The sequence below is a fragment of the Vulpes lagopus genome, chromosome 11 (genome assembly GCF_018345385.1).
Source record: "Vulpes lagopus strain Blue_001 chromosome 11, ASM1834538v1, whole genome shotgun sequence".
In the NCBI taxonomy this organism is placed as follows: Eukaryota; Metazoa; Chordata; class Mammalia; order Carnivora; family Canidae; genus Vulpes; species Vulpes lagopus.
The window spans coordinates 77,259,375-77,331,463 of record NC_054834.1 but is presented as its reverse complement, the minus strand read 5'-3'; the positions used below and the strand labels follow the sequence as shown (position 1 = coordinate 77,331,463).

The 72,089-nt window shown below is 38.5% G+C and overlaps 4 protein-coding genes and 1 pseudogene across 7 annotated transcripts; 3 read left to right on the top strand and 2 right to left on the bottom strand.

The window, feature by feature from the left end:
* Positions 1–8,190: 8,190 nt before the first annotated feature.
* Positions 8,191–8,807, bottom strand: LOC121472252 (annotated as a pseudogene).
* Positions 8,808–13,022: 4,215 nt separating this feature from the next.
* LOC121471669 (solute carrier family 22 member 9-like) lies at positions 13,023–23,380 on the bottom strand. The gene is made up of 3 exons (XM_041722449.1): positions 23,332–23,380; positions 13,991–14,397; positions 13,023–13,130 (listed from the first exon to the last, which is right to left on the bottom strand). The coding sequence occupies exons 1-3, from the start codon at positions 23,378–23,380 to the stop codon at positions 13,023–13,025; spliced, it is 564 nt and encodes a 187-aa protein (XP_041578383.1).
* Positions 23,381–28,006: 4,626 nt separating this feature from the next.
* On the top strand, positions 28,007–59,721 carry LOC121471484 (solute carrier family 22 member 10-like). Of its 2 annotated transcripts, XM_041722294.1 has the most exons (10): positions 28,017–28,785; positions 30,203–30,306; positions 48,081–48,235; positions 48,335–48,503; positions 49,876–49,999; positions 51,279–51,394; positions 54,919–55,133; positions 56,726–56,834; positions 57,546–57,749; positions 59,212–59,721. In XM_041722294.1, exons 1-10 carry the CDS (start codon positions 28,384–28,386, stop codon positions 59,270–59,272), a joined length of 1,659 nt encoding a protein of 552 aa, XP_041578228.1. In that variant the 5' UTR covers positions 28,017–28,383; the 3' UTR covers positions 59,273–59,721. The 2 variants fall into 2 exon arrangements, with proteins under 2 accessions (XP_041578229.1, XP_041578228.1); XM_041722295.1 differs by lacking the exons at positions 54,919–55,133; positions 56,726–56,834; positions 57,546–57,749; positions 59,212–59,721 and adding an exon at positions 52,700–52,835 and having other exon boundaries at positions 28,007–28,785.
* Positions 43,012–44,340, top strand: LOC121471486 (MICOS complex subunit MIC26-like). Its single transcript, XM_041722299.1, has one exon. The coding sequence runs from the start codon at positions 43,528–43,530 to the stop codon at positions 44,224–44,226; it is 699 nt and encodes a 232-aa protein (XP_041578233.1). The 5' UTR covers positions 43,012–43,527; the 3' UTR covers positions 44,227–44,340.
* LOC121471485 (nucleolar protein of 40 kDa-like) lies at positions 52,778–54,912 on the top strand. 3 transcript variants are annotated; one of them, XM_041722297.1, is made up of 3 exons: positions 52,778–53,316; positions 53,753–53,918; positions 54,029–54,912. In XM_041722297.1, exons 1-2 carry the CDS (start codon positions 52,778–52,780, stop codon positions 53,913–53,915), a joined length of 702 nt encoding a protein of 233 aa, XP_041578231.1. In that variant the 3' UTR covers positions 53,916–53,918; positions 54,029–54,912. The 3 variants fall into 3 exon arrangements, with proteins under 3 accessions (XP_041578231.1, XP_041578232.1, XP_041578230.1); XM_041722298.1 differs by having other exon boundaries at positions 53,756–54,912; XM_041722296.1 differs by having other exon boundaries at positions 53,753–54,912.
* Positions 59,722–72,089: the final 12,368 nt, after the last annotated feature.

The window sequence follows — 72,089 nt, the reverse complement described above, 5'->3', positions numbered from 1 at the left end:
AGTAATCACACTGGTGAGTATTTACCCAAAGAAAATGAAAACACTAATTTGAAAGGATATATGCATCCCTGTCTTTATTGAAGTATTATTTAAAATAGCCAAACTATGGAAGCAGTCCAAGGTGTCCACTGATGGATGAATGGATAGAGAAGATGTGGTATATATACATAACATATTATTCAGCCATAAAAGAGAACAAAATCTTGCCATTTGCAACAATGTGGATGAATCTAGAGGGTATAGTTGTAAGCAAAACAAGCCAGTCAGAGAGAGACAAATACTATATAATTTGACTTATCTGTGGAATTTAAGAAACAAAACAAATGAACAAAGGGGAAAAAAAAAGATAAACCAAAAATGGACTTTTAACTATAGAGATAAGAGGATCACCAAAGGTGAGGGAAGTCAGTGGGGGAATGAGTGATATAGGTGAAGAGGATTAAGAAGAAACTCATCTTGATTAATATATGGAATTTTGGAATCACTATATTGTACTCCTGAAATTGATATTACACTATATGCTAGCAGCACTGGAATTAAAATTTTAAGAAAGTTAATCATCACCAAATGAAACTTATGTCACAAAAGGCAGCACTTTTTTTTTTTTTTTACAGTTTGGGTGAACGGAATAAATCAAAAGGCAATACTTTGATCTGGACTGCATCCAACACCTCCTGCATGGTAGATTCCATAAACTGCAGCAACAAAAATAACAATAAGGCTTTATGAGATGCCAGTAAAGTAACAGGTACGGTGGTTAAGTGTTAGAGAAAGAGATGAACACGTCATTCCCTATCCTCAAGTCAATTTCCATCTAGTGGGAAACATCATTAAACTATCGTCTGTAAGGAGAGTTACAAAAAGCCTAGGGAGAACTGGGAACTCGGAGGAATGAACAGGAACAAGGCCAGTTTAAATACTGAGCTAGTGAAAGGTTAAAAAGCATTGTCAAGATGATTTACACTATAAATTGGAACCAATGGCAAGGTATTTGTTTAAGGGTCCAAGGTTTCTTTCCTACCCAGAGGGCATGAAAGAATTTGTTCTTCCCTTGTTGGAATGGGGAGTTTGTCTTCCTAAGTCAATGACTTTCCTGAAAACTGGTCCACTTGATTTCATTCAGAGCAATCTTCTAGGTATGCCAGGTGATCTGTTTCCGTTCATGATTGGAGTATACAGGGTAGAAGGCAGAGGGAAAATCAGAGGTAGGTTGTTGGATATGATTTGTGCCTATCCAGATGCTATGAAAAGTGAAGTATATTGGTTGGACAGGATTTGGTTTTAGAGTTGAACAAATCTGGCTTGGCATTTATTTCATCCCTACCACTTGATAGGTCACTTTATACCCCCGAGCCTCAGTTTCTTTATCATTAAAAAAAAATGAGATGAGTACCTTTCTCACAGCGGGTATCTAAGGATTACCTGAAGTCACACATATAAATCTGAAATATACCCAGCAGAGGGGGTAAGTACATATTTTTTTTCTCAAAATATTATTTCTTATACCAAACCTACAGTGATTCAGTGCAGGGGATGTCACACACTTCCTGTACAGCTCCAGAAAGCAAATATTTTAGGTGGGCAGGCAATAGTTTCTGTCACAATAGCTTAATTATGATATTGTAGCACAATAGCAGCCATGGACAGTACATGAACAATATACATGGATGTAGCTATGTTCTGATAAAATTTTACTCACAAAAACAAGTGTTAGTTTGGATTTGGCCCCCAGGTCATAATTTTTTAAGCCCCAATTTCATGGATGCTGTTGTATGCTGCTCAGACTTCCCACTTAGGACTGAGGCGTTCAAAGTTTCCCACTTCTGGGGATGTCGCTGGCTGATGGCTCTCAGTTGTGGCCCTCTCTGGGTTGTAATAGCTTTCAAAAATAATGAAATGCTTAGGAATAAACTTAATATTTAGTACCATGCTGGTACACTGTAGGTATGTTAGTGGTTTTAAATTAATGACTGAGAGAGTGGTTGAGTAAGCCATGATCTGGCTTCCAGGCATGAGGAGAGAACTTAAAAAAAAAAAAAAAAGACTTCTTAGGGACTTTCTATTCAGGCACAATCTTAGTACTTTCTGATAAGGAGACTGTAAGTGACAAAAATGACTTTTATGTATTTGTTCCATCTTATGTATTTAGATGTGCCATATCTATGTTTTATAGAACAGCATTTGGCTTATATTTGGTCCTCAATAAGTATTTATTAAATTACTGAATATTAAATACATGAAGGCTAAAACCATGTTCTTGAATTCACCATGCTATCTTCTGTGTTGTGAATTTTTTTAAGATTTTAAGTAATCTCTACACCCAACATGGCACTTAAACTTACACGCTCCAGCGACTGAGCCAGCCAGGTGCCCCAAATTGCCCTTCCTTTTATTGATTTTTAAATTTCCCCTTAATAGGACCATGAATTAGTGAAGTAGTGAGAAATGAGCTGTGTTTTGAATATATGAATAGGATCTGTTTATTTATGATTTATATATATATGTTTATATTTATATATATATAATTTATAATTACATGAATAGGACCTGTTTATTGAAATAATTATGGTCACTTCTGCTGCCAGTGAATTGCAATATCTAGGTCCAAATTCATGACAAAGGTAAGATACATTTGTTTTCAATGCTTCTCCATAGGGAACTAGGACAAAGATGTGAGACCCCATCACAGTATTCTGGTTCTGACCCGATCGTCACCATAGAAAACCAGACTAATGTGATTGTCAGGTCATGTCTTCATCTCATCTCAATAACCCCCTTTCTAGATCACCTCAATGGTCAGGGGCTCCTTAATGTTTTGTTTTCCATTTATGTGTGCAACTCTTTTAGGTTCCTTAGCTTTCATCTAGCTGATTGGTAATAATCAGCCATCTTGCAGAATGCACCAGCCTCTTTTTTTTTTTTTTTTTTTTACTTCAAGAAAATTTTTTTTATTAGAGTTCAATTTGCCAACATACAGCATAACACCCAGTGTTCATCCCGCCAAGTGTCCCCCTCAGTGCCCATCCCCCAGGCACCCCAACCCCCCGCCCACCTTCCCCTTCCACTGTTCATTTCCCAGAGTTAGGTGTCTCTAGCACCAGCCTCTTGAAGAAAGAAGATGACACGAGGGAAATAAACAATTATCTTTCACATAGCCTTTAACTTTAGGTTCCTTTCTCCTTCCATCTACTACAGACCAATGCCCAGGCTTTAGTCTTGGATAGAAACTTATGTTCTCGTTAGGAAAAACAAATTGACAGCAGGAAAATATTGGAGACATCCTCAGGCAGTATAGGGGATAATTAAGTATGATTAGGATTGCCAACTGTGGAGTCAGTCGGATCAACACCACCACTTATCTCCAGATAAGAGTTATCAAAAAGCACACAGGGCATCTGAGTGGCTCACTGGTTGAGCATCTGCCTTTGGCTCAGGTCATGATCCTGGAGTCCTGTGGTTGAGTCCTGCATCAGGCTCCCTGCAGGAAGCTGCTTCTCCCTCTGCCTAGTCTCTGTCTCTCTCTGTGTGTCCCTCATGAATAAAAAAAATAAAAATAAAGCACATAATGGTGGATTTTGAGGGTCTCTTATTTTTATAGGTCCCTTTCAAGGACATAAGAGGAGTCTTAGGAAATTGTATTCATAATTTGTATCATTTCTTTCTTATAGGAGGGCCTCCAAATTATGCTAAGTTTCTGCCCTACAAACTTTGGACTTACGTTTCTATCATGTATATTGGAAACTTCCTGCATGAAGTTTGCATTACTTGTCCTGTGTCTACTTGTTGAGGATTGAGGCTTCTCTTCTGCCATCTTATTGACATCTACTCAGCTATATTTATTCAAATATAGTTTCTATATTTGCTGTGCTCTCTCCTTCTGGGACTCCCATTATGTGTATATTGATACATTTGATGGGTCCCACCAGTATCTGAGGCTCTGTTCACTTTTCTTCATTCTTTTTTTTAAAAAAATTCCTTGAACAGGATAATTTCAATTGATCTCTTTAAATTCACTGTTTATTTTGTGCCTGCTCATATCTGCTCTTGAGACCCTCTAGTGAATTTTTCACCATAGCTATACATTTCGACTCCAAATTCTTCTTATTTTTTAAACATTTATTTGTTCATGAGAGACACACATGAGAGAGAGAGAGAGAGAGAGAGAGAGAGGGAGAGGCAGGCTCCTCACAGGGAGCTCAATGTGGGACTCCATCCTAGATCCCAGGATCATGCCCTGAGCTCAACCACTGAGCCACCCAGGAAGATGCTCAACCACTGAGCCACCCAGGTGCCCAGATGCAAAAATTCTTAACAAAATACAACAGTGTGTTCAACAGTGTATTAATTCAACGGTGTACTAAAAGGATTATTCATCACAATTAAGTGGTAATTATTCCAGGGATGCAAGGATGTTTTAATATTCACAAATCAATCAAATCCACTGCATTAACAAAATTAAGGAATCTTTGGGATAGTTTGATGTACTACCAAGATTTAGTAATAAAAAAAATGTATGGTATTGGAACAAAAATAGATACATGAACCAATGGAACAGAACAGAGAGCTCAACAGTAAAGCTTATATGGTCAACTGATCTATGACAAAAAAGGCAAGAATGTACAATTGTAAAGAGAAAGTCTCTTCAAGAAATAGTGTTGGAAAAACTGGACAGCTACATACAAAAGAATGATGGGCATTAAGGAGGGCACATGATGTAATGAGCACTAGGTGTTACACTATTATGTTGGCAAATTGAATTTAAAAGAAGAAAAAAAGAAAAATATTGATAAAATCAATTATATTAAAATGAAAAAGACCCCAAAAAAGACCCCAAAAGAATAAAACTGAACCACTTTCTTATTCCATTCACAAAAATAAACTCAAAATGAATTAAAGACTTAAATTTAAGACCTGGCAGCATAAAATTGCTTAAAGAAACCATAGGTGGTTTTGTTTCTTAAATTCTACATATAAGTGAAATTGTATGATATTTGTCCTCTATTTCGCTTCACATAATACACTGTAGTTCCATTCACAGTGTTGCAAATGGCAAGATTTCATTCTTTTTGATGGTTGAGTAATATTCCATTATATATATAATATTCATATATATATATATTCCACATCTAAGAAATAAAACTGATGAACATAGGGTAAAAGAAGGAAAAATAAAATAAGCTAAAAATAGAGGCAAACCATAAGGGACTCTTAACTATAGAGAAGATATGGAGTTATTGGAGCATGTAGTGGGTGAGGGGATGCGGTAATTGGGTGATGGGCATTAAGGAGGGCACTTGATGTAATGAGCACTGAGTGTTCTATGAATCACTAAATTCCTCCACCCCTGAAACTAATAATACACTCTATGTTGACTTACTTAAACTTGAATAAAATAATGAAAAAAGAAAACAGACAGTAATCTCTCGGACTTTGGTCTCAGCAATATTTTTCTGGATCTGTCCCTTCAGGCAAGGGAAACAAAGGCAAAAATAAGCTATTGAGGCTACATCAAACTAAAAACCTTTTGTTGGTGGTGTTTTTTTTTTTAAGATTTTATTTACTTATTCATGGAAGACATAGAGAGAGAGAAAAGCAGAGACACAGGCAGAGGGAGAAGCAGGCTCTCTGCAAGGAGCCCAACATGGGACTCGATCCTGGGTCTCCAGGATCACATCCCGGGCCGAAGGTGGCACTAAACCGCTGAGCCACCCAGGCTGCCCTTAAAAACCTTCCGTACAGTGAAGGAAACCATCAACAAAATGAAAAGACAACCTACTGAATGGGAGAAGATATTTGCAAATGATATATCCAATTAGGAATTAATATCCAAAATATATAAAGAACTCATAAAACTCAACACCAAAGGACTCCATAAACAATCCACTTAAAATGGGCATAGGACCTGAAAAGGCGTTTTTCCAGAGGGCATACAGATGGCTAAGAGACACATTAAAAGATGCTCAACATCATTAATTATCAGGGAAGTAGAAATTAAACCACAATGATATCTCCTCACACTAGTCAGAATAGCTAGTATCAGAAAGACGAGAAATAACAAGTGTTGGTGAATATACGGAGAAAAGGGAACCCTCATGCACTGTTGGTGAGAATGTAAACTGGAGCTGCCACTATGTAAAACACTACTGAGTTATTTTTAACTTTAAAAGTTACTATATTATACACCTGAAACTAATATAAGGGTGTATGTTAACTAATTGGAGTTAAAGACTTAAAAAAAAACAGAAAAAATTAAAAATGGAATTACCATATGACCCAGTAATTCCACTTCTGGGCAAGGCTAATATTTTATGGCTAATATTCCATAAAGGCTAATTTTAATTTTGTTGATGTTTCCTTCACTGTACAAAAGGTTTTTAGTTTGATGTAGCCTCAATAGCTTTTTTTTTTTTAAGACCAACACATATTTACACAAACCAGGCCACCTGGCAATCACCCAATCAGCTATTTATGAAGACCTAGAAAACCCAGACAAATACAATCACTAGTGGGGGCAGCAAGCAGGGGAGACAAGAACCCAGGATCAGACACACATCACCCAATGTGTTCTATTGCATCTTCCCCATTTCAATACAGTGAGGTAGGTTTGTGGTGATCTCCCAGCATATTAAATAAAACCTTTTATCCTTTAGCTACCACGATACTAATCACTGCTGCAGCAGGGCAGGACACTTGCTCTGGGCACACTGCAAAGAAGCCATGGCTTATGGTCTCTCTGGAAGCCAACAAGAAAAGCCCAGAATTTATAAAGGTTAAGAAAGTTAGCCTTTGCTTCTACACCTCATCCCTGGGCAGCTCAAGATGGGTTCCAGAGTTACTATTCTTAAACCTATCCTTACTAACTCATCTTTAAAAAACATGCGCGCGCGCGCACACACACACACACACACACACACACACCCTGTTGTGCATGGTAGGCCAAGCCCAATCCAGAGAAGGACAGATCTAGTATGTAAAGTGAGTACCATGCCCTGGGATTAGAAGTCTAGAACAGGAATCCCTTATTACACATATAGACAACCCTCAACTAATCCTGGCTTCCCCTCTGCACCTTTCAGCTGGTGCGGCCTCTCCTAACGTTACTTCCTGTACTAGCTTTTCCTGTTCAGACCAATTTCCAATATTCCAGTAGAAGGAGATCAAGTCATGGGGCAACTGAGTTAAAACCTCATCTCCCATGGAACACTGAAGATAGAGGGGTTTCAAGAGAACACTATGGCAGAAAAGCCAGCTCTAATTGGCAAAAATGAGGCAGTTCAATAGCTATGCACTCCAAATAGTTGTTCTCCCTGGTGATAAAACAAAAAAGTATTCCTGCTGTGCAGACCTGGAGCTGCTGCTGACTTATCCCTGAGATTGCTCAGTGCTCAGGGAGAACACAGTGCAGGAACGAGGGCCTTAAGATTAAAATACACAGAAATACAAAACCCAGAATATTTATATTATGAAAAAAAAGTTAAAATACACAAGATACGTTATTCGCATACAGCTAGTGCAGTCGGCATCCTGGAGAAAGTGGGGCCCAAGGTGCGGTTGTCCAATGGGGAAAATAAATAAAATCCTATCGGCCCAGAATGGGGTGGGATTAAGTTTAGGAGCAGGAGATCTGTAGCTATTACCCCCAACAATCCCTGTGGCTACGTCACAACCCATTGCTTGGGACAGTCCTCAGCACCCTATCCCAAGAGTGGGTTATGAGACAAGTTGTGGAAAAACCCTGCCTTACCCCTTAGAGATTCCCTCTCCACAGGATATAGTGGTTCGTGGGTTGGGCCCATCAATCTGGTTTCATGCTTCATCTCTACACTCTGACATGGGAAAAATTATTATTACATGTCCTTTTTTGAAAGGAAAACAACTTCCCTATCCAGGCCACTTTCAAAAGCTGGAGATCTGAGGGTGGAGACTCAGGTAAAGTACATGGGGAGGGATTTTCTCTAGAACCCTCACAAATATTTGGTTAGAGCACAGTTGTAGTTCATTTGCCTTATCCCTTGACCCCTACCCTGCCAAGAGGGAAGAGGGGGTGATGTTGTGGGACCGTGGCCTGAGATATATGGCAGAGCCAGCTGTTCCCCACCCACCTTGTCCCCACTTTTCTCCACTCTGCTGATTGATGCCTCCTCCTCCAAACTTCCTGATCACAAAAGAATTGCCCCCACCCACTGCAGCTCAATTCTGGGCCTCTGGGAGTAGGGCAGGGCTATGGATCTCTTCTTCTTCCTCCCTGAAAGTAGGCTGGCTCTCCTCTCCCTGTGAGCTGGGGGCCTGCTGGGCCTTCAGTGGACACGAGGCCACCATACGGCTGATGCTCTTGCAGAAGTGGCACTTCTTGGGCTGGGGTGGCAGCTTGCGTTCCTTGGCATGGTGGTCTAGACCTCCACAGTTGTAGCACCTGTCTCCCTTTGATCTGTGCGTCTGCATGTTGTTCCCTTTGGGCCGCCTCTCACTCCCAATACAAAATACCCCACCAGGCCGGGTCACCCGGATAGAGTCTAAGCCTTTAGCAGACTTCTTAAAGGTGAACTCCACCCTCTCCCTCCTTAAGGCTCCGGAAGCCCTCCAGCTCTGGTGCACAAAGACATCCACGGGATGGGGCGTGGGTGGTGGGAGGGGGGTCAAGCGCGGCCCCAGCGAACCCCATGCGCACGTTGAACCACCTGCAGATGCCGGGCACCCGCACGGTGCAGCAGCTGCGGCTCCTCTGCCACCGGGGCTGCGTCCTCCTGCGCCTCCTCCTGCGCCTTGGCGCAGCCACCTGCAAACTGCTGGTTTGACATAGAGCCCATGGGGGTCAACTGAGCCCGCGGCCTCGGGCCCCTGGTCGGGTGGCTGCTGGCTCCAGCTGAGTGGAGGCCTCAATAGCCATTTTTGCCTTTATTTCTCTTGCCTGAAGGGACAGATCCAGAAAAATATTGCTGGATCAATATTAGAGGCATATATTAGGCAATTATAGGCATATTATCAGGCAATTTTATATGCCTAATTAGGCACAAAAGTGGAATATTAGCCATAAAAAAGAATGAGATCTTGCCATTTATGACAACATGGATGGATCTAGATGGTATAAAGCTAAGTTAAATATTAAGTTAAAGCTAAAGCTAAGTTAAATAAGTCAGACAGGAAAAGACAAATACTATATGGTTTTACTTATATGTGAAATCTAAAGACAAAACAATGAACAAATAAAAAAAATAGAAATCAGAAATACCGGAGAATAAACTGGTAGATGCCAGAGGAGAGGAAGGTAAAGGATTGGTGAAGTAGGTGAAAGGGATTAAGAGGTGTAAATTTCCAGTTTAGAATAAATAAGCCATGAGGATGAAAAATACAGCATAGGGAATATAGTCAATAACGTTGTAATAATTTTGTGTGGTGACAGATGGTAGTTACATTTATTTATTTTATTTTTTATTAGTTTCAGAAGTAGAATTTAGTGATTCATCAGTTGCATATAACATTCAGTGCTTATTACATCAAGTGCTGTCCTTGATGCCATCACCTCAAATATCCCTTCCCCTTACTTGATAACTACTTTTATTCTGGTGAGCATCTCATAGTGTATAGAACTGTCAAGTCACTATATTGTACACCTGAAACTAATATAATATTATATGTCAACTATACTTCAATAAAAAAAAAGACCTAAGAGAAAGAAATTTGTACCTAGGTCTGTGTTACCAAGATAAAGACTAAACTTATTTGAAAGGAATGTGGGGTTACAATAAATCCAAGTTGCTGATAGATTGCATAAGAGCCCCTCAGCTATGTCTGGGTTTAAAGGTTTTGAGGAATATGTTTCAGCTTAAACAGAAGATAATCCCAAAAGCATTCCTTTCAGTGCAGGAACTGATAGAAAATTCACAGTGGAGAAACAAAGAATAAGGGAAAAAAAGGAAGATAAATAAAAAGAAGAAAATTCTATATTGTCAAGGAGTGGCAGGAAAAGGATGCATTCTGGAGTTAGCTTGGACAAAAATCACATGAACTGATACAAAATTCCTGGTAATATTAACATATGGACAAACCTTAGTTTTGGATATTTGCTCTGAAACATTCATTGGTTTAGTAGTATATTTAAGTCATTGTAAGTCTCGTAAAATGTGTTACTTTTTGAGTATTTTTACAATATATATTATATTAGTGTGTTTGTTTGGGATAGGGGCAGCTAGGTGGCTCAGTGGTTGAGCGCCTGCCTTCTCCCAGGGTGTGATCCTGGAGTCCTGGGATTGAGTCCCACACCGGGGTCCCTGTAGGGAGCCTGCTTCTCCCTCTGCCTAGTCTCTGCCTCTCTCTGTGTGTGTCTCTCATAACTAAGTAAATAAAATCTTAAAAAAAAGAACTTGGGATAGAATAGAATTGTCTTTTTTATGTTTATTTTTTTATTTTTAAGAACTTTAAAAAATATTTATCTATTTATTTTAGGCGGGGAGGGGCAGAGGGAGAGTCCCAGGAAGACTCTTTGCCAAGTGTGGAGCATGACACAGGACTTGATCTCATGACCCCGATATCTGGACCCCAGCCAAAACCAAGAGTTGGATGCTTAACTGATTTTGCCACTCAGATGCCTCTAGAATTTGCTTTTCCAAAAGGGCTATCATTGGGGACATGATGGTAAGGCAATCATTGGAAAACTGAGAAATAAAACTACAGTAACTATAACAAGAGTCTATATATCCTAAATAAACTCTCATGGATCAGAGGGAAGGATAATTAGGTGTGTGTATTTTTAGAGAGATACTGTGATAGAGGGTACATAACATTATACATTTGCCCCTAAGACTGTACAACACAAAGACTGTGCCTATTAAACTGTCAACTTATTCAATAAGGTATCAGTGTTGGTCTATGAATTGTAACAGATGTACCATACTAATGTAAGACATTAATAATAATATGGGCAAGTATGAACGGGAGGGGAATGAGAACTCTGTATTTTCTACTTAATATTTCTGTGAACCTAAAATTGTTCTAAAAATTAAAGTCTATTAGTAAAAAAAGTTCTCATGGTAAAGGGACATGCATCAAGAGATATTATCTAATAGATATCCCTATTAGAGATAGGGATGGTGTTAGGACTGTCACTATTGTCTCCTACTCAATTATCCTTCCAATCCAGCTATCACATCTCCATTATATTATATCCCTTATTAAACATTTCATTGAAGTTTATTTAGCAGGAGTCTGAATCCTGAGGAAAGTGGTATAGACTGGCTTAGAGGCTAGACTCTGATCCAAAGATCTACATAGATAATATTGAATTGTGATCAACTCAGAGGTCATAATTTTCAGCTAAGACTACCAGATGGCATTGGGCTGAAGGACCAGTAAAGTCCCCTAGTGCTCTCATGTGTGATAGCAATGTTTATCTACCTCTTTCAGAGGCAGGAAGACTCAGGAAGTCTCAAACTTCTCATTCTCTCAAGCCATTTTTAGGTTCTTAATATTATTTGCTTTTATGGTTACAAATATTATCTATTAAAGCCATTTCACAAAGATCAGCAATGAGGTGACAGGTACAATATCTTACCAATCCATCTGTGCCACATTGCTGCAGAACCCACAGATTGTGTAATGATGATTACTTATTGTACATGTGTGCCTGCTTTGCAGGTAGGCAGTGATGACCAGTCTGGAAGTATCCACAACCATTGATCTTATTGGTCTAGGTAGTTCATAACATTGTAGGTACTTTCTGCCTCAAAATCCCATCCTCTCCCTCCATTGAACTAACTCCTAGTCATAAACCTTGTATCCTGGCATTAGCTTTGAAAATCCCTCCCTGAAGAAGATATTTGCAAATGACATATCAGAGAAAGGGCTGGTATCTAAGATCTATAAAGAACTTATTCAACTTAACAGCAAAGAAATAAACAATCCAATCATGAAATGGGCAAAAGACATAAACAGAAATTTCACCAGAGAAGACATACAGCTGGCCAACAAGCACATGAGAAAATGCGCCACATCACTTGCCATCAGGGAAATACAAATCAAAACCACAATAAGATACCACCTCACACCAGTGAGAATGGGGAAAATTAACAAGACAGGAAACAACAAATGTTGGAGAGGATGTGGAGAAAGGGGGACCCTCTTGCACTGTTGGTGGGAACGTGACCTGGTGCAGCCACTCTGGAAAACTGTGTGGAGGTTCCTCAAAGAGTTAAAAATAGACCTGCCCTACGACCCAGCAATTGCACTGATGGGGATTTACCCCCAAAGATTCAGATGCAGGGAAATGCCAAGACACCTGCACCCCAATGTTTATAGCAACGGTGTCCACAATAGCCAAACTGTGGAAGGAGCCTCGGTGTCCATCGACAGATGAATGGATCAAGAAGATGTGGTTTATGTATACAATGGAATATTACTCAGCCATTAGAAATGACGAATACCCACCATTTGCTTTGACGTGGATGGAACTGGAGGGTATTATGCTGAGTGAAATAAGTCAGTCGGAGAAGGAAAAACATTATGTGGTTTCATTCATTCGGGGAATATAAAAAATAGTGAAAGGGATTAAAGGGAAAAGGAGAGAAAATGAGTGGGAAATATCAGTGAGGGTGACAGAACATGAGAGACTCCTAACTCTGGGAAACGAACAAGGGGTAGTAGAAAGGGAGGTGGGCAGAGGGATGGGGTGACTGGGTGATGAGGGGGGGAACTTGATGGGATGAGCACTATATGTAGGCAAATACTATATGTTGGCAAATCAAACTCCAATCAAAAAATACTCAAAAAAAGGAAAGAAAATCCCTCCTTGAAACTTCTTTGAATCCGATTTAGATGTCTTTTTCTGTTTCTTTTAGTACAATATAATGAACACATTTGTCACACCATACTATAATTTATCAAGCACCCTTATTATGTTGTGGTTCCCTAGAGTCAGAGACAGAGGTTAGCACATAGCACAATGCAGAACCTATAGTTAGGGCTCAGTAAACATTTCTAAAATAAAAGAGTGAATATAACAGCTGATGAGAAAAAAAGTTAGGTAACACTCACCTGTCTGAAAAATGGCCATATATCAGACTTCCCAGCAGCACCCTCTCCATAAATAGGAATTGAGTCACTGATTTTAGTAACTGAGATTCACATGCCAGGTCCCACTGGAAGAGAAGGAAAGCAGCACAGCAGTTATAGAAGAGCTTAAACTTTTTAGTTGACCTCGACTCCAAACTCCTACATGTAATGAATGTGATCCTTTCCCATATGGTCCTGCCTTCCTCTCCAACCATTCTTCCCTGGTGTCTCACAGCTAAAATACTGAGCTTACTTTAATACTTCAAGAAGGCTGGTTCATTCTCTTGTGCCTCGTATCCTCAGAATGATCTGCATCCATATGTCTGTATATGTTTATTCATTTTCCTTTTAGACCACCAATTCCCTTTGTTGCATTAACTTACATGAATTCTTCCAGTACTGCCTCAAACTATTTTTTCAGAAAACCTACCCTCCTTCTATAGGTAATACAGAGGCTCTGCCTTTGACTTCACTTAGCAGTCCGTATTCAACTACTACAGTAACTCTTAACTTTGGCCACACATCAAATCACTTGAAAAGCTTCAAAAATACTGATTCCTGGACCCTTCACCCAGAAATTCTGATTTACTTTACTCTGGAAACCAGTTTTCAATGAGGATTGAGAACCACTGACCTGGTGTAGTGTTGCTTTTTAAATTATAGGTCTCTTTCACTATCTTGAATGATGTAATAGCAGGTTATAGTTGGGTTATTGTTGTTGTTGTTGTTGTTGTTGTTGTTTTGTTTTGTTTTTTACTTGTTAACCTTGATACCCATACTCTTGGATGTCATAGTGTAGATAAGCAATTACTGTCTGCTGAAGGAATGAAGAAAAGGTGCACTGCAGGGTCTATGTGGGAACTAAATACATAAAGCTAGTCTACCTTTTGTGTTGACTCTGAACACTTCTATCATATAAGTGGAAAATGTAAACAGGACCTCTTACCCCAATCATGATGGTGAAGGAGAAGGAGCTTTGGTTGTATACCCAACTGTCTACACAGGGCTCTGTGTCTGGTTCACTTATGTTGGAGAAGGTCCCATTCAGGAGAAGGAGCTGCCACTGGGGACGGATGAAGCGACTACATTTCTCTGGCCTCAAGTTTGAGTCCAGTGGGATGGAGATTCTCAAGAGGGCATCTTGGCTATGGATCCCAGTGCTATTAGCAGTGACAGTGTCATTGTCGAGGATGTAGACCCAGCAGCAGTGACCAGAGCTAGCTGCAGTGAAGTTCTCTAATAGAACATGAGGGTACACTATGAGGTTGGAGATACAAAGGAAAACTATCAGAAGGATCTGGAATCTTCCCAGGCCTCCAACTTGATCCAGGGTGTCCTGAAAGGCCACTGAGGCTGAAGAGTTGATCCCCAAGAGAAGGCACAATGACTTTACTGAAATAAGTCCAAAGGGAGAAAATATTTCCTTTCATTACATCACACTAAGTGCATCCTGATTCTGACCCCACTTTCTCCTTAGTGGGTCCTGACTGACCAATACAGAAAAGCAGCAGGAGGACTTGTCCTCAAATCTTTTGAGGCAGCTAGATTCAATAAAGTCACAAATATAATTATTGGGCAAAATACTGTGACTACTAAATTTGCTTAAAATACTGCTCAGTGAATGCCCATGACCTCATAGGCTCCTGAGAAGTCAGTAGACTTTAGATGGAAATACACCTGTTCAATAAGCTGCTACTATTTTCAGAAAAGGAAGGAATGTATGGAGATTCAAAGGTGAACTGCTTTGTGATGTTTCTGTGCAAAGAGTACAGAGAAAGGATTTTTCTTCATTAAGACTGAATTTTAGGGATGCCTGGGTGGCTCAGTGGTTGAGCGTCTGCCTTTGGCTTAGGGAGTGGTCCTGGAGTCCCGGGATCGAGTCCCACATTGGGCTTCCTGCATGGAGCCTGCTTCTTCTCCTGCCTGTGTTTCTGGCTCTCTCTGTGTGTCTCTCATGAATAGATAAATAAATTCTTTAAAAAAAGACTGAATTTTGGTTAAAGGTTAATTTAGAACCAACCTTAGTTAAAGTAAAGCAAACTGGAATGTTGTGAATAAATGCTAACTTTTGGTAACTGAAGTTCTGCTTTAGCTAAGATCATACCATAACAGTGATCTTAAGATTTTCAAAATAAGAAAATTTCAAAATAGAGGAAGGAAATAATATTTTTCTGTAACAGTTTATTTTACTAGATTTATTGAGTCATCCAAATACCATTTGGGGGACACTTGGGTGACTCAGTGGTTGAGCATCTGCCTTCAGCTCAGGTTGTGATCTGGGGTCCTGGGATTGAGTTCCGCATCAGGCTCCCCACCTGGAACCTGCTTCTCTGTGTGCCTATGTCTCTGCATCTCTATGTGTCTCTTATGAATAAATAAATAAAATCTTTTTTTTTTTTGAAAAAAAAACGCAACATATACCATTTGGGACCAACTTTCCTTAAATAAATAAAACAATGTCATGTGTTTAAATGTATATTATATATTTATTTATGCTTATAAATGAAACATGAGGTCAATGTTTCAAGGTCTCATAGTCCAGTTAATAAGAGACAGGTACATAAGTACACTGCAATGTCATAAGGTAATTATAAGGAACACACACAATGTGCCTTGGAAGAGTTAAAAAACAATGTTTAATGATTCCCAGGGAGGTTCCATAGGCCAAGGAAATGATCTTTATGGAAGTGAACTTTTAACTACTCTTGAAGGAAGATTCTTGAGACAATAAAGCAGTGGGTGAATGTTTGGAAAAAAGTTTCTAACCAAGGGAATAATAAGCTCACAATTATAGCAGGAAGTAAGTAATATTTGTGCCCTTACAAGATATTTAAAAGTTAGAAGCTAAAGAAATACAGTGCAATAATGGGAGAAGGTAGGTTTATTTGTTTATTTATTTATTTATTTATTTATTTATTTATTTATTTATTTAAGTAGGTTCCATGCTGGGTGTGGAGCTTGAACTCATGACTCTGAGGTCAAGTTTGAAATTCAATATATTTGGATAAATTCACATACTAGTGTGAAGCCACAATCCTACCAACAGTTCCATCACCTCAGAATTGTTTTGTTTTCATTCTTCAGTTGAGGTATCCCCTAGCCTTCACTTCTCCACTATAAATTTTGTTAGGAATTAATTTTGTTTGTTTGTTGCTGAAAATAGTATATGTGAGAGTCATGTATATTTTTGTTTGTATCAGTATTTTATTTCTATTTTTGCTGAATAGTATTATATAGTGTGGATGGGAAAATACTTGCAAATCATGTATCTGATAATGGGCTAATAATCAAAATATATGAGGAACTTAGACAACTCAATAGCAACCCCCCGCAAATAACCCAATTTAAAAATGAGCAAAAAACCCGAATAAACATTTCTTCAAAGAAGGCATAGAAGTAGATAGCAGGTGTATGAAAAGTTGCACACCATCACTAATCACCAGGGAAATGCAAATCAAAACCACAATAAGATATCATTTCAACACTTGCTAGAATGGTTAAAATAAAACACTTCCAGTTCCATCCATGTCGAAGCAAATGGTGGGTATTTGCCTTTTCTAATGGCTGAGTAATATTCATATATACATATATATATATATCACATCTTCTTTATCTGTCAGGTAAGTCAATCGGAGAAGGACAATCATCATATGGAAGAAGTAACAAGTATTGATGAGGATGTGGAGAAAAAGGAACGCTCGTGCACTGTTAGTGGGAATGCAAACTGGTGCAGCTGCCCTAGAAAACAGTGTAGAGATTCCTCAAAAAATTAAAATAGGACTACCATATGATCCAGTAACTCTACTACCGTTTAAATTACTCAGCAATCAGGAAGGATGAATATTTACCATTTACATCGATATGGATGGAACTGGAGGGTAATAGTCTGAGTGAAATAAGTCAATCAAGAGAAAGACAATTAAAGACAATTATCATATGGTTTCACTCATATGTGGAATATAAGAAAGAGCGCAGAGGATCCTAGGGGAAGAGAGGGAAAACTGAATGGGAAGTCATGAAAGAGGGAGACAAACCATGAGAGACTCTTAACTCTAAAAAACAAACTGAGGGTTGCTGAAGAGGAGGTGGCTGGGGGGTGGATGGGTAATTGAATGATGGGGATTAAGGAAAAAAGAAACAAACAAGTACTCTTGAATATACAGAACCATGTGTTATTTGCCAGAAGGGAAGTGGGATAGAGATATCACTACATATCTATCAGAAGAACTAAAATAAAACATAATGAGAACATCAAATGGTATTAAGGATGCAGAAAAACTGGAACATTCATATACTGCTTGTAGGAGTGTAAAATTGGACAGACATGCTGGAGAGCAGTTTGGTAGTTTCTTATAAAACTAAACATGTGGTTACTATTCCCCAACAATTTCACTTTAAGAAATAATATACACCCTCCAGTTCCATCCATGTCGAAGCAAATGGTGGGTATTTGCCTTTTCTAATGGCTGAGTAATATTCATATATACATATACATATATATATATCACATCTTCTTTATCTGTCAGGTAAGTCAATCGGAGAAGGACAATCATCATATGGTTTCACTCATACGGCGAATATAAGAAATAGTGAAAGAGATTATAAGGGAAAGGAGAGGGAAATGAGTAGGAAAAACTAGAGAGGGCAACAAAACATGAGAGACTCCTAACTCTGGGAAATGAACAAAGGGTAGTGGAAGGGGAGGCAGGTGGGGGGAATGGGATAACTGGGTGACGGGCACTGAGGAGGGCATTTGATGGGAGCACTGGGTGTTATACTATATGTTGGCAAATTGAACTTCAATAAAAAAAGAAATAATATACACTTAGTATGTGACTTAGCAATAGCACTTTGAGGAATTTGCTCCAGAGAAATGAAAAATTATTTCCACCCCGAAACCTACACATGCCTGTTAATAGCAGCTTTATTTATCAGTCAAAAATTAGAAACAGGAGTTAGCATCATGGTGACAAAAGATATACCTCTTTTTGCCTCCCTTTTTAAGCAACTAATTCTGCACCCATCCAATGAACAGAAGTACGTCTGTGGAAGTTGTGCAATCCAGCACCATCTGACAAGGTATCTGGAGGAATCTTGTCCACCTGTGCATCAGATAATAGGCAGACAGATATGCCTTAGTATGAAGTGTGAGATCTGTAGGAACTTGTGAACTGGCAACAGTCTCTCTTAGATCTGGTTGAGGAAAACCAGGAAAGTGCTGATTTGGGCAGATATCCATAGATGAGAGAGCCTTTGTAGAAGTCCAGTCTTCCCAAAGGGAAATTCTAATGCAAACAAAACAAAACAAAATATATGAGTTTGGATGCAGTGGAGAATGTAAGAGGAACTGTGCAGAACTCTGCTAATGAAGCTGCTTCTCTCACACAGCATCCAGAATATTGAGGCATGAATTTCATGAAGAGGGTGAGGGAGATCAGGAAGAGGTAGATAAGAATATCAAAGGGCATTAAAAGGATACAGTTCCTACTAGCTGCTTTCAGCTTCAGGGGAATCCTGCCCCATAAGGCACTGGGAGAACATCACCCAAGGATCTCCCTCTTGGCCTTGGGTACCTCCCAGTGCCCCAAGTGCTAAACCCATATCTCCTCAATTATGATGCCAACTGCTTGTGTGGCAGAAGAGTAAGCTCTGGTAAATGGGAGTGCCCTCAGAAAATAGGCCAGGGCAACAAGCAAGAGAGAATCCATAAAATTCAGCTGTAGTGTCACTTTCAGGAAAACAAAATAGAGGTTTCCAGCAGCCAACCTGGTATGTTTGAAAAACCAGAGAAGACATAATGAGCTTAAGGATTCTGCCACAGAAATAAGCAAGAAATGTGTCACAGATGTATCCATATAAGGTGGGAGATATAAGCAGGACCATTGGAAATATCTCCCACCAAGAGATAATAAATAAAGATTTGAGGTGTCTACTAACTGAAATTTGAAAGTAGCAGTGCAAAACTTCAATGAACTTGAAGAGTCAAGAAACATGTTATCACCAGAAGATCAGAATAATTCTCCAGTACTAGAATTCAAAGGCAAAATTTTGCAAGTTTCCTTATGAAGAACTCAAAGTACCTGTTTTGAGGAAATTCAATGAGCTGAAAGCAAACACAGAAAGACAATTCAACAAAATCAGTAAAACAATACATGAACAAAATGAGAAATGTAACAAAGAGACAGGAATGATTTAAAAAGAACAATACAGAAATTCTGAAGCTGAAATATTCAATGGATAAAATGAAAACTGCAATAGAGAGCAACTGCAGCAGAATAGATCAAACAGAAGACAGAATTAGTGAGACAAAAGATAGGAACTTTGAAAACCCAGGCAGAGGAGAACAATAGAAGAATGAAAAAGTCTTTCATACAGGAAGACTATATGATCTATAGGGCACCATCAAATGTACAAATACTAAAATAATTGGAGTTCCAGAAAGAGTAGAGGGAGAAAAGGAGGCAGAAGCCTATTTAAATAATTGGTAGCTGAGAACTTTCTAAATCTTAGGAGAGACTTGGACATCCAGGTTCACAAAGCTAATAGATCACTCAAACATTTCAATTCAAACTACCTTCTCAAGACGTGTTATAATGAAGCTGTCAACAATCAAAGATAAAAGTGAATTCTAAAAGTATTAAGAGAGAAAAAAGAAGATTTTAACTTACAAAGAAACCCTCTTTAGGCTATCAACAGATTTTTCAGCATAAACCTTATAGGACAGGATAAAGTAGAATGATATATTCAAAGTGTTGAAAGGAAAAAAGCCAAATAAAGGATATTCTATCTGGCAAAGTTGACTTTCAGGTGTGAAAAAGAAATAGAGACTTATACAGAGAAACAAAGGCTGAGGCAATCTATCATCACTAGACCTACCTTCAAAGAAATACTGAAAGGAATTTTTCAAGCAGAAATGAGAAGATGCTTTTAGCAACATGGAAACATACAAAGTTGTTATCCATTTAAAATGGACTGCTTTATCCATAAGATATTTTATGTAAGCCTCATGGTAGCCACAAAGCAAAAACTATAGTATAATCACAAAAGATAAAGAGAGGGGAATCAGAGATTACTACCATGGAAAATGATAGGAAAGAAGGAAGAAAGAGAGGTTAAAAAAAAACCAACTGTGGAAATACAAAATAGCCAGAAAATAATTAATAAAATTGAATTAGTAAGTCCTAATACCAGCAATTACACTAAATATAAGTGGAATGGATTCATTAATCAAAAGGCATGGATAAAAACCAAGACCTAACTATATTTTGCCTACCAGACACTTACTTCAGTTCAAAATGAAAAAATGGAAAAAAGATATTCCATGCAAATGGAAACCAAAAGAAAGAAATATAGCTATAGTTATATCAGGCAAAACAGACTTTGAACCAAAAAGGGTAGCAAGAGACAAATATATATGATGATGTAGGGGTCAAGCTCATCAAGAAAATATAATAATTGTAAATATATATGCACCCAACATCAGAGCAACTAAATAATAAAACTGAATGCAATCCCAATTAAATTCCAATGGCATTTTCCACAGAAATAGAAAATACAATCTTATAATTCATATGGAACCAAAAGGACCCTAAATAGCCAAAGAAATTCTGAGGAAGAACAAAGCTGGAGGCATCACACTTCCTAATATCAAACTATACTACAAAGAGAGGGTAATTAAGTTAGTATGGTACTGGCACAAAAATGGACACATAGTGACCGTGGAATAGAACAGAGTCCCCAGAAACAAGCTCTCTTACACACACTGTCAACTAATACTTGACAAGGAAACCAAGAATACTCAATGGTGGAAGATAGTCTCTTCAACAAATGGTGCTAAATAACCAAGTGCAGAAAAATGAATGGACCCATATGCCACTCACAAAAATTAACTTAAAATGGGGCAGAGACTTAAATATAAGACCTGATAATTTAATACTTTTAGAAGAGATCATAGAGAGGAATCTCCTTGACAAAGATCTTTGGCAATGATTATTCGGATATGACAACAAAAGTACAAACACATAAGCAAAAATAAACAAGTAGGACTACTCAAACTAACAATTTTCTTCATAGCAAAAGAAACATTAAACAATATGAAAAGGCAACATATGGAATAGGAGAAAATATATTGGATAAAACATTAATATCCAAAATATGTAAGGAACTCCTATAGCTCAATAACAAAAAAAAAATTGAAAATAGGCACAAGAACTAAGCAGACATTTTTATTTTTTAAAAAGATTTTATTAATTTATTCATGAGAGAGAGAGAGAGAAAGGCAGAGACACAAGCAGAGGGAAAAGCAGGTGCCATGCAGGGAGCCCGACGTGGGACTCAATGCCAGGTCTCCAGGATCACACCCTGGGTGGAAGGTGGCACTAAACCGCTGAGCCACCCGGGCTGCCCAAAGCAGACATTTTAAAAAGATACTTAAATGCCCAACAACTACTGAAAAGATGTTCTACATCACTAATCATCAGAGAAATGCAAATTGAAACTACTATGGGATATCATCTCACACTTGCTAGAATGGCAATGATCAAGACGACAAGCTATAAACGCTGGTGAGGTGGGAGAGAAAAGGGAACCCTTGTACACTGTTGGTAGCAATGTAAATTGGTGCAGCTACAATGGAAAACAATATGGAAGTTCCTCAGAAAGTTAAAAATAAAACTACCATATCCAGCAATCCCACTTCTGGGCGTATATCCAGAAGAAATGAGATCAGGATATTGAAAAGATGTCTGCACTCCTATGTTTATTGCAGCATGATTCAAACAGCCAAGATATAGAAAAACCTAATTATTCATCAATGGATGAATGAATAAACAGATGTGATATATATATATCAATGGAATATGAGAAAGAAGAAAATTCTACCATTTGACAATATGGATGAATTTTGAGGACATTATGCTAAGTGATATTTCAGAGAATGGTAGCTGTTGTGTATAACTTGTACCCATCTAAAACAGCCAAACTCTTAGAAACTGAGACTTAAATGGTGATTATCAGGGGTTGGGTGATGGAGGAATTGGAGAGACGTTGTTTAAGGGTACAAACTTGCAAGTAGTAGATAAGTTCTGGAGCTCTAATGTACATTCAAGTGATTATAGCAAATACTGTATTATAAATTTTTAAAATTTAAATTCAATTAGCCAATATTTAAATTCAGTTAGCCAAACATTATTAGTTACAAAAATAGAGTGCAGTAATTTATCAGTTGCATGTAACACCCAGTGCTCCTCACATCATGTGGTCTCTTTAATGGCCATCACTCAGTTATCCCATCCCCCCAGCCATCTCCCCTCCAGCAACCCTCTGTTTCCTGGAGGTTTGTCTCCCTCTCTCATGACTTCCCATTCAGTTTTCCCTCCCTTGCCCTATGATCCTCTATGCTGTTTCTTATATTCCACATATGAGTGAAATCATATGATAATTATCTTTCTCTGATTGACTTATTTTGCTCAGTATAATATCCTCCAGCTCCATCCATGTCAATGTAAATAGTAAATATTCATCCTTTCTGATGGCTGAGTGATATTCCATATATACATATAAAATATCTTCTTTATCCATTCATCTGTTGGTAGACAGAAGAAGCTGGGTTTTAAATGTTCCCAACATGAATAAGTAATCATAATTTTATGACATGAATGAGATGTTAATCATCTTGCAATATATAAATGTATCAAATCAACATGATCTACATCTTAAACTTATACAGTATTATATGTCAATTACATATCAATAAAAGACAAATAAATAAATAAAAACTAGAAACAATCCAGATGACCTTCACCAGGTAAATGGTTAAACCAAATTTTGTATATACATTCTATGTATTTAGCATTAAAAAGAAGCCAGTGCTGATATACATAGCATTTCTTGTAAGGCAGGTTTAGTGATGTTGAAATCTCTCAGCTTTCGTTATTTTTTTTTTTTTTCAGCTTTCGTTATTTTTGGAAAGTCTTTATCTCTTTAATTTCTGAAGGACAGTTTTTCTGAGTACAGTGTTCTTGGTAAATATTTTTCTTATTTTTTATTTATTTAAAAGATTTTATTTATTTGAGAGACAGAGAAAGATATGGAGAAAGAGCACAAGCAAGGAGAGGAGCAGAGGGAGAGGGAGAAGCAGACTCTCGGCTGAGCAGGAAGCCAGGTGCAGGGCTCCATCCCATAACCTTGAGATCATGACCTGACCTGAAGGCAGATGCTTAACCTACTGAGCCACTCAGGTGTCCTGGTTAATACTTTTCTTTCATTATTTTGAGTATATCATCTTACTCTCTGGCCTGCAGGGTTTCAGTTTAGGTTTCTGGTCATAGTGCTCCATTGTATGTGATTAGTCACTTTTCTTTTGCTTTCAAAATTCTCTGTGTTTGACTCTCAACAATTTCTTCTTGGTTTTTAATTTTTAATTTTATTTACTTATTATTTATTTAAATTCAGTTTGCCAACATATAGTATAACACCCCGTGCTCATCCTATCAAGTGCCCTCCTTAGTGCCTGTCACCCAGTCACCCATCCGCCCCCCCTTTCTGCAACCCTTTGTTTGTTTACTTTCAACAGTTTCATTATAATGTGTCTCAATGAAGCTTTTTTTTAGGTTTAACCTATCTGGGGTCTTCTGGATCTCATGAATCTGACATCCATTTCTCTCCTCAGGTTTGGGACATTTTCATAATTATTTCTTTAAATTAACTTTTTCCCTTTTCTCTTCCCCTTCTTGGTTTCCCATAACATATATATTACTTCCTTGATTGTTTACTGTAAGTCTCATAGGCTTTCTTTACCCTTTTCCATTCTTTTTTCTTTTTTTGACTGGACTCACGTTCTAGTTCATTGATTCTTCTGCATGGTTGAGCCTTCTACTGAAATTTTCTATTTAATTCTGTAGTTTACTCATTATATTTTTTGTCTCTAGGATTTCTGTTTGGTTTCTTTGGTGGTTCCTATTTCTTCATTGCATTTCTTCTCTTCCAGATTTATAAGCTTACTTTGGCAAGTTTACTCTGCCAATCAGCTCAGCTTGTGGTACTGGATGGGTCAGTTGATAGCACACGTGGGCAGGTGGGGCCTGTTATTGGGATCTCTAGTTGACAAGACCACTGACTATTCTCTGAGGTTGGGACAGGGCTTCTTCTGGTTGGGTTCCACAGTTGGGTTGGCCTGCTTGTTGGACTCTACCTATAAGTGGGGATGCTGTATGGCCTCCCTATTTGGTGAGGTAGCTGGATTTACTGTGATCAGGTGAGGTCACTAGCTGGGTTCTGCAATCATCTCTGGTTGACTGAGGTCACAGACTGTTCTTTGGCAGGATGGTGCCATTCATTAGACTTTATGTTTGAGCAGGGCTCCAAGATGAGTTGCACAATTGCTCCTGATTGTTGGGATCTTAGGCTGTCCTCTGCAACCGGATGGTGTTGTTGGGTGGACTTTATTCAAGTGGACCACAGGCAGAGCTTCACAGTTGGATGAGGCCTCAGGCTGTGCTCTGTGATTAAGCACTGCTGTAGGCTGTGCCCAAAGTTGATTGGGTTTGGAGGCTAGACTTTATGATCAAATAGGCCACTGACTTTGTTTGGTCTACTGCTAGGTAAGGTTGCTGGCTGAGTCTCTGGTTGGGGAAGGGTCGCCAGGTGTATCCCGTAGTTGGATGGGATTAGAGGCTGTGTGCCATGGTTGGACAGGTTTGAAGTCTGGGCCTCCTTGTTGAGTGAGGCTAAGGGCTATGCTCCACAATTGGGTGGGGTCACTAGATAAGGCCTACATGAGGCAAAGCCATAGGCTGGCTCTGCTGTTGTATGGAGTGTTTGTCTGTGCCCTGTGGTACCATAGTCAGGGCTTTGAAGTTGCCTAGAGTCTCTGGTTACCTCAGGCCAGAGGCTATTCTTAGCAGTTGAGAAAAACTTGGTCTTTTATCCCTGTTCAAATGGATGGGGTCCATGGCTATCTGGGTTCCCTTGCAAGGCTTCCTGGTTGATGGGAATGGAGGCTACACCCAGCAGTTGGGCAGAACTGTGAATTTGCTTCCCTGCCTGGGAAGGGCCACATAATCAGCTCCATAGCTGGTACAGTTTGTTAGCTGGAACCCAAATCAGGCAGAACTGCCAAATGATCTCCCTGTCAAGATGGAACCACCAGCTCAGCTCTGCAGATGGGTAGAGCCCCTGGGTGAGTTCTCTTCTTGGTGCTGCTGCAAGTATGCAAGTAGGAATGTGTTCTGTCAAGATATATGCACCGTTAAGTATTTACTCAAAGGATACAAAGATACAGATTCAAAGGGGCACATGAACTCCAATGTTTATAGCAGCATTATCAATAATGCCAAACTATGGAAAGAGCCCAAATGTCCATTGACTGATGAATGGATAAAGAAGATGTGGTATGGGGTGCCTGGATGGTTTAGTTGGTCAAATGGTTGCCTTTGGATCAAGTCATGATCTTAGGGTCCTGGGATTGAGTCCTGCATTGGGCTTCCAGTTCAGTAGGGAGTCTGCTTCTTCCTCTTCCTCTGCTCTCGCTCCCACCTCTCTCTAGTAAATAAATTAAAAAAAATCTTAAAAGAAAAAGAAAAAGATGTGATATATATATATACATATATATATGTATATAGAATATTACTCAGCAATAAAGTAGAATGAAATCTTGCTATTTGCAATGATGTGGATGGAGCTGGAATGTATTATGCTAAGCAAAATAAGCCAGCTAGAGTAAGACAAATCTCATACGATCTCACTCACATGTGGAATTTAAGAAACAAAAAAGATGAATGTATGGAAGGGAGAGAGAGAGAGACAAGCAAACCATAAGAGATTCTTAACTATAGAGAGCAAACTGAGGGTTAATGGAGGGAGGTGGGCAGGGGTTAAATGGGTGTTGGGTGTTAAGGAGGGCATTTGATGTAATGAACATCGGATGTTATTAAATTGTACTCCTGAAACCAATACTACATATGTTAACTAACTAGAATTTTAAAAGATTTTATTTATTTATTCATGATAGACACACACACACAGAGAGGCAGAGACACAGGCAGAAGGAGAAGCAGACTTCATGCAGGAAGCCCGACATGGGACTTGATCCCGGGACTCCAGGATCATGCCCCAGGCCGAAGGCAGGCGTTAAACCAGTGAGCCACCCAGGGATCACTACTAACTAGAATTTAAATAAAAATTTAGAAAAAAAAAAAAAAAGATCTAAGCACTGGTTAATGTAAGTGCTGCCCCTTCATCATCTCCATCTGATTCCCAGTGGTTGAACCCTGCAGTTTTCCCCAGTAATCTCCATTAGGTGAGATCTGACTGGGCCTTCTGGGAAGCAACTCCCATTGCTGAGGGAACTGATGTCTACCTTGAGTTCGCTTTTTTTCTCACTGGAGACACTGGAGGCTCAGGATGGAGGCTTCTCAGTGTGGTGTTGTGCTTGCATGGAGGAGGGGCAATATGACCAGAGTGTAGCCACTCCTCTTGCTCTTCTAATGTGATCCTGTCAGTCCCCATGCTTCAGCCTCACCTCTGGTTCTGGGATTTTCACAATGTTGTCTTTCTATGGACAGTTGTTAGAGCTGGTCTTCTTTTGAGGTGAACTGAAGGTAGGAACAACCTACATTACCATCTTGATGATATCACTTCCCCATGTTATTCTTTGTATACAATAGTTTTTAATTAGCAGAAGTTGAAAAAAAGTAGTTCAGAAGTTGTCAAAGGTAGAAAAGAAAATGACAGGAGCAGGAGGGAGGTGAGTATACTTATAATAGTACATGAGGGACGCCAGTGGAGATAGAACTGTTTGGTATTTTGACTGAGGTGGTGGGGACACTAAGCTGCACATATGATAAAAACCATATAGTACTAAATAGAGAGAGAGACACACACACAAGTACAGGTATGACTGAGGAAACCTAATAAGATCAGTGGATTTATTTTTATTTATTTATTCATGAGAGACACACAGAGAGAGGCAGATATGTAGGCAGAGGGAGAAGCAGGCCCTTCTCAGGGAGCCTGATGCAAGACTTGATCCCAGGACCCCGGGATCATGCCCTGAGCCAAAGGTAGATGCCCAACCACTGAGCCACCCAGGCATCCCAGACCAGTAGATTTTATAAGTATCAATATCCCAATTATGATATTGTGCTATAGTTTTGCATGCTATTACTATTGGGGGGAATGAGGAGAATTGCATAGGGATCCTCCTTATTTCTTAAAACTGCATGTGACTCTACAATAATCTCAATAAATAGTTCTTTTTAAAAAATATTTTATGTATTTATTTTACAGAGAAAGAAAAAGCCAGAGAGCACACGCAAGGGAAACGGCAAAGGGAAGGGGAGAAGCAGGCTTCCTGCTTGATCCCAGGACCCTGAGATCATGACCTGAGCTGAAGGCAGACGCTTAAACAACTGAGCCACCCAGACACCCCTCAATAAACACTTCAGTTAAAAAATACCTAAATGATTAGAAGTTTATACTACAAAAATTGTAGGTACAAGAAACTTGGAATTGCTATATCAGCATGAGAAAGACATGTTTGGCAAGGAACACTATCAGAGACAGAACAAGAGGCCTTGTTCATAATGATGATATCACCAATTAAGGACTCTAAACATGAGCACAGAAAAGATCCTCAAATATATTAGGTAAGTGAATAAATAAACCTGAGAAAATAAACTCTTGCATGGGCTTACTACATCCTTCCTCTTACCACATCCAATTCACATTGCAAGGAAATCTAAAGTCATCACAAGTTCCTGGTGTGATTTAAACAGAAGTGCAATATCAGTCACCAAAAGGTAGTAATTGCACCACATTCCACTTTGTTCTAATTAAAAATAAAGGGTTGTATTTCTTAATTATTTTAATCTAAATTCAGCACCAAACAAGATAAACACTTGCTTTTTGTTCTTTCCACAGAAAAATCACACAGCCATTCACTTTTTGTCTCTCAAAGTCCATATCCTGGAAATGATTGAAGACTGCATGGCAAGTTTATTTTAGTTTATTTGGAGAGTTATGTACATGCCAAAGTCCAATGCTCTTTCAGAAGATCACTTAGGACAAGCACATTTGGAGATTAAAATTTTAAACAGATTTCTTTGTCAACAGAAGTATTTCTGGTAAATAATTTTCTCTCTGACTTTACTAAAAAATTAACACCTCCTGATTCCAGTAGGACTGGGAATACTGCTTCCACTGCTCTGTTGCAGGAATGATTGATAAGAAACTGGCATGAGGTCACACTTGACTTATTGTGAATTAATAGAAGGAAACAATTTTCTCCCTTTGAACTTATCTCCATAAAGTCTCCTCTTGAGGATCACCTGTTTGTACTCAATGGCCTTTCAGGAGCTCCTAGATCAAGTTGGTGGCCTGGGGAAATACCAGATCCTTCAGATGGTTTTAATTTTTCCCTCTTTGATGGTGCTATTATGTCAAATATTTTTGGAGAACTTCACTGCAGCCATTCCTGGTCATCGCTGCTGGGTGAACATCCTTGACAATGACACAGTTTCTGACAATGATACTGAGATCCTCAGTCCTGATGCCCTCCTGAGAATCTCCATCCCAATGGACTCAGACTTGAGGCCGGATAAATGTCACCGCTTTATCCATCCCCAGTGGCAGCTTCTTCATGTGAATGGAACCTTCACCAACATGACTGAGCCAGACAAAGAGACCTGTCTGGATGGCTGGGTGTATGACCAAAGTTCCTTCCCCTCCACCATCATTACTGAGGTAAGAGGCCTCATTTACCTCTTGTGAGTACTAGGTCTGGGTGTTTATTTATATATGGAATTTATTTTCTTTTCTTTTAAAATATTTTATTTATTTATTTGACAGAGAGAGCAGAGCAAGTGGGCGATCAAAAGCAGGGGGAACAACAGGGGAAGAAGGAGAAACAGGCTCCCTATTGAGCAGGGAGCCTGACATGGGGCTTGATCCCAGAACCCGGAGATCATGACCTGAGCTGAAGGCAGATGCCTAACCAACTGAGCCACGCAGGTGCTCGGGTGTGTAGAATAACAGGATAAACATAGTTCAAGTCTTCGTTTTTTTGTTTTTTGTTTTTTAGATTTTATTTATTTATTCATGAGAGACACAGAGAGAGGCAGAGACATAGACAGCTGGGGAAGCCGGCGCCCCATAGGGAGCCCGATGTGGACTTGATCCCTGGATCCGAGATCATGCCCTGAGCCAAAGTCAGACGCTCAACTGCTGAGCCACCCAGGTGTCTCAAGTCTTCAGTTATTGTGTAGATTCTGTAGTTAGCTCTCTTTCATTCTTTCAGCAAATAGTGATTGCTTTATCTTTTTTTTAATTTAAATTTTAGTTAACATATAGTGTAATATTGGTTTCTGGAGTAGAATTCAGTGATTTATCATTTACATACAGTACCCAGTGCTCATTACAAGTGCCCTCCTTAACCCTCATCATCCTTCTAGCCCATCCCCCATCCACCTCTCTCTATCAACCCTCAGTTTGTTTTCTATAGTTGTCGCTTATGGCTCGTTTCCCTATCTCTCTTTTTTCTTTCTCCCTTTCCCATATGTTCATCTGTTTTGTTTCTTAAATTACATATATAAGTGAGATCATACGGTATTTGCCTTCATAATTTCTAAGCACTTACATTGAATTGGAGGCTAGTGAAATCAACTAACTAGACATGAATTCCACTAAATATAATGTGAATGCTGATGATTAGACAAGTAAGTACTTGATATAATGTGTGCAAAGTTATTTTTTGGTCACTTGTTTTCAATCTAGTTGCAAATTGGAAATGCCTGTATTAATTAAAAAGAAAAATTTCCATGCCCTGACTACTTCTCAGAGAAGAAAATCAGGTGTTTTGATCCAGGTAAGAAATGCAGGCATCAGTATTTTAGAAAATCTCTTCAGTGTTTTTAGTGTGTGGCAAAGATTGAGAACCACTGAAGTACGAAGTGCTAAGTGAATATAAGATTGGCGCTAATATAACCTAGAAGATTTAGTTGAGGATTTCTAAAGAAAGTCATGCTTAAATTGAGACTTGAGTGATAAAGGTAAGTAAATGTAGGAAAGGGGAGTCTGTCCACTGATGACTTTTACAGTATGTGACACTGAAGGATTTTAAGCTGCTGTAAAGTTCCTCTGTGCTGGTTTTCTTCTCTTCCAGTGGGACCTAGTATGTAGTTATCAGTCACAGAAATCAGTTGTTCAATTCCTATTCATGACTGGAATGCTGGTGGGAGGACTCATAGGTGGTCATCTCTCAGACAGGTGAGTGCTCAGACAGAGACAGCAGACCAGATCACTGCTGCCCTTATTCTATGGTGTTTTCATAGCTTATGATTAAGTCTTTCATGAAGAAGTTTTTTTTTTTTTTTTAAGATTTTGTTTATTCATGAGAGACAGAGAGAGAGGCAGAGACACAGGCAGAGGAAGAAGCAAGCTCCATGCAGGAAGCCCGATGTGGGACTTGATCCCAGGACTCCAGGACCATGCCCCGGGCTGAAGGCAGGCGTTAAACCACTAAGCCACCCAGGATCCCAGGGATCCCCCATGAAGAAGTCTTTATTGAGTTCCTAATATGCAATTTATACTGTTGTGGGTTTCCTTGGTTCCCAAGGGAGCTAGAGATGGAAGTGGAAAATTAGTCTGTATGATTAAAATGCCACCTTAGTGCCACACATATCTCTGTACAGGACACAGAAATGACATCTCCATAAGACCTGTGGACATTTCAGAACAGTATTTATCAGGAGGTACCATAATACTTCATTTAGAGAGATAAGGAGTTACCTATGGGCAGGGAGAGAAAGATACTCCAGGACAGGGGGTTCAGCTTGTTTAAAGACACAGATACAGAGAATAACACTGAAAGCCTTCACCAGGGCTTCTGTGTTAAGTCCCTATGGACCCAGTGAGTTAAGTGCTTGTTAGTTTTCAGACTGATCATCATACTGTGGTTTCTCCACTGTAATTAGTAGACATTTGTGTAAAACCTGGGTACATAATGAGGTGGTATTGAAGTTATATGAAGAAATAATTGTGGCTAAATCTAGCTGTTTGTGTAAAAAAAAAAAGGCGGAGGTGGGTAGTGAGGTTTTTTAGAGGTAAATTTTTGCAAGCATATAAAGTAATTTAAAGACCTCAGGTGTCATAATTTGTATTGTGAGAAGGTTGGGGTATCCTGTGCCTGACAATGCCCATCCTGAAGTAGGCAGACAACCATGGCAGGCACACACTTAGGTCTCCCATGGAGGAAATGGGAGACTTAGAGTATCCCTTATTATTTATTAGCCTAACTTCATCTAATATTTCAGCTGGATATTGAGAGCTCTAAATGTAATTCATAAAATATTACAAGGTCAAAGTGTTGATATTGGGGACACCTGGATGGCTCCGTGGTTGAGCATCTGCCTTTGGCTCAGGGCCTGATCCCAGGATTCTGGAATCGAGTCCTGCATCAGGCTCCTTGCAGGGAGCCTCCTTCTGCCTCTGCCTTTGTCTCTGCCTCTCTCTCTGTGTCTCTCATGAATAAATAAATAAAAACTTTAAAAAGTAAAGTTGATATTGACCAAACTTTTGACTGAGTCCTTTTTGATGATTCACCATAAAATGCTGGTTGATGAGTTTATATGCGCATAGGGTAGTAGGTGTGTGTGTGTGTGTGTGTGTGTGTGTGTGTGTGTGTGTGTGTGGAGGGGAAGTGCTTGACACGATAAGAGAGTACAAAATTTGACAGAGGACTGAGCCTTACAGCTAAACATAGATAAAAAGCTTCTGAACAATGGTATTGGCATCAAAAGCACAGGCAATGAAAGCAAAAATAGACTTTTGAGACTACACCAAACTAAAAAGCTTCTGAATAACAATGGAAGCAATCAGTTAAGTAAAAAGAAAATCTACAGAATGGGAAAAATATCTGCAATCCATATATTTAATAAAGGGTTAATATCCAGAATATCTAGGAAACCACTACAATCAAGAGCAAAAACAAAAAACAAAACAAATAACTTGATTTTAAAAATGGGCAAAGGAACTCAACAGCTATTTCTCCAAAGAAGACATGGAAATAAGCAACAGGTGCCTAATGAAAAGGTGCTTAATATTGCTGACCATCAGGGAAATGGAAATAAAAAACTTATAACCGTTTGAATGGTTATTATATCCAAAAATTTGTTGCCAAGACCAGTCAATGTCAAGAGCTTTTTCCCCCCTAAGAGTTTTATGATTTCAAGTCTAATGCTTAGGTCTTTAATCCATTTTGAGTTAATTTTTGTAAGTGGTATAGATAGGGGTTGAATTTCTTTCTTGTGCATGTAATTATCCAATTTACCCAGTATCACTATTGAAGAGATTATATTATCCCATTTTGTATTACTGCCTCCTTTATCAAATATTAGTTGACCATATTACTGAATTTTTAGATTTGTTTTAACAATTTTTTTTGTTGAGTATTAAGGATTTTCACTCTATAAGATCATATCATCTGCAAACAGACAATTTAATTCTTCATTTCCAATTTTATATCTTTTATTGATTTTTTTCTTGCCTAATTGCTCAGGCTGGGACTTCCAGTGCTATGTTGAATAGGAGTGTTGCAAGTGGGTACCCTCGTCCTGAACTTAAAAGAGAATCTTTCAGCCTTTTGCTATTGAGTATAATGTTAACTATGGAGTTGCCATATATAGCTTTTATTTATTTAATAGGTTTTGGTATGTTGTGTTACCATTTTTATTTGTTTCAGATTTTGTTTATTTTTCTCTTGATTTCTTCTTTGACTCATTGGCTTTCCAGTTGTTTAATTTCCATAAATTTGTGAATTTCCCTCTTTTTTTTTGGTAATTATTTCTAGTTTTATTCCATTGTGGTTACAAAAGACACTTGATATAATTTCAATCTTCTTAAATTTGCTAAGGTATTTTCTTGACCTAACTGTCTTGAGAGTATTCCATGTGCACTTGAGGAAAATGTGTATTCTGTTGTTGGATGAATGTTCTATGTGTATTTATTGTAGTCATTTTTTGTAGTCATTTTTTCCTAAAGTACAGTTCAAGTCCAGTGTTCCCTTATTGACTACAGTCTCGATTTTTTAATTGTTGAAAATGAGGTTACTAGTTTTGTGTTTTTGTCTGTTTCTCCCTTCAGATATGTTAGTATTTGCTTAATATATTTAGGTGCTCTTATGTTAGGTACATGTTTATTTATGATTGGTATTTCTTGTTGGCGATGAGCCCTTTATAATTAATATAATAACATTCTGTGTATCTTCTTTTTTTTTTAAAAGATTTTATTTATTTATTTAACAGAAAGAGAGAGCATAAGTGGGGGTGGGCAGTAGGCAGAGGAAGAGGGAGTAGAATCCCCATGAGCAGAGAGCCATATGAGGGGCTTGATCCCAGAACCCTGGGATCATGACCTGAGCTGAAGGCAGACATTTAAGTGACTGAACCAATCAGGTGCCCCTGTCTCTTGTTTTTTTAATTCGAGAATTCAATCCATTTGTATTTAGAGTAATTATTGATGGGTAAAGCTTACTAATTCCATCTTACTAATTATTTTCTGGCTGTTTTGTTATTCCTTATTCCTTTCTTCCTCTTTTGCTGTCTTCCTTTGTGAATTGATCATATTCCTTAGTGGTATACTTTGATTCCTTTCTCTATCCTTTGTGAATCTAATGTAGCTTTTGGTTTGTGGCTACTTTGGGGCTTACAAAAATATAGATATAACAGTTTATTTTATACTTATAACACCTTAAGTTCATTCACATACAAAAACTCTACCTTTTACTTCCTCTCATCTATGTTTTTGTTGTTGAGTTCTTTTTTTAAAAATATATTTTATTTATTTATTCATGAGAGACACAGAGAGAGAGAGGCAGAAACACAGGCAGAGGGAGAAGCAGGCTCCATGCAGGGAGCTGGATGTGGGACTTGATCCTGGGTCTCCAGGATCATGCCCTGGGCCGAAGGCGGTGCTAAACTGCTGAGCTACCCGGGCTGCCCCAATTGTTGTGTTCTTATAAAAAGTAATATATAAGATGATGAAAGAAATCTTTGGCAGTTAATCTATATGGCATAGGTTGTAGTGATGATTTAACAGGTATATACTTATTTCCTTTTTTTTTAGGTTTATTTTTTTAAAATTTATTTATGATAGTCACACACACACACACAGAGAGAGAGAGAGAGAGAGAGAGAGAGGCAGAGACATAGGCAGAGGGAGAAGCAGGCTCCATGCCAGGAGCCCGACGTGGGATTTGATCCCGGCTCTCCAGGATCACATCCTGGGCCAAAGGCAGGCGCCAAACCGCTGCGCCACCCAGGGATCCCTATACTTATTTCCAAATTCTAGTTGTAAACATTAATTATGTACAGATTTTGTATGCTATAACAGAAAAGCAAAAAATTAAATAATATATAGGCACTAAGTCTGCTCTTTGATCTGGAGTGCCATTGTTTCTAAGTCCTCTTAGCTGACAGAACAAGGAAATGCATGTGTGTATTCTATCCCATGTATATAAACATGTGTATAAGTATTTCTACATGGAATCATCTGTGTGTATATTAATATACACGAGTTGATGCTGATGTTTCCAATTCTAATTCATTACTATAATGTCCATTCTAGCCTCCTTCCCTTGCTTATCTGTGAATTCCTTCTCCAAAAGTGAAAAACCTGTGTTCCACCAACCACCATCCACATAGTCATTTGCTCAATTTTAGTATGCATGTGCATCAGCATCAAAATTGTTAACCTGTATCCTCCTTGGGAAACAACTTTATCAACTAGATTATAGGGCTTATGTGTAGTTTCTTTAGTCTTATATATTTTACACATTTCAAAAAATCATCTAGAATGCTATTGATGTTGGCATCAATTCAAACCATATTGTTTTAAATTTGGAATATTAAATGTCATCACCATGGTAACCACAAAGAGCATATCTCACAATATACACAAAAGGAAACAAGAAGAGCCTCAAAGTGGTTCATAACAAAAAAATCAGCCAAATGTAAATGAAGGCAGCAATGGAAGAAATGAATGATGGAAAGGGTGTAAGACATACAAAAACCCCAGAAAAATGGTGGAAGTAGTTCCTTATAAAAAACTAATTTAAATATGAATAGATAAAATCCTAACAAAAGGCAGATTAGCACAATGGAAAAACAAAACATGATCCAGACACAATAAAACATGGTGCAACCATATGCTTTGTACAAGAGACTCATTTTAGATCTACACATATAGATTCAGAGTGAAAGGATGCAAAGAGATATTCCTCAAAAAATAGTAATCAGAAGAGAACTTGGTTGGCTATAATAATAGACAAGATAGACTAATCAAAAGTTGTTGCAAGAGACAAGGACATTATATATTGATACAAGGGTCAGTTCATCAAGCTATAACAATTATAACCATGTATGCATCAAAGAAACCCCCCCATATATGTAACGATCATTGGCATAATTGGAGGGCAAATTAATTCTCTAGTAGTAGTTGAAAACTTCAATGCCTCAGTTTTATTTTTTTGTGTGTATACTAATTTTAATTAAACAAAGCAGTTGAATATTATGTATGCTGTGACATCTTTTTAAAAAGAATAATTACTAGTGAAAGGGAATATAAAGGAAGGGAAAAGAAATGTTGGGAAATATCAGGAAGGGAGACAGAACATAAAGACTCCTAACTCGGGGAAATGAACTAGGGGTGGTGGAAGGGGAGGAGGGCGGGTGTTGGAGGGGAATGGGTGATGGGCACTGAGGTGGACACTTGACGGGATGAGCACTGGGTGTTTTTCTGTATGTTGGTAAATTGAACACCAATAAAAGTTAATTAAAAATAAAATAAAATAAAATAAAATGCATAGTAAAAAAAAATAAAAAGAATAATTACTACATAACATGTACTAAAAAATGCATAGACAAAAAACAAGAACTGCATTAGAACTTTAATACCAGTTGTCATAGAAAGAGAGAAATACCAAAGGATTTTACTTTCCATGCCCTATATTTGTGTACCTATATTTTTATTTTATTAAAAATTTTTAAAACTTAAATTCAATTCGCCAATATATATAGTATAACACCCAGTGCTCATCCCATCAAGTGCCCCTCCTCAACGCCCATCACCCAGTTACCACAACACCCCACCCACCTCCCCTTCTGCAACTCTTTGTTTCTTGGAGTTAGGAGTTTCTTATGGTTTGTCTTCCTCTCTAAGTTTTCCCGCTCAGTTCCCCTCCTTTCCCTCATAGTCCCTTTCACTATTTCTTATATTCCACGTATGAGTGAAACCATATGATGATTGTCCTTCTCCGATTGACTTATTTCACTCAGCATAATACCCTCCAGTTTCTCGGTTTTGATAATGGAGTAAACATCTAAGCAGAAGAACAGTAAGGAGATAGAGGACTTGAACATAAACTAGCAGGGTTAACAGACATGTGCAGAACTCTTTACCCGACAACAGCAGAAGACACACATTTTTCAGGTGTACATGGCAGTTATTTAGACCCGACTGCATTATTAAGGCTCAAAACAAGGAATCAATGGAGTTCAAAAGATCAAAATTATACAAAATATTTTCTCTGATTACAATAGAGTGAAACTAGAAATCAATAGGAGAAGCAAAACTGGAAAATTTACAAAAGCATGGAAATTAAACAGCACACTTACAGACAACCAATGAATCAAAGAAATCACAAAGGGAATTAGAAAACACTCAGAGATAAATTTAATTTAAAAAATTCAACATGCCAAAACATATGGGATATAGTAAAGACAATGCTCAGTGGGAAACTTATAGCTATAAATACCTACATTAAAGAGAAAAATATGGGTAAAGATGTCAGCATGAGGACAGAATAGGAGATCCGCAGCCTTATCCCCATATAGAAACAATGATTTAGCAGTCATCCACAGACAAAAATGCCTCTGTGGGAATCTGGGGATTTAGATCAGAGGTTTCAAAAGCTTGGTGGAGGCCAGATTTGAGAAAGGCAGCCTTAAGAAAGCAGACCTACATTCTAGTAGCAGGCCCACTGATCGTAGTCTTGGCTGTGGACCTGAAAGGAGCCTGCCTCCTACAGATCCAGTTCCAACCCAACTTTTCTGTTACCCTGCCACAAGCCCCATTCATCAAAGGATCCAGGAAGTGCCATTCTCATTGGTGACCTTGATTATAGATCCACTGATCCAGGCCTTACTGTAAACCTTGAAGCAGCCCTGTGACCCTGTACACCAAGGTTCAGGGATATTGCCAGTCCAGAGACCTTGCAGGAGCCACACCAACCCATACCACCAGTAGAAGGTCCACTAACTGGGCCTGACCTTGGACCCCACAGTGGCTACATGGCCCAGCTCCAGCCTCACCCAACCATGATCCCAGAGGCAGTCCCATCAGTCTGGAGACTCAGGAGGAGAAGGTCTTTTCCTGCCAAAACCAGTCTATAGAGTCAAGAAGTGTCTGCTCCTTCAAATGCAGAGACACCAATGCAAGGCTATAAGATCATGAAGAATCAGGCAAACATGACACTGCCAAAGGAAACTAATAACCCCCAGTAACTGCCCCTAAAGAAATGGAGATCCATCAACTTCTTGAGAAAGAATTCAAAATAATTATCTTAAAGAAGCTCAGTGAAATACAAAAAAGCACAGATGGACAACTAAATGAAACCAGGAAAAACAGTACATGAACAAAAGGAGAAGTGTAATAAAGAAACAAAAAACATGAAAAAAGAACCAAATAGAAATCCTGGAACTGAAGAATATAGTGACTGAACTGAAAATTCAATAGAGAGCTTCAACATCAGACTTGATCACACAGAACAAAAATTAAGTGAACTCCAGGAGAGGTATTGTGAAATTATCCAGTTAGAGGAACAGAAAGAAAACAAAATTTAAAAAGTTCAGAAAGCATATGAGACTTATGGGACAAAATCCAGTGAGATAATGTATGTATTATGGGTGTCCTAAAAGAAGAAGAAGAAGAAAGAAGAAGAAGAAGAAGAAGAAGAAGAAGAAGAAGAAGAAGAAGAAGAAGAAGAAGAAGAAGAAGAAGAAGAAGAAAGAGAAAGAAAGAGAAAGAAAGAGAAAGAAAAGAGCAGAAAGCTTATTTAAAGAAATATCTGAGAACTCTCCAAATCTTGGTCGAGAAATGGACATCTCGATTTGTGAAGCCATACAGTTCCCAAATAGGTAGAACCCAAAAGGGTCTATGCCAAGTCCTGTAGAACCAAATAATCAAATAATCAAAACTTAAAGAGAGAATTTGTAAAACAGCAAGAAGAAAGTCATTTGTCAAATACAAAGGAGCTCCCAGAACACTTTTAGTAGGTTTCTCGGAAACCCCACAGTCCAGAAAAGAGTGGGATGATGTATTCAAAATATTGAAAGAAAAACCTGCCAACCAAGAACAGTTTCTCTGGCAAAATTTTCTCTTTACAATATATGATTTCACTCAAATGTGGAATTTAGGAAACAAAACAAATGAACAAAGGGGAAAAAAAAGAGATAAACCAAAAACCACACTCTTATTGGTAGAGAACAAACTGATGGTTAGCAGAATGGGGGATGGGTGCAGGATGGATGAAATAGGTGATGGGGATGAAGGACTGCACTTGTTATGATGAGCACTGACTAATGTATAGAATTGGTGAGTGACTCTATTGTACACCTGAAGCTAACATAACACTCTATAACTGACACAAGTATATTGGAATTTAAAAAGTTAAAAATGAATAAATGAATGAATGAATGGAGATAAAACAAATAAAACCTGGGAAAAAAAGAATGAGAGAGAAATAAAGACTTTTGTAGACAAAAACTGAGGGAATTCGTCATCACCACTAGAACTGCCTAACAAGAAGGGATTTCTTCAAGTTGAAACAAAAGGGCATTAAACAACAGTCTAAAGTTTATAAAAGGGTTGAGGGGGGATTCTGGTCCATGATGGTGACGTAGGAAGACCTTGAATTCACCCCCTTGAAACACACCAAAGTGCACCTATATACAGAACAATTTCTCCTGAAGAACTGAAGGCCACTGAAGAAGACAGAGAAAGCAGCAGAGAACAAGAGAGATAGATACATGGTAACAAAGGGAACCTCCAGCCCCACACTGACAGAAAGAATAGTGCTGAAGGACAGGGAAGAGCTTTCTCTATCCTCCAGCACAGAAGGAAAAAAAAGGCAACTAATATTACGCTGTATGGTAACCAACTGGAATTTAAAGAAAAACTTGAAAAAATAATTAAAAAAGTAAAAGAGCAGCTAGCATAAAAAAAAAGAGAGACAGCAGTAGACTTTCACCAGCTAAATGGAGGAGGAGCTCCAGGAACACTTTCCAGGTCAGAGGGACTGGAGAGTGACATGGTTTAGTGCTCCCCATCCACCTGAAAAGCCCAGACCAGTGCAGGGTCTGGATGCCATCGCTGACTTGCTGGCTTGCTGCCTCAGAAAGCCCTGGGTCCACAGTCCCATGCTGGGGTAGAGTTGGGGTACAGAAAAAGAGCTGATGGAGCTAGGGTACAGAAAATGAGCTGCAGATTTTTTGTTTTCTTTCTCCTTTTATTCTTTTCACCCTCCCTCCTTTATTTCTTTCTTTCATTTATTTTTTCCTTCTTTTCTCTTTGAAAAGCCATGGTTTAAGAAAGCAACTAGCATATCAAAGAGCCAGCCCTAGAACTTTGCCAAACACAGTGGAGGGGAGCTGCTAGAATGGTCTCCACTGTCCACACTTCCCCTCCACCTTAGCAGAGAGTACAGTCTGGGCACACTAACTGACATGCCATCTCAGTGAGACCTGGGTCCGTAGCCCACATCAGCCCCAAGAATCCCTCCAAGGTGGCCACAGGGCAGTGCACACTGGGACGCTCCTGGTTAGTGCTCGCTATAACCCCAGCCTTTGTGCCAAGGGAACACAGGAGCAAAGTGCCCCAGAACACTCCAGGCCCATACCACCTTGGCTTCAGTTGGCTTGCTAGGATATCCCTGGTACAGAGCACTCTAGAATCTGTCAACTGATGTATGCTTCAGATTCAGCTGCCCTGCTGGGGTGCCCCCTGCATGCAGTGCCCAGGGAATCCCAGGCCCATGCTTGCATCAGTTTCAGCCATCCTGCCAGGGTGCCTCTTGTATGGAGTGCCCCAGAACACTCCCACCCACACTGTTCTCAGCTCCAGTCTCCTGGCCAGGCATTCCCTGCACTGAGCACCTTCAGACTCCCTGGCTTGCACCCAATTAAGCTTCAGCTCTCCTGCCAGGTTGCCCTCTGTGTGAAGAGCCATGGGATAACCTGGCCCATATACCACATCAACTCCAGCCACCCTGTCAAGACACTCCCTGCACAGCATGCTCGAGACACCCTGGTTTGTACCCATTTCAGCTTCAGCTGTCCTGCTAGGGTGCTCTCAACACATAGAACCCCATGTTGCATCTACTTCAGCTTTAGCTGTTTTGAAAGGGTGCTTGCTATGTGGAAAATCCCAGGACCCTCAGCCCACACCAGCCACAGGTCCAGGTAGCCAGCAAAAGTCACCAGGCATCTGGTGACAATCTACACTGGGGACAACCATACACAAGGTTATTCCTTCAAGTTTAGGAGAAGTAGCTCTTGGCCAAATCTATAAAGACATGTAACACAACAAGGCAAGGAAAAATAGGGAGACGGAAATATATGCTCTAAAAGAAAAAACAAGAAACAAACCTCAGAAAAGGAACAAAATTAAATGGAAATAAGTAATATGCTTGATAAATAATTTAAAGTAATGATAGTAAAGATACAGATTGGAGAGAAGAGTGGAAGAACTCAGTAATACTTTCAATAAAGAGATAGAAAAAATAAAAAAAAAGAAGCAGCCAGAGCTGAAGAATACAATAATTGAAATAAAAAACACTTAGAGGGAACCAGTAGTAGATTAGTGGGTCAGAATATATCAGTGATCTGGAAGACAGAATAATGGAAAGGACTCAAGCTGAACAGCCAAAGGGCAAAATAACTTTTTAAAAATGAGGATAGGTTGGGGCACCTGAGTAGCTCAGTCAGTTAAAGTGTCTGTCTCTTGATTTCAGCTCAGGTCATGATCTTAGGGCTGTGAGGCTGAGCCCCATGTCATGGTCCATGCTGGGCACGGAGACTGCTTAAGATTCTCTCTCTCTCTCTCTCTCTCTCTCTCTCTCTCTCTCTCTCTCCCCCACTCCCTCTCTAAAGAGAAAAGAAAAAAAAAAGGGGGGGTGGAATTAGGGAAGACCTAAATAAATGGAAAGGTATCCCATATTAATGAAGTAGGAAGATGTAATATTACCAATAACTCAGTAGTACTTAATGCAATCTATAATTTCAGTGAAATCCCTATCAAATTCCAACATTTTTTTTTCAGAAATGGAAAAGCTGAATCAGATTCATGTGAAATTGTGAAGGGCTCCAAACAGTCAAACAATGTTGAAAAAGAAGTATAAATTCAGAGGACTTATGCTCTCTGGTTTCAGAATTACTACCAAGCTACAGTGACTAATTACTATGGTATCAGCTTATGGATAGAAATACAAACCTATGTAGTAGAACTGAGAGTCCAGAAGTAAACTCATTCATTTATAGCCAACTGACTTTTTTTTTTTTTTTTTTTTTTTTTTTGCCAACTGACTTTTGAACAAGAGTGTCAAAAACCATTCAGTGTAGGAAAGAACAGGCTTTTTAGCAAATGGTGTTGAACAACTAAATTTTCACACAAAATAGAATTAGGTTTACCCCTACCTGATATTCTACACAAAAGTTAACACAAAATGAATCATAATTTATAAAACTCTTAAAAGAAAGGATAGAAGTAAATTTTCATGATCTTGTATTTGGCAATGATTCTTGGACCCCAAAACCACAAACAACAAAAGAAAAATAGGTAGATCAGATTTCATAACAATTAACATTATCAGTATCAAGAACGTTGAAAGAAAACCTATAAATGGGTGAAAATATTTAAAAATCATATATCTGACAAGGGCTTAATATCTAGAACATATAAAGAACTCCTACAACTGAACAACAAGATGATAAACCATCAAAAATCAGCAAAGGACTTGAATAGATATGTGGAGAAATTGAAACACTTGTGCATTGATGGTGAGAATAGAAAGTGATGCAGCCACTATGGAAAACAGTTTGGCAGATTCCCAAAGATCTAAACAGAATTGCCATATGAACCAACAATCCCAGTCCTAAGTTTATACTTTAAAAAATGGAAAACAGGGACTTCAACAGGTAGTTGTACATTGGTGTTCATGAAAGCATTGTTTATAATAGCCAAAGGTGAAACAATCCAAGTATCCATCAACAGATTAATGGATAAACAAAATATGGATATATACCCAATGGAATATTATTCATCCAGAGGAAAGAATGGCAAATGGTACAACACGAATAAACCTCAAAACAATTATGCTAAATGAAATAAGACAGGTACAGAAGGACCAATGTATGCATTGCCTTCTATGAAATATCTAGATCTGGCAAATAAATGGAGACAGAAGGTAGATTATAGATTATTAGAAGGATAAGAGTGAAGGGTAGAATGAGGAGTTATTGCTTACAGAGTTACAGAGTTTTTGTCTGGGGTAGATTAAAATGTTTTGGAAATAGTAGTGATGATCGTGAAATATGATGTAATTAACTAAGATGAATTGTACATTTACAAGTGATTAAAATAGCAAATTTTGTAGTATAGTATATATATCTTATCACAGTAAATATATTCAAAACTGTCTCCAACTATTATTGTGAATTATATATCTAATTTTGTCAATTTTGTTTCATGTGTTTTGTAATTTTGTTGAGTTTATATACATTTGACATTTTAAGCATTATTTCTGGAAAAGTATTCTATTTTGAAATTTATTCTACTTGATATTACTATAAAGACTCCAGGGAAAGCAGAGTGGGGTGGGGGTGGGGATCTTTCCTGTATTCAGAAAGAATACATCTTTCTGAAAGTTTGCTTAATCCAAACATGATTCCTAAAAAAAGAAAACAAACAAACAAACAAAAACCCAAACAAACGTGATTCCTAACTAGTACAGTGGCTTTGGTCTTGCTTTTTAAAAAAATAACTGCTTAGCAACTATTTATCAAGTCACTGAGTACATTCTCATGTGTAAGAAATGATTACGGATGAATTCTTAACAATTTAACCGTTCATATTCGAAAAACACACAAATTGCCCTGTCCAACGATCAACCCAAGATGGGCCATTTTAGCACAGCTTTTCTGAGCTAACTAATCTTCCTTTTTTTTTTTGGTATATTTTTCATTGGAGTTCGATTTGCCAACATATAGCATATCACCCAGTGCTCATCCCGTCAAGTGCCCCCCTCAGTGCCCGTCACCCAGTCACCCCAACCCCCCACCCACCTTCCCTTCCACTACCCCTTGTTCATTTCCCAGAGTTGGGAGTCTCTCATGTTCTGTCACCCTCCCTGCTTTCCCTGAGCAGCGCTTTGGTGTCATGCCCTCAATTTCCAGCATATACCGTTCTCAGAAAATAGTTGTAGGTAGTGGGAGGGGCCGGGGCCGGGGTGACCCCGCTGGAGCCACCTCTGTCAGCAACATGTTCAAGGTAATTCGGAGGTCTGTGGGGCCAGCCAGCCTGAGTCTGCTCACCTTTAATGTCTATGCGTCACCTAAAAGGGACTCACCTCACAAAACTTCTGTGAAGGTTAATGAACTTTCACTCTACTGGGTTCCTGAGGGTCAATCTAAATATGTGGAGGAGCCAAGGACCCAGCTTGAAGAAAGCATCTCACATCTCCGACATTATTGTGAGCCATATACAAGTTGGTGTCAGGAAATGTACTCACAAACAAAGCCCAAGATGCAGAGCTTGGTTCATTGGGGGTTAGACTGCTATGAATATCTCCAAAATGCACCTCCTGGTTTTTTTCCAAGACTTGGTGTTATTGGTTTTGCTGGCATTGTTGGACTTCTTTTGGCTAGAGGGTCAAAAATAAAGAAGCTGGTGTATCCACCTGGGTTCATGGGACTAGCTGCCTCTCTTTATTATCCACAACAAGCCATCGTATTTGTCCAGGTCAGTGGGGAGAAATTATATGACTGGGGTTTACGAAGATACATAGTCTTAGAAGATTTGTGGAAGGATAACTTTCAAAAGCCAGGAAATGTGAAGAATTCACCTGGAAGTAAGTAGAATGTTCCATGCTCTGTCCATTTTAATAAGTTATAGGTAAACATTGGAAACTCCACGCATTATCTACAGAAAAATGGCAGAGAAGTCAGTACTGAATGTAGTAAATTGGCTTTCTTTTTCAGGAAAAACTATACCAGGCTTCTTTGTTATCTTGGGTGATGCCATACTACCAGTGAACTAATCGGAAATCCTTTCACCTAGAGATAATGTCCAGCATTAGAACTCCTGGTTCTCATGTTGCTATTTATGTACGTAATTAAAATTCTGAATTAAAAAAAAAGAAAATAGTTGTATTTTTCAGCATTTCATATATATAAGGCCCCAGGCCTCCAAATATGTGTAACAATATACCCACGCATATGTGGATATTTTTCATAACAAAACACTGGGAAAAGCTTTGCTTTACCTGGGGGACTAGCTTGTAGGCTCTGCAGGAGTAAAGTTAATCTTGTAGCTGACTGTGTTTTCTTGGTCACCTTGGCTGTCAGTGAGGTCAGCATCCAATTCTCAACTCAATTGAAGTAGTTATGCTCAACCTGCTTGTCTCCATTTATTATTTTTCCTCCCTCATCTTGGTCTTCTTCTTTTAGTTCTATTTTCCTTGGTTGTGATATTTATTTACATACATATTTTACCTAAAAACCTCCTGATTTTTTTTAAGAATATGCCAGTATAGAGGTGCCCAGGAGGCTTAGTCAGTCTGCCTTGGGCCCAGGTCAAGATCCAGGGGTCCTGCGATTGAGCCCCACGTTGGGCTCCCCAGTCTGTGGGGAGTCTGCTTCTCCCTCACCCCCTCCTTCCTCCAGCTTGTGCTTACTTTCTCTTTCAAATACGTAATTAAATCTTTTTTAAAAAAGTATATGCCAGTATATATACATATACTTGGATAAATAACTGTGAAGAATTCCCATTATGACACTGAGCTGGTAATGGGACAACCAAAATGTAGATTTAACTAACAAACACTTCTCCTCAGTGATACAGTATTGCAACCATTCCTGGAAAGAATATGTGATAGCTTCTGCCTAACCTCAGACTGTTTCTCTATTAGATATAAATTAAACCTTATCGTGTATATGAATTGCCTGGGAACCCTGTGAAATTGCAGATTCTGATTCACAAGGTCTGGGGCAAGCTGAGAATCCAAATTTCTATCAAGCTCCCCAGTGATGCCAACACTGCTGGTCCTCTGAACTCATCAGAATAGCAAGGGACAGGATAATAAGGAGGCAGGGGCATGATGATCAACTCTGTGACATTTAGGCTTGACTGATTTGCCATAACCATTTGGTAAATATGTGTGTGATGTGTGTGGAGAAGTCAGTTCAGAAAGCAGATGGGTCCATGCCATTCTCACTCCCGCACACCAGGCTCTGCTAATCCTCAATCAGTGCCATCAACATCACATTTGTCGAAAACTGACTCCTAGATTCTTTTTTTTTTTTCTTTGACTCCTAGATTCTCTCTGTAGTGTAGACCTGAATCGCCATCCTACTCATTAATCCTGACATGGCCTCATAGAGATGAGGCTCCTAGGAAATCACCTGGTTCAGCCTCCCACCCAGGATGAGGAATCTCCCTGTCTCCTTCCCCTGTCCCGTGGTCCCAGCAGGCTCTGTTTGATTACCTTCATTGGCAGGGACTCACGATCCCCAAGGCAGCCTATGACATTAAGAAATAGCTCTTATGAAAACAAAGCTTGTCTTCCTGCTGAGTCAAAATCAACTTCCTGGTAACCTCTACCCACTGAGCCTTGTCTGCCGCTTGCAGCATTTCAAGTTGGCTCCTACCCGCGTCAGACTTTCCAGTACTGCAGATAGCTGCTATGCCTCCTGTCCACGCTTCTCCAACTAGATGCTCCCAAGTCCTCCAATTGCTGGGCTGAAAGGTCCAAAATGCCAATCTTCTTCTGAGCATGGCCCAGCTGTCAATATGACTCTTAAAAATGGTGCCCAGCATGTATCCAAAATAATTGAAAGCAGGGTCTTGAAGAGCTCTTTGTAGATCCATGTTCACAGCAGCATTGTTCACAATAGTCAAAAGATGGAAACAACCCAAGTGTCCAGCAGCGGATGAATGGAGAGGCAAAATGTGGTGTGTACATACAATGGAATATTATTTAGTCTTACAAAGGAAGGAGATTCTGACACATGCTATGATATGGACATTGAGGACACTATGCTAAATGAAATGACACAAAAAGATAATTGCTGGGGTTCCTGGGTGGCTCAGTCAATTAAGCATCTGACTCTTGATTTCAGCTTAGGCCATGATCTCAGGGTCGCGGTGTGGAGCCCCGCAAGGGGCTCTGTGTTCAGCAGGGAGTCAGTCCACTTGAGATTCTCTCTCCTTTTGCCCCTCCCCCATCTAGTCTGCGGCACCACCCACCCCCCCTCACCAAATAAATAAATCTTAAAAAAAAAAACTCCAGTGTTGTTCTTAAAAAAAAAAAAAAGATTTTATTTATTTATTCATGAGAGACACACACACACACACACACACACACACACACAGAGGCAGAGACGCAGGCAGAGGGAGAAGCAGGCTCCACGCAGGGAACCTGACGTGGGACTCGATCCCAGGTCTCCAGGATCACACCGTGGGCTGAAGGCGGCGCTAAACCACTGAGCCACCCGGGCTGCCCTGTTCTTATTACGATATGAATTGTGTATTTTTTTCCGTCACTTTACTCTCAATCTATACTATTTTAAGTATGATTCTTGACAGTATATAGTTCCTTTTTAAAAAAAAAAATTTATTTATTTATTCATTCATTTATTTATTCATGACAGACAGAAAGAGAGAGGCAGAGACATAGGCAGAGGGAGAAGCAGGCTCCCTGCAGGGATCCAAATGTAGGTCTTGATCCCAGAACTCCGGGATCACACCCTGAGCTGAATGCAGACGCTCAACCACTGAGCCACCCAGGTGTCCCTATAGTTCCTTTTTTTAATGTATTCTGGTTATCTCTATTATTTGGTAGAGTGTTTGGACCATTAGAAATTATTTTTATTAACTATAATTATTGCTCTGGTTTTGTTTTAGTCTCCCATTTTATTTTTTTGTTTTCTATCTTGTTTCTTGGGTGATGATAATGATCATGACTTGGGATCATTTGTTGCTTTTGTTTCTATGTTTCACACCTTTTATCTTTTGGGGGGAATTATTTGAATATTTCTCTAAACATTCTTAAAGTCCAATAGTCCATAGAATTTCCTTTTCCTTATTTGTTTTTCACCTTCTTTCTCCCTTCGTTCTTCATCTTATGTAATTATTTTCTCTGAGAAATTTCCATAATTTTCTCTTTTTGGGTTGTGGCACTCTTACATTCTGTTCTACATAAAGCACATTGCATGAAGCCTATAAACCCACATTCAACAGAGAGACATTATTACACAACCCTTAAGCAACTTTGATTGTTTTACTGATGTAACAATCAGTCCTGCATCAGTCTAACCTTAGCCTGTAAGGTCCTAGAGACCCAAGGACATAGCTCTCCTGCATTCTAGACACTCTACAGCCTCTCTACTATATATGGTAGTACAATGGATGCTCATAGTATATTACAATTTCCAATATTTTGTTCTCTTTTATATGGTATCACTTGGTGTCAGAGGCCTACTGGTGATTGGATGATAAAGTTTTGTTACTGTTTGTCTACATTATAGGTACAGACATTGCTTTCGAGATTTCTGTTGTTTTTAGTTATTGATTTGTCAAACTTTTAGGTACTAAGAATCACTTGTTAAAATATTCTTTAAATTTCGGAGTATGCTTTTGGTTTTCTTAAGTTTTTGTCCCCCCCCCTCCAAATTCTTATTGCTTCCATAATCTAATCTGACTCTGTTTTTTAGGTTTGGGAGAAAGTTGATTCTCAGGTGGTGTTTACTACAGCTTACCATCTTTGGGACCAGCGCAGCTTTTGCTCCCACCTTCCTCATATACTGCTTACTACGCTTCTTATCAGGTTGTGCTTCCATAATCATCCTGATGAATGGCTCTCTGCTCAGTAAGTCAGATTTTGATCTTCTCCATTTTCCAAGCTTGAATTTGACCTTGAAATTTCACCTTTGTCTGACATTAATATCCCAGTTGGGTTTTCTTTCAGTTATAGAGTGGATAAGGCCCTCGTCTAAAGTCATGGCAATCACCCTGATAAGCTGTGCCTTAAGTTTGGGACAGATGATCCTGGGAGGACTGGCATTTCTCTTTCGAGGGTGGCGCACTCTGCAGCTGGTGGTCTCTGTACCTTTCCTTGTCTTCTTTTTCTCCTCAAGGTATGAGCCTTCTTTCTCCTCTTGCCTTTATGGGAACCTGGGGTGAAAATGAAGATTGCATTGGAATATATTGATTTTCTTATTTCCTGGACCCTTTCTTATTGTCTGAATCTAAAACCCACGTTTCTCATCTATTCAGTCTGTGCAGTTTGATAAGCAGAACAGGAATTAGTAATGACCTTTCTGGAAGTTCTGGGTTTTTTTTTTTTTTTTTTGTATTGTTTTGTTTTAAGTCTTAACCAGCAGAGCAGTCAAAGTTATTCAAATACTATTTTCTTTTATACAAAATATAGACACAAATATCTCAAAAAGAAATACTTTTAATTCTTTTTTGGCTTTGGAATGAATCAGGTTTGGCAAAAATTTTCAGATTTTCATTTTTGTAGGCGAAGTAGGATAAAAGGAAGAGTCAGCAAATTTATTCATAAAAGAGCAGCATGATTTATTCAATACTAAAAATTGGTATGCAGATTGGATGATTGATATCATGTATTCAGCACTCCCTTTCCCTTAAATATTTTTTATTTTTTTTTATTTTTATTTATTTATGATAGGAACACAGTGAGAGAGAGAGGCAGAGACACAGGCAGAGGGAGAAGCAGGCTCCATGCACCGGGAGCCTGACGTGGGATTCGATCCCGGATCTCCAGGATCGCGCCCTGGGCCAAAGGCAGGCGCCAAACCGCTGCGCCACCCAGGGATCCCTCCCTTAAATATTTTTAACAAGCATTTATGGATAGCTTCATCCCTGTACTTAACCATCTAAAGGAGAGTCAAATTTAGCTCATCATAGAGACACAACTATAGATTTAATACAATGAGATGAGTTCAGAGAGAGGAGAGTATAATTTATGCCAGACTCATCCATTATGTCGTTATATCCTTATAATAATCCTACAAGGAGAATGGTACTACAGTTCCCATCTTATTGAAGAGAAAACTGAGGCAGATGTAAATAAGTGACTGACTTATGTAGTAAGTTACCAACATAGCTGGTAGTGGCAGGAGTACTTCTAATATTTTTCGGGCTTTAAGCTTACATAATTTGGGGACTTCTTTTTTTAAAAAGACTTCTTAATTATGCATAAGGAACTCTCAAGCTTAAGCTTCACAAGCTTCTTTGAAAAGTTGCTGAGTAGGCAGAGAGGAAGTTAACTCCGAAGTCTGTGTGTTCCTGACCATGAAGATGCACTTCAATGTATTTGGTCTTTCTCATATTTTCCTAGTATTTCTGAAATAAACCTTGAGTTTCTGTTCCTAACCCAGTAAGTGGTGGATATTAGATGGAAGGCAAAAAGTGTCTGTAGTCGATAATCATATGACAAATAAATAAGAGAGAGTTGACTGTACTTGTATGCTGTTCTTCCATCAGGTGGCTGGTGGAACCTGCTCGGTGGCTGATTATCAACAATAAACCAGAGGAGGGCTTAAAGGCACTTAGAAAAGTTGCACATATAAATGGAATGAAGAATGCTGGAGACATCCTGACCATGGAGGTGAGCAGGAAATGGAAGATGGTTACTTAGTGACTTGGAGGAAAGACATAAGCTGACTCCACATTCTCCTTATTGAGATAGACAAACTGTTTTCCTAAAAAGGGCGCAGAGAAGGTAAGCTCAATTCTCTAGTCTTTCATGGCCACCTCACACCGAAGGAGCTTTGAGCACTGTGCAACTACCTCTTCCTTTAGTTCACTTCCTGATCTGAATCTATAACCTATAACTCTTGTGGATGACCTGCACCTCTCCATGATCTCATTTTCTATTTTTTCTTTTGCTTTTTTTCAAATTTTTATTTAAATTCGACTTAGTTAACATATAGTGTAATACTGGTTTCAGGAGTACACTTTAGTGACCCATCACTTACATATGACACCCAATGCTCAACACAAGTGCCCTCCTTAATATCACTTGTGCTGTTAGGATCAAAGAGGTTTTTCTGCCTTCATTCTCCTTCAGGATTTTGATGGATTCTTGTCTCATATTTAGGTGTTTCATCCATTTTGAGCTTGTTTTTGTGTATGGTGTAAGAAAATGGTCCAATTTCATTCTTTTGCATGTGACTGTCCAATTTTCTCAACACCATTTGTTGAAGAGACTGTCTTTTTTTCCATTGGGTATTATTTCCTGTATTGTCAAAGATTAGTTCACCATAGAGATGAGGGGCCATTTCTGGGTTCTGTATTCTGTTCCATTGATCTACGTCTGTTTTTATTGAAATCTTGCCATTTGTAATGACATGGATGGTACTAGAAGGTATTATGCTAAATGAAATAAGTCAGTCAGAGAAAGAGAAATAACATATGATTTTATTCACATGTGAAATTTAAGAAACAAAACATACAAACATAGGGGAAAGAGAAAGAAAAAAATAAGGTGAAAATTGACAAAGAGGCAAACCATAAGAGATGCTGAACTCTAGGAAACAAACTGAGAGTTGCTGGAAGGGAGGTGGGTGAGGGGATGGGATAATTGGATGATGGACTTTAAAGAGGGCACTTGATGTAATGAACACTGGATGTAATATGCAACTAACAAATCATAAATTCTACCTATGAAACTAATAAAAATATAATTTTTGCTTTTTAATACCCTGGAGTCTCCTTTAAGTCTTTACAGCTTCATATCCTTTTCACACCTGTGATTTATTATACACACCTGTATAATAAATTATGCAGGAAAGAAAGGGAGCACATTTATTTTGTCCTATCGGGTGCAGGTGCTTGCCACAATGCCTGGCACTGTGTTGACAAATGATACATGTATGTTGTTTAAGGGTTTAAGATCCAGCATGCGGGATGAGCTGGAGGCAGCACAGACCAAAACTACTGTGTGTGACTTGTTCTGCACCCCTGACCTGCGTAAGAGAATCTGTCTCCTGCTATTTGTAAGGTGGGCTTCACACAGTGCATGACAATGTTAAAAAGGTGGAGACATCTATTTATTTCAAAGGTTATAACAGTGTTATGGGCGTGGGGGTGCTGATTTGGAGATAGAAAATGAGGAAAACATACTGAGTGTTGCTGTGCTGGGAGATGGGCAAAGTATTATAAAAAGATGCACCATATGAAGAGGACTTAATTGTGTTATATCGCTTCATAATCTCACTCCTGGAGATTGATGTTGGGGTTCCACCACAGCACAGATTTTGGCATTTAGTTTCCTTCATTTTTTTCTTCCAATTTTTTTCAAATTTTTATTTAAATTCTAGTTAGTTAACATCAGACAGTGCAATAAAATCTTACTAACAGTAATGTGAAAAGATAGTGAATATATACAGCTTGAAAAACATTTCAATGTGTAAAAATGTAAGCAGTACCTAGATCAAGTTAGAAAATCCTAATTCCCCGGAAGGTTCTCGCATAGTTCCTCTACAGTGAGAACCACCATTATTATAGTGGCTCAACTCTCATCCCCTCCTCACTGTTTGCTTGCACACTGCATAACTCTTACCAGCTGTCCTGCTCCCTATCACCCCAGAAGAGTGTTGCCTAGTCTTGACTTTCACATAATATAAATAATAAAATGGTTTCGTGACAGCCCCCTTTCCTCAAGCTAATTTATGTAAAATTCATCCATTTTGTCATAGGTAGCAGTAGGTGGTTATCTTCCCTAATGTTTCAGTATTCCATGAGATGAACACTCTACCATTTCTTGATGTACTTCAATATCACTGGACTTGTACTTGTTTCCAATTTGGGGTGTTAGCACTAGGACTTCCCTAAAGGTGTTGTACTTTATCTCTTGAGGGATATAAGTGCTTACTTTGGTAGGGCTGAGGGGGATTTTAAATTTAATTCTGAAATTTTGAAGATATTTAAAAAAGCATACAGGACAATATATGCCAAATGCCAACTTAAGAAGGTAACTGATTGTATTTCCTCTGGTACAGCTGGTGCATGTTTGCTTGAATTCTGACATTTTTCTTTTAGCCCTAGGAAATCATATCTGAGCTTTAAATTCCCTAGAACTGTGTCAGACTCCAGAATATGGTGCCTGAAGATAAAGGGGACTCAGGTAGTCTCTTGAAAGCTTAAACGCTAGTTGAGCGAAAGGAAAGTTCTTCACAGTTTTGGGGTTGAAGGAGAAGAGGACTCACAGCACACTGACAACATTCAAAAAAGAAATTCTTCCCCCCAGGTGGTTTTTTTTTTAATATTTTACTTATTTATTTTGACGTTTTGTGCAATGCTGCAGCCGGGAGACCCGGAGCTGACCCAGAGACACTTGAATTAACTGGCAGAAGAGAAATGGAGGAGCCATAGAACATTAAGGATGAATTCAGGAAGACCCGAGACCATGGAGAACTTGCCTGCTCTCTACATTATTTTCCAAGGAGAGGTTGCTATGGTTACAGACTATGGAGCCTTCATCAAAATCCCTGGCTGTCAGAAGCAAGGTCTGGTCCATCGAACTCACATGTCATCCTGTCGTGTGGATAAGCCTTCTGAGATAGTGGATGATGGAGGCAAAGTATGGGTGAAGCTTATTGGCCGGGAGATGAAAAATGATAGGATAAAAGTATCCGTATCCATGAAAGTCATCAACCAAGGAACTGGGAAAGACCTTGACCCCAACAACATTATCATTGAGCAAGAAGAGAGGCGGTGGCAGTCCTTCCAGGATTACACTGGGCAGAAGATCACCCTCGAGGCTGTCCTGAACACCACCTGCAAGAAGTGTGGCTACAAAGGCCACTTTGCAAAGGATTGTTTTATGCAACCAGGAGGGACCAAGTATTCTCCGATACCTGATGAGGAAGAGGAGAAGGAAGAGGCAAAGTCAGCAGAGTTTGAGAAGCCTGACTCCACAAGGTATTCTTCTAGAAAAAGAAAGAAGGAAAAGAAGAAAAAAACCCATGGAGACAAGAAGTCGTCTGAGTCTGACAGCTCAGACTCTGAGAGTGACACAGGCAAGAGGGCAAGGCACACATCAAAAGACAGCAAGGCAGCAATGAAGAAGAAGAAGCACAGGGAGTGAGAGTGGAAAGAGTAGAGGGGGTGGTGAGAAGGGGAGGAACCAGGAGCCTTGTGCCTTGAAGCCCTGGCTCCCGGAAAGACTCAGTAGTGTGAATGTGGCCTCCCACCCCACTGACTTCACCTGTGGGAGATGGCTTGCCCTTATGCAGCAGGCAGGTTTGGGAGTTAGATGTCAAAGCATCTGCCTGAATGAGTTAACTTATCATTCCTGGTCCCTTTGCAAGTGACCCCTGCAGCTCACCCATTCATTCACTCAACTTTCTTCATTCAGCAGGAGGTCCTATTACCCTCTCCAGCTGCCACTGCCAGAGCCAGATTCACAGGACTCCTGCACGGGAGTCCAGGCTGCAGCCACAGGTACTGCTGTGGAGGCGAGTCTGGCTGTAGTTGAGAGAACAGTGACGGGGCCCCCTGTCGGGTCTGCCTTGGGCTGATTGGTGAGTGATCCCTGCGGCGTCCGACCCAGGGGCCCGGCCGAGGGAGACCGGCAGGCGGAGGGAGAACGGGAGAACGTAAGAAGCGGTGCTCACTTTCTCCATTCCCCCAGCATGATTCTACCAGGCTACAAGGACAGCCCGAAAACAATTGTTTGCAGCACCTGAGCTTGTGTGGGACACTCAGCCAGACCACTGAACCACATAACTCAAGCCAAGATCATTGCTTTACTTTGTATTTACTACTGTGTGAGTCAATTGGTTCCACTTCAGGTCTCTGCTTAAATTCCTGGCATAAATGTAAAAAAAAAGATTTTATTTATTTATTCTAAGAGACACACAGAAAGAGAGGCAGAAACATAGGCAGAGGGAGAAGTAGGCTCCATGAAGGAAGCCTGATGTGGGACTCCATCCAGGCATTCAGGGATCATGGCCTGACCCAAAGGCAGATGCCCAAACCACTGAGCTACTCAGGCATCTCTTACCCCCAGGTTTTAATCGTTCTATGTATCATGCGGTTTGGTGATTGGGGTCATGTTATATCTCCCAATCATTATCAACTCTCGGCTTAGGGACTCAAATGACAGAATGACAAAAGGGATGCCTGGATGTCTCAGTGGTTGAGCCTCTGCCTTTGGTTCAGGGCGTGATCTCGGGGTCCTGGGATCAAGTCCTGCATTGGGCTCCCTGAATGGAGCCTGCTTTTCCCTCTGTCCATGTCTCTGCCTCTCTTTCTGTGCCTCTCATGAATAAAGAAATAAAATCTTAAAAAAAAAAAAAGAATGAATGAATGAATGACAGAAGGAGTATTGTTTTATAAATTGCCAGGCAATTATTTATGGTAACTTTAAAATTATCACTTTAAAATATGTATTATACAAATCAGACTGGACCTTTATTCTTTAACACTGACCACTAGTTGTCTGGATTAATATAGTCATCAACTGCAGCATGTAGGCTTTGAATCTTATGGAATGCATCTTTCTCCTTTTGTTCATTTCAGATTTGCAATCGTAATACCCTTTTATGGCATCACAATTAATCTACAGCACTTTGGGAGCAATATTTTCCTGTTCCAGGTAGTCTTTGGAGCTCTCACTGCGTTAGTCCGATGTCTTCCTCTTTTAGTACAGAATCATATGGGCCGTCGAACAACCCAGACAGTTTTCATGTTCCTGGTGGGACTTTCTATTTTGGCCAACACATTTGTGCCCCAAGGTGAGAAAAGGGTGTGAAAAGAGGAGAGAAAAGAGGTATCTTTTCCCCATCCTTTAGGGATTGTATTGATCACACTTGTCTGAAGCTAGGAGTTACGTCAATTTTAAGAGCCACATATGCCCCCAAACGAGGGTTTAAAGCAAATCCTGCTAAGAAGCTGTTAGGAAAAGAGCCAAAAAAAAAAAAAAAAAAAAAAAAGGAAAAGAGCCAAAGGTCCACAACGGGCAGCTCAGACATATATTTCTCTTCATCACATTCTGGAAGTATCTAGAAACTGGTGCCGTTTATTCCTGACAGTTTCTCTAGGATAGCAATTGATCACTTGTCCTTTGGCCTTTCACATTTTTAGTAACATGCATGAAGGGCCTAGGCTCTGCAATTATATATCAACATGAGGACACAATGTGGTCACTTGGTCTGGTTAGGCTCTTTATTACCAGCTTTGAAGATTAGTCTACTTCCTGATTGCTCTGTAGCCACGTGTGAGTGTGATATTAGGTCACCATGACCAGCCCTTGCTGGGGAAGTCTTCCTGGCTTACAAGAAACAAAAATTTCCCCTTTCTTCAAGTAGTGAAGGAGTGAACAATAGGAACAAGGAATTGAGCAGATTAAAAACCTAGTCCATTCCCTGTTAGATGACTCTGTAAGTTGATAGAATGGATATGAAATGACCAGGAGAACCTTAGTGGGCACTATGTTTCAGCTATGTCCCAATGCAGGAATGTACCTTACAGCATTACAGATTGGTGGACTCTACTCCTCAGAAGATCATTAATGATGCAGGCTTACTCCCTATAATAGAATCTTGACCAATATAAAGCTACAATTTGATTTCTTTTTATATTGGGCAGAAAATCGATTATCTGAAACTTCTCCTTATTGGTTCCCAAATTCTGACATTTTTTCCCAAAAAGAATTTTCTATTCTTGTTTTCTTATGTCTAACATTCTTCTAGATATGGCTTCTCTTCAGCCTGTCCACTAACAGAGTAGTCCTGTTCTTTGCTACTCTATCATGCTTTACCCGCCCCGTGACAATGCGATATCTATACTAGGTTGACTGACACATCCAGGCTTACCAGGGATTTTCCTGGTTTTATCAGTGAAAGTCCCTATTGCTAAACCCCTCTAATTCCCAGGAAAGCCAGGATGACTGGTCACTTTAAATTCTGCACTTTAATTGTAATGTTTAGACAACTGTAAAGCTGTCAACTTTAGAGCTGAGTCTTAGACTCAGTAACTGTCCACATGGCTGTCCCACCTTCTATAATAGGGATATAATATGGGACAGAATCAGTAAAAGCAAATTTTTGCCAGACATACCTCTTTTCTCTTTCTTTAGAAAACCTGAAATATGCTGAGAGATTTGCTGCAGTTAACCCAGATAATTTTATGTGCTTATTACCACCTGTGTTGACAATTCTACATTTCTCAGCTTATCAACCACTCTGTGCTCTCTGACACTACAAAATTTTCTACAGTATATCTCAAACAAACCAATACTTACAAGGTCTTTTTTTCTGGCTAAATTTGGTGGATGCTGATTCCTTCAGTCCAGAATTCTTAGTCTCACTGGTTTTTCTGTCTCCAGAAATGCAGACCCTGCGTGTGGCTTTGGCAAGTGCGGGAATCAGCTTTGCTGCTGCTTCTGCCACTAGTTTTTCTGTCCACTTGTCTGAGCTCATCCCCACAGTCCTCAGGTATGAGTTTATGAATGTTATTCCAGGGTTTATAAAGCAGGACACTCTCAGCTAACTGGCATTTATTGCAGTAATAAACACAATAAGACCTGTTTATTATAGCGGTGTGCAGGGGGCTCAGTTGGTTGAGTGTCTGACTCTTGATTTTGTCTCAGGTCATGATCTCAAGGTTGTGAGATCAAGCACCACATAAGGCCTGCTATGGCTTGGCATGGAGCCTGCTCAAGATTCGCTCTTTCCCTCCCTCTGCCCACCTTCACACACACACGCACACACACACAAACACACGCTCTCACTCGCTCTCTCTCTCTCAGAAAAAGAAAGACTTATTATAAAAGCAAAATTTGTAATTACAACAGAAATAATATGCTAACAACATTTTAGCCAAAGTTTATTGAAAGCTGACTTTATGCCATGCACTGTGCTGAACAATAGTTTAATGCATCATCTCATTAATCTTTTGGGTGACTCATCAGGGTAGGTGCAATGTATAACATTTTGTGTAAAATTACAAAAATGAGTCTTAATACACTTTGAATCTGACAAAGATAGCTAGAAAATCATAGGGCAAATCTAAAATATGAGTGCTCATCATCAAAACCTATGTATTTAACAATGTGTTCTAGTGTCTTCCATCTTTTATCAAGTCAAAACAATGTATCACAAGTTACATGTGCAGATTTTTACCAGATTGTTATGTTTACCCCTCAGGGCAAGAGCTTTAGGATTAGACACACTGGCTAGTAGGTGTGGGGCAGTACTGGCTCCCCTCCTGATGACCTTAACGGCATATCTTTCTGCTTTGCCCTGGATCATCTATGGAGTCTTTCCCATCATTGCTGGTCTTGTTGTCCTCCTCCAACCTGAAACCAGGGAAATGCCTCTGCTTGACACCATCCAAGATGTAAAAAATAAGTAAGTAAACCTTCTAGCCAAGTCCTCAGAGGAACCATGCGCCTTAGGTCTGTGGATGAGAAAGGCACAACACCACATGAGTCCCTCAGATCACTGAGGAAGTTCAACCACTAGATTTTCTGTCCACTTGTCTGAGCTCATCCCCACAATCCTCAGGTATGAATTTATGAATGTTATTCCAGGGCTTATAAAACAGGACACTCTCAGCTAACTGGCATTTATTGCAGTTACTTCCTGAGATATTTCCATCTCCAGTAACTGCCTTTCATTATTGGTGACAGGGTCACTTCTATCCCCTGTGAATTCCAATCTAGATTGCAGAAATCCCCTCTGTGCACGTCTCATTGGTAATTTGAATGATGAAGAGATGAAAATTATCTCTATTATGATGGCACATACTACCTGTCCTCATAAGAGACACACATTCATGATGGTATTTCATGATTCTCAGATCCACAGGAAACTTGGATATGAAGGGGAAAGAAATGCCCTGGCCAGTAAAGGAATAATGTTAGGAAGATCACATAGAGTTAAAAAAAAATTTTTTTTAATAATAGAAGAAAAAAATCTTGTTTAGGTGTCTTGGTACTCAGACAATTCCGCTGCCACAAGTAATGAAAAGATTGAGGCTACCCTCAAATAAGAAACTAGCAAAATATTTAAAATGAGAAAAATAGTATGTTAGTTTCCTAGGGATTCCATAATCAAGTTCCACAAACTGAGTGACTTAAATAGCAGAAATTTATTTCCTCACAGTTCTAGAGGCTGGGAGTCTGAGCTCAAGTGTCAGGAGGACTACACTCCCTCTGAAGGCCTTAGGGAAGAGTCTGTTCCAGGCCTCTCTTCCATCTTCTGGTGTATCTTTGGCTTGTGGCAACATAACTCCAATCTTCATATGGCATGCTTCCAGGCATGCCTACATGTTGTAATTTTCCCTTTTGTAAGGATACCAGTCATATTGATTTGAGGCCCATCTGACTGCGGTATGACATTATCTTAATTAATTATATCTTCAACAACTGTATCCAAATGTGATAATTTCACATTCTGAGATATTGAGAGTTAAAACTTCAATATATGAATTTGGGTGGAGGGAAAACAATTCAACTCAAACAAATGGGGAGTTCCCTTAGGATTGTCAATCCTTCTCCTGAGTTTCCAAAGATGTCACTGATCAGAGGTCTGAAAAGACCAAGTGAGAGTAGCAACTTTTAAAACTGTTTTCTTGGGTCTTATTGCAGGAATTTCTTGGATCTGCACAGGCAGCAGGGACTTTTCCAACATTAATATCAATGCGTCATGAATGCTATTGGATTATAAAAAGCTGATAGGTGGAGAATCAATTTGTATTTGTGCACAGAAAGCACACAAACTTATTTTTTATCTTTTCTGTTTTTAAAAAAATATTTGTTTTTTTGATTGACTGGTTGATTGATTGGTTGTTTCTGTTTTGTTTTTCCAGCAAAGAATTCTCAAGAAAAGTAAAAGAAATAAATTCCTCTGTAAAAATGACAAAATTTTAAGATATTTTCAGGAACTGACTGGTGAGGAAAAAGAAAACTATGAAAGAAAAACAAAATACAGAAATTTCCTTTTATATCTACAAACTAGCAAGAAAATATTACTGGAAAATTAATCTCATTTACATTTATTGCATTAATTTGCAGTTTAAGAAATAATTTTTGGGAACACATAATTCTATGAACAATCTAATATTTTTGGGAAAGTTTCAAATTTATGGGTAAATTATTAATACACAAAATAATTCAGAAACAAAGTAAAACCATGGAATTAATATGTAGCTGGCTGGGAGAGAGAAAAGGGGTTACGTAAGTGTGGATATTAAGGAGGGAACTTGTGATGAGCACTGGCTGTTGTATGTAAGTGTTGAATCACTATATTGTACATCTGAAATTAATATCACATTGTATGTTAATTAACTGGAATTTAAATAAAAGCTTGGAAGAAAAAAGAAAAGGGGGCAGAAAATTTATTTGAAAAAATAATAGCTAAAAACTTCTCAAATCTGAAGGAAACAGATATCCAGATCTAGGCGAAACAGAGATCCTCCTCCCTCCCCCCAAGTTCAACCCAAGGATGTCCATACCAACACACATAGTAATTAAAGTGGCAAAAAGTAGGGATAAAGAAAAAAAATTAAGGCAGCATGACAAAAGAAGACAGCTACCTGCAAGGGAAACCCCATCAGGCTATCGGTAGATTTTTCAGCAGAAACTTTGCAGGCCAGAAGAAAGTGGCATGATATATTCCAAGTGCTGAAAGGGAAAAATCTGCCAAAAATACTCTATCCAGCAAGGCTATCAATCAGAATAGAAGGAGAGATAAAGTGTTTCTCAGACAAACAAGAACTAAGGGGGTTCATGACCACTAAACCAGTCCTGCAAAAAGTATTAAAGGGGACTCTTTGAGTGGAAAAGAAAGATCATAAGCGAGATTATGAAAAGTAAAAAGCACAAAGGCAGTAAAAATAAGTATTTCTGCAAAAATCAGTCAAGAGATTTATAAAATAAAAGTTTGTAAAATATGATATGATATACTTAAAACATGGGTCAATGGAGGGGGGAGTAAAGAATGAGTTCAAATTTAAATGACCAGCAACTTAATATAGACTGCTATGTGCAGGTGATACTATATACAACCCTAATGGTAACCACCATTCCAAAACCAGTAATAGATATGAAGAGAATAGAAACAGGAATTCAAGTATATCACTAAGGAAAGCCAACAAACCATGAAAAAGAGCAAGAGAAGAGGGGTTCAGGGAAAATCTATAGAAAAAACCACACAACACAAATGGCAATAAATATGCATCTATCAATACTAACTCTGAACGTAAATGGACTAAAGACTCCAGTCAAAAGACAATGAGCAACAGAGTGGATAAAAAAAGTGACCCATCTTTATGCTGCCTACAGGAGACTCATTTCAGGCTGAAAGACACCTGAAGACTGAAATGAGGGGATGGAGAACCATTTATTATGCAAAGGACATCAAAAGATTGCCAAGGTAGCAATACTTATATTGACAAAATAGACTTCAAAGCAAAGACTGTAATAAGAGACAAAGAAGGGACTATATAATAATAAAGGGAACAATCCAACAAGAGGATAGAAAAATTGTAAATGTGCACCCAATATGGGAGCAGACAAATACATAAAACAGCTATTGACAAACATAAAGGAGATAGTTGATACTAAATACAATAACAGTAGGGGACTTTAGTACCCCACTTACATTAGGGTACAGATCATCTAAGTGGAAACTCAACAAGGAAACTCAACAAGGAAACAAGGATTTAACAGACATATTCAGAACATTCCATCCTAAAACAGCAGAATACACATTCTTTTCAAGCTCACATGGAACAAGTTTTAACAAATTAAAAAAATTGAAGTCATACCATGCATTTTTTCTGATCACAATGCTATGAAACTAGAAATCAACCACAAGAAAAAGTCCGGAAAGACTACAAATATATGGAAGTTAAAAAACATTCTACTAAACAATGAATGCGTCAAATAAGAAATTGAAGAAGAAATAAAAAATTACATGAGAACTAAAATGAAAACAGAATGGTCCAAAATCTTTGGAATGCAGCAAAAGTGATTCTAAGAGAGAGATTTATAGCAATACAAGCCTATTTCAAGAAGCAAGAAAAATCTCAAATAAACAGCCTAACCTTACACCTAAAGGAGTTAGAAAAAGGACAAACAAAACCAAAACCCAGAAAAAGGAAGAAATAATAAAGATCAGAGGAAAAACAAATGATACAGAAACTAAAAATACCCAATAGAACAAATCAAGGAAGCCAGGAGCTGGTTGCTTGAAAAGATCAACAAAATTGATAAACCTCTAGCCAGACTCATAGACTCATCAAAAAAAGAGAGAGAGAGAGGACCCAAATAAACAAAATCACTAATGAAAGAGGAGAAATAACCAACATCACAAAAATACAAAAAATTGTAACAGAATATTATGAAAACCTATATGCCAAGAAATTCAACAATTTAGAAGAAATAGACAAATTCCTAGAAGCAAAAAAAAAGCAAAAAAAAAAAAATAAAAAAAAAAAAAAAAAAAAATTCCTAGAAGCAAATAATCTACCAAAATGAAAGCAAGAAGAAATAGAAAATGTGAACAGAGATGACCAATAATAAAATTGAAGCAGTAATTTAAAAAAAATCCCCCTAAACCAAAAGTCCAGGACCAGATGGCTTCACAGGTGAATTCTACCAAACATTTAAAGAATAGTTAATACCATTCTCAAACTATTTCAAAAAATAGAAGAGGGAGGGAAACTTCAAAATTCATTCTGTGAAGCCAGTATCACCTTGATACCAAAAAATGGATAAGGAGACGGGGGTGGGGGAACGGGGAGACAGAGAGAGAGAGAGAGAGAGAGAGAGATTGGAATACAAGCCAATATCTCTGATGAATATAGGTTTGGGTTTCAAGTTAAGATGCCAGAGTAGAAAGGGGATCTTGTGCTTGCCTCATGCCTCAAACACAGCCAAATAAATACCAAATCATTCTGAATGTCCCAAGAGATCAATCTGAAGACGGAGAGAACCAACTGCCCAGCTAGAAAGAGAAAAAGGGCCAAATCATGGAAGTAGGAGCCCTGGAGAATTGATTTGAAGGAGAAAAGAACTGTAGGTGCTCTGAGGGAAGGAGCCCTCATCATGGAGAGGAGTATGAGAGGAGAGAGAGAGAAAGAGAGAGAGAGAGAGCATGCACAGGGGATTGTACAAGAAAAATTCTTCCCCAAAGCCATTGATGGGAAAAAGGAAAGGAGCTGACTACTGGAAGTCTTCAAAAGCAGCAGAGCTCAAAGTCTGAAGTTTTAGAAGTCCACATTACTGCCATGATCCTGCCTGGCAGGTTTAGTGGTGCTCCAGTGGGGAAGGAGGGCGGAGGCCTGGGAGCGGACAGCATGGTCTGAGGATCCCTTGGATACTGCAGCACCAGGCTTAAGACAATACAGAACCTCTTAATATAGCTATTACTCTAGGAGCAGGAATATAATAGGCTTTCCTAATATACACACACTGAGTGACCTAGGCAAAATGAGAAGATGGAGGAATTCACCCCAAAAGAAAGAAGAGGAAGAGATCACAGCCAGAGATTTAATCTGATAAATATAGATGCAAAAATTCTGAACAAAATATTAGTAAATCAATTTTGACAATATGTTAAAAATTATACAACACAATCAAGTGGAATTTATTCCCAGAATGCAAAAGTGGCTCAATATTTGCAAAACAATCAACATGATACACCATATCAATAAGAAAAATAATGAAAACCATACGATCATTTCAAAAGATGCAGAAAAAGGATTTGACAGAGTACAACATCCATTTATATAAAAATCCTCTGCAAAGCAGGTCTAAAGGGAACATACCTCAACATAAAAAGGCCTATGTGAAAAACCTATGGCCAACATCATACTCAATGGTGAAAATTTTTCAATGGTGAAGAATTGAGAGCTTTTCTCCTAGGGTCTGAACAAGACAAGGATGTCCACTCTCACCACTTTTATTCAATATAGTCCTGGAAGTTCTCGCCACAGCAATTAGACAACAAAAAGAAATAAAAGATACCCAAATTAGCAAGGAAGGAGTAAAATTCTCACTATTTGTGGATGACATGACTCTCTATATATAAAACCCAAAAACTCCACTAAAAAACTACTAGAACTGATAAATGAATTTAGTAAAGTCACAGGATACAAAATCAATGTACATACATATGTACAACATACATATGTTGCATACACTAATAATGAAGTAAAATTAAGAAAACCATCCCATTTACAATTGTACCCACAAAAATAAAATATTGAAGAATAAACTTAACTAAGGAGGTGAAAGACCTGTACTCTGAAAACTGTAAAACACTGATGAAAGAAATTCAAGATGACATAAAGAAATGGAAAGATATTTCATGTTCATTGGTTGGAAGAACAAATATTAAAATATCCATAATACCCAAAGCAATCTACAGACATAATGAACTGTCTATCAAAATACCAATAGTGGGGATCCCTGGGTGGCTCAGCGGTTTGGCGCCTGCCTTTGGCCCAGGGCACGATCCTGGAGACCCGGGATCGAGTCCCACGTCGGGCTCCCGGTGCGTGGAGCCTGCTTCTCCCTCTGCCTGTGTCTCTGCCTCTCTCTCTCTCTCTCTGTGACTATCATAAATGAATAAAAATTTAAAAAAAAAATACCAATAGTATTCTTCACAGAACTAGAACAAACAATCCTAAAATTTGTATGGGAGCACAAAAGGCCCTGATTAGCCAAAGTAATCTTGAAAAAGAAAAACAAAGCTGGAGACATCACAATTCCAGACATCAAGTTATACTACAAAGCAGTAGTATTAAAACATTGTGGTACTGGCATTAAAACTAGACATGTAGATCCATGGAATACAATAGAAAACGCAGAAGTAAACCCATAATTAATCATTATGTCATTAATCTTTGACAAAGGAGGCAAGAACATGCAATGGGAAAAAGATATTTTCTTCAAAAATGATGTTGGGAAGACTGGATAATTACATGTAAAAGAATGAAACTGGACCATTCTCTTTCACCATACATAAGAATAAAGTGAAAATGGATTAAGGATCTAAATATGAGACCTGAAGCTATAAAAATCTTGAAGAGGCAGTAATTTCTCTGGCCTCAGTTGCAGCAATATTTTTCTAGATATGTCTCCTGAGGCAGGGGAAATAACAACAAAAATAACCTATTGAAATAACATCAAAGTAAAAAGCCTCTACACAGCAAAGAAAACAATAGACAAAACTAAAAGACTACTACATGTGAGAGGATATTTACAACTGATATATTTTATAAAGGGTTACTATCCAAAATACATAGAGAAGTGATATGTTATCACCCAAAAAAACCAAATAATCTAATCAAAGAATGGGCAGAAGACATGAATAGACAATTCTCCAGGAAGTCAGCTACAGTCCTCCGTTCTACCAGCTGAGCTTTCGAAGGGACGAATAGACAATTTTCCAAAGAAGACATCCAGATGTCCAATAAACACATAAAAAGATGCTCAGCATCATTCATCATCAGGGAAAGACAAATCAAAACTACAATGAGATAACACCTCACACATGTCAGAATGGCTGAAATAAAAAACACACAAAAAAGTGTTGGTGCAGATGTGGAGAAATGGGAACCTTCTTGCACTTTTGGTGGGAATGCAAACTGGTGCAGCCACTCTGGAAAACAGTACGTAAGTTCCTCAAAAAATTAAAAATAGAGGAGCCCCTCGGTGGCTTAGTTGGTTAAGCATCTGACTCTTTAATTTTTTTTTTAAATTTATTTATGATAGTCACAGAGAGAGAGAGAGAGGCAGAGACACAGGCAGAGGGAGAAGCAGGCTCCATGCACCGGGAGCCCGATGTGGGATTCGATCCCGGGTCTCCAGGATCGTGCCCTGGGCCAAAGGCAGGCGCCAAACCGCTGCGCCACCCAGGGATCCCCTAGCATCTGACTCTTTAAAAAATTTTTAATTTAAATTCAATTTGCGAACATACAGTATAACCCCCAGTGCTCATGGAAGGTATTATGCTGAGTGAAATAAGGCAATTGGAGAAAGACAATTATCATATGGTTTCACTCATATGTGGAATGCATGATGAGAGGCATCTGACTCTTGATTTTGGCTTAGGCCATGATCTCAGGGTTGTGAGATCAAGCCCCTCATTGCACTCCATGCTGGGTGTGTAGCCTGCTTAAGATTCTCTCTTTCTCTCCTCCCCCCCACCATACACTCTCTCTTTCTCTTTCTAAAAAAAGAACAGTGGTTCTATGATTCAGCAATCACACTACTGGGTATTTATCCCTCAAATTCAAAAACACTAATTCAAAGGGTTACGTGTTCCTTTATGTTTATTGCAGCATTATTTGTAATAGCCAAATTAGGGAAGCGGCCCAAGTGTCCATGGATAGATGAATGGATAACGAAACTGTGATGTCTATCTATCTATCTATCTATCTATCTATCTATCTATCTATTATCTATCATCTCTGTATCTATCTAATATTTATTTATATTAGAAAAAATATATGGAATATATATGAATATATATGAAATATATATACACAATGGAATATTATTCAGTCCTAAAAAGAATGGAATCTTGCCATTTGCAACAACATAGATGGAGCTGGAGAGTATAATGCTAAGTGAATTAAGTCATACAGAGAAAGACAAATACCATATGATTTCACTCATATGTGAAATTTAAGAAACAAAACAAATGAGCCAAAGAAAAAAGAGAGAAAAACCAGGAAACAGACTCTTAACTATAGAGGACAAACAAATGGTTACCGGAGGGGAAGCGAGTTGGGAGGATGGGTGAAATAGGTGAAAAAAGTTTGTTGATTCAATTACTTATAGCTATTGTATCTTTGGAGATTAATAAAAAAAAGAATTTAAAAAAAGATGTAGGTGGCTAATGTATATGGAGCAGCATAGGGTAAACTCCATCATAAATCTACAACAATTAGAACAATGTAGTATCTACAACCATAAATCAGAAGATATTCAGAAACAGATACCAATATATATGCATTTAATACCTGATACTTGTTGTTATGGAGTAGAAACTGTTGTTACTTCTGACATAAGCTCATTTAAATTATTTAGGGTTGAGTTGACAACTTGTGTTTGTCTTGATACTTTTGACATCATAAAACCCTGCAAATAGAAAGATTTTGTGCCCTTTGGAAAAACAATCATCAAAATGAAAACCATGGTGATCTTTCAATGGTGGAATTTTATTTTTTTTTTATTTTTTATTTTATTTTATTTTATTTTTTATTTTTTTAATTAACTTTTATTGGTGTTTAATTTACCAACATACAGAAAAACACCCAGTGCTCATCCCGTCAAGTGTCCACCTCAGTGCCCGTCACCCATTCCCCTCCAACACCCGCCCTCCTCCCCTTCCACCACCCCTAGTTCGTTTCCCCGAGTTAGGAGTCTTTATGTTCTGTCTCCCTTCCTGATATTTCCCAACATTTCTTTTCCCTTCCTTTATATTCCCTTTCACTATTATTCATATTCCCCAAATGAATGAGAACATACACTGTTTGTCCTTCTCCGATTGACTTATTTCACTCAGCATAATACCCTCCAGTTCCATCCACGTTGAAGCAAATGGTGGGTATTTGTCGTTTCTAATTGCTGAGTAATATTCCTCAATGGTGGAATTTTAAGTGATTATTACTTTTTCTTTATAATTTTTCTTTTTCATAGCTTAAATAATTACCATATGCCAGTTTAGATATTATAAAAATATCAAAATTGAAGGGTAAATAATAGGATAAGCAAATTTCAAAAAATATATTTAATAAAATCACTATAAAATAAAAAATTATATTCCAAATGACGTAAATGCTCATATGGATAGCTGTCCAAATATAATAGTAATTTAAGACAAATACACTTTGGATACAAGCTTTCATTTTCATGACAGCATATTTTAAAGTGCTAATAATTCTCATTGCGAGTGAGGGCATGCTGCAATGAGCATTCATAAAGGTGAAAGCATGCTATAATAAAAAAACAAACATGCTACAAAGCTGCTAAAAACAGCATTTCAATTTTTAGTTCAGCAAATGCTTGTTGAGCATGTACAACTTACAAAGGACTTGGCTTGTTCCTGTGGATACAGAAATTCAATGAGATAAAAAACATAAAACCAGAAATATCAGGAAGTCCAAAATGCAATTGGGATGTTATATTATGATGTTCTACAGGTATGTGTGATTTTAACTTGGAGGCTCAGTTCTCTTTAAGTTGGCAGGATTCCAGAGTGATTTGAAGGTTACTTCAAAACCTCTCCATCTGAGGTATCAAGATTCTAGCATCCCTATATAACTCCAAAATTATAGGCCAGAGAACAAAGAGAAGGTGTCAGTAATTTTCACTCGTTTGTTCAAAAAGATTCCTAGGTCTCCAGAAAAGCACCCTTTGTCTAGCTTCGCTTTGCAGTTTTATAATTCTTTACCTTTCCAAGTAGATTTTGAGACAAGATATTGAGATGAACATATGGATTATCTTGCTTAGTCTCAAGTGGTGAATTACACTGATACATTTTTAAATTTTAAGCTAATCACTAAGATAAACCTCCTTGGTCAGGATGTAGTAAACTTAAAGAAAAACATACTATTTTCTTTGATTTGCTAAGATGTTAGTGAGAAGTTTGCATCCATGTTAAAAAGAGTTATTGGTCTGTGCTTTATTCTTCTATCTTCACCAACTTTGGATATCAGAATAATTCTGGCTACATAGAATGTTGGGGAATATTCTCTCCTCTTCTACCCTGGAGTTTGGTTACAATTAGAATTATGCCGTCTTCCTTTCTTCCTTCCTTCCTTTCTTTCTTTCTTTCTTTCTTTCTTTCTTTCTTTCTTTCTTTCCTTATTTAAATTTGTTTAGTTAACATATAGTGTATCATTAGTTTCAGATGTAAAGTTCAAAAATTCATCAGTTTCATATAACACTCAGTGCTCATTACATCATGTGCCCTCTTTAATGTCCATTAATCAGCTACCCCACCTCCCTCCACCCCATTTCCCCTCCAGTAACCCTCAGTTTGTTTCCTACAGTTAAGAGTCTCTTATGGTTTTTCACCCTCTTTAATTTAGTCTTATTTTATTTTTCCCTCCCTTCCTCTTTGATCCTCTGTTTTGTTTCTTAAATTCCACGAATGAGTGAAACCATATATCTTTCTTTAATTGACTTATTTTGCTCAGCATAATACCCTCCAGTTCCATCCACATCGATGTAAATGGTAAGATTTCACTAAATATTTGGTAGAAAATTTCAGTGAAGATATCTGTAGTTTTATTTGTAGGACAATGTTAAACTATAAACTTATTTCTTGTACTAGATATAGGGCTATTCAATTTATTTATTTCTTTTTGAGTGATTTTTTCCCCCCTTACCATGGATCCTATTTTCTTATTTCTTTGCTTGCCTGGTAATTCTTTATTGGAAGCCAAGCACTCTGACTTTATCTTGCTGGGTGCTGGATATTTTTATATTCCTAAAAATATTATTGAACTGTATGAAAGATACTTAAGTTACTTTAGAATACTGATCTTGTTGCGTCTTGCTTTTAAACATCTTTAGGTGACACCAGAAGAGCATTTAGCTTAGGGTTAATTTTTTCCACTTCTGAATCAAACCCTGAGAATGCTACCAAAATCCCATGTGAATTATAAGGTATTTTTACTCTGGATGATGGGATCAGGCATTATTCCCACCTTGGTATGAAATCCAGGGAATTTTACCTCTAATCATCTAGGGTGGATCTCTCTCCATCCTTAGATATTTTTCTCACATGCACAAATACTTAACTGAGTACTTGTGAGGGACCCTTTGCTGAATACTCAGTGGAGTCTCTATAAATCTCAGAATCAAAATAGTTTCTAAGAAATCTAATGGAACAATTTTGTTCAGAAAAAACTCTGGTATATATAGAAGAATTTATGAATACGATATTGGTGAAATTAGAAAGAAGGAAAGTATAGTTCTAGAAAAAATATTTAAGTCTTTTGAGGAAATACAGCTTTATATTACATCAGAATAAATTCTAATTAATTTAAGAGCTAAAATTTTAAAGAAGGGCAAGTAATAAAAATACTATATAAAAATACAGATAAATATCACATCTTTAGAATGTGAAGTGTTTTCATATCATAAATGCAATTTAAGTGATCAACAATGTAAAGATAAATTGCTCACATTAAGATTTAAATATTTTTGAAGAGGAAATACTTATTTAGAAATTAATTAGGAAGAATAAACAGACAAATAACATATGATTTCACTCATATGGGGAATTTAAGAAACAAAACAAATGAGCAAAGGGACAAAAAAGAGGAGATAGAGGCAAACTGAGAAACAGACTCTTGATTACAGAGAAAAATGTGATGGCTGCCAGAGGGGAGGAGGTATGAGGATGGGTGAAACAGGTGGTGGAAAGTGTGAAAGACACTTGTGATGAGAACTGGATGTTGTGTGGAAGTGTTGAATCACTACTCTGTACACCTGAAACTATTATGCTATATGTTAAATCACTGGAATTTAAATAAAAACTTAAAATAAAACTATTTAAAAATACCAGTTTTAATTTATGTGTCATGGATATTTGGGTAATTTTTTTTAACATTCCTTGAACAATTTTTCTTAATTGTGTGACTTTTTAAAACACACATATTTTGTGAAATAAAAGAGTGTTAACAATTAAAAGCCAACAATTAATGAGAAAGCTACTTATAACATTTGTAAGAAACTATTACTAATGTTCCAATATCATGAGCTCTTTCAAGGCAACAAGAATAGCACACTGGATTAAAGAAAGTGCACAAGGAACATGGCTGCACAATTACTGAGAAAAATACAAGACACCAATAAATATGAAAATATTTTCAAATTAAAAAGAAAAAAGTTAAAAATTTAAAAACTTTGTTGCTTAAAACTTAACAGGTTCAGTAAACAAAAGTGTAGTAGTATTATAGAGGATGTGGAAAAACAATCTTTCTGGAGCTTCTTGTGCCATCAACAGGCACAATCTTCATGAAACAATTTAACAAATTCAGAGGTCATAATCTCTGCTTTAGGAACTGACCTGGAATATGGAGAAAGGGGAACTCTCTTGCACTGTTGGTGGGAATGCAAGCTGATGCATCCACTCTGGAAAATATTGCAGAGGTTCTTCAAGAAGTTAAAAATAGAGCTATCCTAAGACCCAGCAACTACACCACTGGGTATTTACCCCAAAGATACAGATTTAGTGAAGTGATGGGACATCTGTACCCCAATGTTCATAGCAACAATGTCCACAATAGCCAAACTGTAGAAGGAACCATGATGTCCTTGTATATATTGTATATATTATGTATTATGTATATATATATATATGTATATATTGTACATATATCTATACAATGGAATATTACTCAGCCATCAGAAAGGATGAATACCTACTATTTACATTGATGTGAATGGAACTGGAGGGTAGTACACTGAGTGAAATAAGTCAATCACAGAAAGACAATTATATGGTTTCACTCATATGTGGAGTATAAGAAATAGAGAAAAGCACCATAAGGGAAGAGTGGGGAAACTGAGTGGGGAAAAGTTAGAAAGAAAGACAAATCATGAGAGACTTTTAACTCTGGGAAACAAACAAACAAAGGGCTGCAGAAGGGGAGGTGGATGGGGGAATGGGGTTACTGAGTGATGGGCACTGAGGAGGGCACATGATGAGATGAGCATTGGGTGTTGTACTATTTGTTGGCAAATCAAACTACAATAAAAATATATATATATATATATATACACACACACACACACACAAAATAAATTTTAAAAAAGAAACTGACCTGAAAGAACTTGATCTTCAAGAAGTAAATAATGAAAGGCAATAAGATGCATATATTAGGCTGTCCATTAAAAAGAAGTTTCAGAAAAACTGGAAACCACCTTAGTTTTCAGGTTGAGTAAGTTAGGCTATATCCACTCAGCCTGCTTCCACTTCTACCAATAGAAAGGATAAACATGACAGTATGCATTGAAAAGGAGGGAGAAAACAACATAAGTTAGGAAAGCAGGACAAAACTAAAATGGACACTAATAGGACAAAACTAATAGGACACTATTCTTATGGGGAAAAATAAAGGTCTAGATATTTAACCAAAATAACATTAGTATCTACGTGTGTTACAACTGCTGAGGGCTCTTATGAAGTACACTTTTAGACTTTTTTTTATAAGTACACTTTTATACTTTTTTTTTTATGAAGTACACTTTTATACTTTTTATCTGGGGGGGGTGGATTATTTGTATGTATTTGCAAATGCCCTTGACCTTCGGGAAAGACGTAGTTTCCCATGGCAGGGGCTTTGGGGCTGTGGGACTTAGAAAAGCTTCCATTTTACCATTTTACCCACCTCCATAAAGCTAAAGCTGGGACCCTCAAACCCCAGCACATAGGGAGATCCCGCCAAACTGGCTAGGCGCCCATTCCTACCAATGGCTTCTCACTTCAGCTTGTGGAGTACCCCTAGCCCTGATCCATCTTGCCTCAGGCCTTCATTAGACCCCTCCTTGAATCAAGCTGTCATACCTACCAAGGTATCCCTCTGGGGATACCAAAGCTAAGGCCGGGGATCACTCAAAGGCTCCTTGAATCTCACCCTCCACAATGAAAAAAAATTCTGAGTAGACTGGCCTCACTTGTATAAGCTCTTCTCTGTGAGACTGGAAATTCCACGGG

Coding starts and splice junctions, on each gene's coding strand:
- LOC121471485 (XM_041722297.1), top strand. CDS start 52,778: ATGAATTCAGGAAGACCCGAGACCATGGAGAACTTGCCTGCTCTCTAC. Junction 53,317..53,752: donor GAGAAGCCTGACTCCACAAG/GTATTCTTCTAG, acceptor TTCTTCATTCAG/CAGGAGGTCCTATTACCCTC.
- LOC121471669 (XM_041722449.1), bottom strand. CDS start 23,380: ATGGAGCACTATGACCAGAAACCTAAACTGAAACCCTGCAGGCCAGAG. Junction 14,398..23,331: donor GAAACCCTGCAGGCCAGAGA/GTAAGATGATAT, acceptor TCAACTCTTCAG/CCTCAGTGGCCTTTCAGGAC. Junction 13,131..13,990: donor CCTTCACCATCATGATTGGG/GTAAGAGGTCCT, acceptor CTTCTCTTCCAG/TGGGACCTGGCATGTGAATC.
- LOC121471486 (XM_041722299.1), top strand. CDS start 43,528: ATGCCCTCAATTTCCAGCATATACCGTTCTCAGAAAATAGTTGTAGGT.
- LOC121471484 (XM_041722294.1), top strand. CDS start 28,384: ATGGCCTTTCAGGAGCTCCTAGATCAAGTTGGTGGCCTGGGGAAATAC. Junction 28,786..30,202: donor CCTCCACCATCATTACTGAG/GTAAGAGGCCTC, acceptor CTTCTCTTCCAG/TGGGACCTAGTATGTAGTTA. Junction 51,395..54,918: donor TGTCTCCTGCTATTTGTAAG/GTGGGCTTCACA, acceptor TGTTCATTTCAG/ATTTGCAATCGTAATACCCT.